We start from the raw sequence: 72,089 nt of genomic DNA, 5'->3' as shown, positions 1-72,089 counted from the left end.
ACTTTGAGGGTTTAAAAAGTGTTTATTCAACATGAGGCACGATCCAAATGACATTTTGAATCACTTTTGGTACAGTCCAAAAAATCAATTTTCTGATGAAAAACGATGAGCCCGGACCAGTCGAACGTTCGTAAAATGGTCAATTTTGATTAAATTTTAACATTTAATCTTTTGACTGTTAATTACTGTTGGATGTGAAATATTACTTTTTCAACTAAAATCAGTTTGTTTAAAGTAATTTCTGTGCCTGAAATTGGTCAAATTGAAGCTTCTGAGTAAGCAAAACTCTGTAAAAATGGCAATTTTGGTCACTTTGAGGGTTTAAAAAGTTGTTATTCAACACGAGGCACGATCCAAATGACATTTTGAATCATTTTTGGTACAGTCCAAAAAATCAATTTTCTTATGAAAAACGATGACCAGTCGAACGTTCCTAAAATGGTCAATTTTGATGACATTTTAAAATTTAATCTTTTGACTGTTAATTATTGTTGGATGTGAATTATTACTTTTTTAACTAAAATCAGTGTGTTTAAAGTCATTTCTGAGCCTGAAAATTGGTCAAAATTGAAGCTTTTGAGTAAGCAAAATTCTGTACAAATGGCAATTTTGATCACTGTGAGGGTTGAAAAAGTGGTTATTTAACATGAGGAACGATCCAATTTACATTTTGAATCATTTTTGGTACAGTCCAAAAAATCAATTTTCTGATGAAAAACGATGAGCCCGGACCAGTCGAACGTTCGTAAAATGGTAAATTTTGATGACATTTTAACATTTAATCTTTTGACTGTAAATTACTGTTGGATAGGAAATATTACTTTTTCAACTAAAATAATTGTGTTTAAAGTCATTTCTGTGCCTGAAATTGGTCAAAATTGAAGCTTCTGAGTAAGCAAAACTCTGTAAAAATGGCAATTTTGGTCACTGTGAGGGTTTAAAAAGTGATTATTTAACATGAGGCACGATCCAATTGACATTTTGAATCATTTTTGGTACAGTCCAAAAAATCAATTTTCTGATTAAAAACGATGACCCCGGACCAGTCGAACGTTCCTAAAATGCTCAATTTTGATGACATTTTAACATTTAATCTTTTGACTGTTAATTACTGTTGGATGTGAATTATTACTTTTTCAACTAAAATCAGTGTGTTTAAAGTCACTTCTGTGCCTGAAATTGGTCAAAATTGAAGCCTTTATATAAGCAAAACGCTGTAAAAATGGTAATTTTGGTCACTTTGAGAGTTTAAAAAGTGTTTATTCAACATGAGGCACGATCCAAATGACATTTTGAATCACTTTTGGTACAGTCCAAAAAATCAATTTTCTGATGAAAAACGATGAGCCCGGACCAGTCGAACGTTCGTAAAATGGTCAATTTTGATTACATTTTAACATTTAATCTTTTGACTGTTAATTACTGTTGGATGTGAATTATTACTTTTTCAACTAAAATCAGTTTGTTTAAAGTCATTTCTGTCCCTGAAATTGGTCAAATTGAAGCTTCTGAGTAAGCAAAACTCTGTAAAAATGGCAATTTTGGTCACTTTGAGGGTTTAAAAAGTGTTTATTCAACATGAGGCACGATCCAAATGACATTTTGAATCACTTTTGGTACAGTCCAAAAAATCAATTTTCTGATTAAAAACGATGACCCCGGACCAGTCGAACGTTCCTAAAATGCTCAATTTTGATGACATTTTAACATTTAATCTTTTGACTGTTAATTACTGTTGGATGTGAATTATTACTTTTTCAACTAAAATCAGTGTGTTTAAAGTCACTTCTGTGCCTGAAATTGGTCAAAATTGAAGCCTTTATATAAGCAAAACGCTGTAAAAATGGTAATTTTGGTCACTTTGAGAGTTTAAAAAGTGTTTATTCAACATGAGGCACGATCCAAATGACATTTTGAATCACTTTTGGTACAGTCCAAAAAATCAATTTTCTGATGAAAAACGATGAGCCCGGACCAGTCGAACGTTCGTAAAATGGTCAATTTTGATTACATTTTAACATTTAATCTTTTGACTGTTAATTACTGTTGGATGTGAATTATTACTTTTTCAACTAAAATCAGTGTGTTTAAAGTCATTTCTGTGCCTGAAATTGGTCAAAATTGAAGCTTCTGAGTGAGCAAAACTCTGTAAAAATGGCAATTTTGGTCACTGTGAGGGTTTAAAAAGTGGTTATTTAACATTAGGCACGATCCAATTGACATTTTGAATCATTTTTGGTACAGTCCAAAAAATCAATTTTCTTATGAAAAACGATGACCAGTCGAACGTTCCTAAAATGCTCAATTTTGATGACATTTTAACATTTAATCTTTTGACTGTTAATTACTGTTGGATGTGAATTATTACTTTTTCAACTAAAATCAGTGTGTTTAAAGTCACTTCTGTGCCTGAAATTGGTCAAAATTGAAGCCTTTGAGTAAGCAAAACGCTGTAAAAATGGTAATTTTGGTCACTTTGAGGGTTTAAAAAGTGATTATTTAACACGAGGCACGATCCAAATGACATTTTGAATCATTTTTGGTACAGTCCAAAAAATCTATTTTCTGATGAAAAACGATTACCCCGGACCAGTCGAACTTTCCTAAAATGGTCAATTTGGATGAAATTTTAACATTTAATCTTTTGACTGTAAATTACTGTTGGATGGGAATTATTACTTTTTCAACTAACATAATTGTGTTTAAAGTCATTTCTGTGCCTGAATTTGGTCAAAATTGAAGCTTCTGAGCAAGCAAAACTCTGTAAAAATGGCAATTTTGGTCACTGTGAGGGTTTAAATAGTGGTTATTCAATATGAGGCATGATCCAAATTACATTTTGAATCATTTTTGGTACAGTCCAAAAAATCAATTTTCTGATGAAAAACGATGACCAGTCGAACGTTCCTAAAATGGTCAATTTTGATGACACTTTAAAATGTAATCTTTTGACTGTTAATTATTGTTGGATGTGAATTATTACTTTTTCAACTAAAATCAGTGTGTTTAAAGTCATTTCTGAGCCTGAAATTAGTCAAAATTGAAGCTTCTGAGCAAGCAAAACTCTGTAAAAATGGCAATTTTGGTCACTTTGAGGGTTTAAAAAGTGGTTATTCAACATGAGGCACGATCCAAATGACATTTTGAATCATTTTTGGTACAGTCCAAAAAATCAATTTTCTTATGAAAAACGATGACCCCGGACCAGTCGAACGTTCCTAAAATGGTCAATTTTGATGACATTTTAAAATGTAATCTTTTGACTGTAAATTACTGTTGGATGGGAATTATTACTTTTTCAACTAAAATAATTGTGTTTAGAGTCATTTCTGTGCCTGAAATTGGTCAAAATTGAAGCTTCTGAGTAAGCAAAACTCTGTAAAAATGGCAATTTTGGTCACTGTGAGGGTTTAAAAAGTGGTTATTTAACATGAGGCACGATCCAATTGACATTTTGAATCATTTTTGGTACAGTTCAAAAAATCAATTTTCTGATTAAAAACGATGACCCCGGACCAGTCGAACGTTCCTAAAATGGTCAATTCTGATGACATTTTAACATTTAATCTTTTGACTCTTAATTACTGTTGGATGTGAATTATTACTTTTTCAACTAAAATCAGTGTGTTTAAAGTCACTTCTGTGCCTGAAATTGGTCAAAATTGAAGCTTTTGAGTAAGCAAAACTCTGTAAAAATGGCAATTTTCGTCACAGTGAGGGTTTAAAAAGAGGTTATTTTAACATGAGGAACGATCCAATTGACATTTTGAATGATTTTTGGTACAGTCCAAAAAATCCATTTTCTGATGAAAAATGATGACCCCCGGACCAGTCGAACTTTCCTAAAATGGTCAATTTGGATGAAATTTTAACATTTAATCTTTTGACTGTAAATTACTGTTGGATGGGAATTATTACTTTTTCAACTAAAATAATTGTGTTTAAAGTCATTTCTGTGCCTGAAATTGGTCAAAATTAAAGCTTTTGAGTAAGCAAAACTCTGTAAAAATGGCAATTTCTGTCACTGTGAGGGTTTAACCCCTTCGACGCTCATGACGAGCCCAGCTCGTCATGGAGTTTCCATTGACTTCAATGAAAATTACATTCAAAGCCATAAAACACCTTAGCATCCAAGTGGTTTAAAAGTGGTTCTTTAACATGAGGCACGATCGAATTGACATTTTGAATCATTTTTGGTACAGTCCAAAAAATCCATTTTCTGATGAAAAACGATGACCCCAGACCAGTCGAACGTTCCTAAAATGGTCAATTTTGATGAGATTTTGACATTTAATCTTTTGACTGTTAAATACTGTTGGATGTGAATTATTACTTTTTCAACTAAAATCAGTGTGTTTAAAGTCATTTCTGTGCCTGAAATTGGTCAAATTGAAGCTTCTGAGAAGCAAAACTCTGTAAAAATTGCAATTTTGGTCACTTTGAGGGTTTAAAAAGTGGTTATTCAACATGAGGCACGATCCAAATGACATTTTGAATCATTTTTGGTACAGTCCAAAAAATCAATTTTCTGATGAAAAACGATGACCCCGGACCAGTCGAACTTTCCTAAAATGGTCAATTTGGATGAAATTTTAACATTTAATCTTTTGACTGTAAATTACTGTTGGATGGGAATTATTACTTTTTCAACTAACATAATTGTGTTTAAAGTCATTTCTGTCCCTGAATTTGGTCAAAATTGAAGCTTCTGAGCAAGCAAAACTCTGTAAAAATGGCAATTTTGGTCACTGTGAGGGTTGAAAAAGTGGTTATTTAACATGAGGAACGATCCAATTGACATTTTGAATCATTTTTGGTACAGTCCAAAAAATCAATTTTCTGATGAAAAACGATGAGCCCGGACCAGTCGAACGTTCGTAAAATGGTCAATTTTGATGACATTCTAACATTTAATCTTTTGACTGTAAATTACTGTTGGATAGGAAATATTACTTTTTCAACTAAAATAATTGTGTTTAAAGTCATTTCTGTGCCTGAAATTGGTCAAAATTGAAGCTTCTGAGTAAGCAAAACTCTGTAAAAATGGCAATTTTGGTCACTGTGAGGGTTTAAAAAGTGATTATTTAACACGAGGCACGATCCAATTGACATTTTGAATCATTTTTGGTACAGTCCAAAAAATCAATTTTCTGATTAAAAACGATGACCCCGGACCAGTCGAACGTTCCTAAAATGCTCAATTTTGATGACATTTTAACATTTAATCTTTTGACTGTTAATTACTGTTGGATGTGAATTATTACTTTTTCAACTAAAATCAGTGTGTTTAAAGTCACTTCTGTGCCTGAAATTGGTCAAAATTGAAGCCTTTGAGTAAGCAAAACGCTGTAAAAATGGTAATTTTGGTCACTTTGAGGGTTTAAAAAGTGTTTATTCAACATGAGGCACGATCCAAATGACATTTTGAATCACTTTTGGTACAGTCCAAAAAATCAATTTTCTGATGAAAAACGATGAGCCCGGACCAGTCGAACGTTCGTAAAATGGTCAATTTTGATTAAATTTTAACATTTAATCTTTTGACTGTTAATTACTGTTGGATGTGAAATATTACTTTTTCAACTAAAATCAGTTTGTTTAAAGTAATTTCTGTGCCTGAAATTGGTCAAATTGAAGCTTCTGAGTAAGCAAAACTCTGTAAAAATGGCAATTTTGGTCACTTTGAGGGTTTAAAAAGTTGTTATTCAACACGAGGCACGATCCAAATGACATTTTGAATCATTTTTGGTACAGTCCAAAAAATCAATTTTCTTATGAAAAACGATGACCAGTCGAACGTTCCTAAAATGGTCAATTTTGATGACATTTTAACATTTAATCTTTTGACTGTTAATTATTGTTGGATGTGAATTATTACTTTTTTAACTAAAATCAGTGTGTTTAAAGTCATTTCTGAGCCTGAAAATTGGTCAAAATTGAAGCTTTTGAGTAAGCAAAATTCTGTACAAATGGCAATTTTGATCACTGTGAGGGTTGAAAAAGTGGTTATTTAACATGAGGAACGATCCAATTTACATTTTGAATCATTTTTGGTACAGTCCAAAAAATCAATTTTCTGATGAAAAACGATGAGCCCGGACCAGTCGAACGTTCGTAAAATGGTAAATTTTGATGACATTTTAACATTTAATCTTTTGACTGTAAATTACTGTTGGATAGGAAATATTACTTTTTCAACTAAAATAATTGTGTTTAAAGTCATTTCTGTGCCTGAAATTGGTCAAAATTGAAGCTTCTGAGTAAGCAAAACTCTGTAAAAATGGCAATTTTGGTCACTGTGAGGGTTTAAAAAGTGATTATTTAACATGAGGCACGATCCAATTGACATTTTGAATCATTTTTGGTACAGTCCAAAAAATCAATTTTCTGATTAAAAACGATGACCCCGGACCAGTCGAACGTTCCTAAAATGCTCAATTTTGATGACATTTTAACATTTAATCTTTTGACTGTTAATTACTGTTGGATGTGAATTATTACTTTTTCAACTAAAATCAGTGTGTTTAAAGTCACTTCTGTGCCTGAAATTGGTCAAAATTGAAGCCTTTATATAAGCAAAACGCTGTAAAAATGGTAATTTTGGTCACTTTGAGAGTTTAAAAAGTGTTTATTCAACATGAGGCACGATCCAAATGACATTTTGAATCACTTTTGGTACAGTCCAAAAAATCAATTTTCTGATGAAAAACGATGAGCCCGGACCAGTCGAACGTTCGTAAAATGGTCAATTTTGATTACATTTTAACATTTAATCTTTTGACTGTTAATTACTGTTGGATGTGAATTATTACTTTTTCAACTAAAATCAGTTTGTTTAAAGTCATTTCTGTCCCTGAAATTGGTCAAATTGAAGCTTCTGAGTAAGCAAAACTCTGTAAAAATGGCAATTTTGGTCACTTTGAGGGTTTAAAAAGTGTTTATTCAACATGAGGCACGATCCAAATGACATTTTGAATCACTTTTGGTACAGTCCAAAAAATCAATTTTCTGATTAAAAACGATGACCCCGGACCAGTCGAACGTTCCTAAAATGCTCAATTTTGATGACATTTTAACATTTAATCTTTTGACTGTTAATTACTGTTGGATGTGAATTATTACTTTTTCAACTAAAATCAGTGTGTTTAAAGTCACTTCTGTGCCTGAAATTGGTCAAAATTGAAGCCTTTATATAAGCAAAACGCTGTAAAAATGGTAATTTTGGTCACTTTGAGAGTTTAAAAAGTGTTTATTCAACATGAGGCACGATCCAAATGACATTTTGAATCACTTTTGGTACAGTCCAAAAAATCAATTTTCTGATGAAAAACGATGAGCCCGGACCAGTCGAACGTTCGTAAAATGGTCAATTTTGATTACATTTTAACATTTAATCTTTTGACTGTTAATTACTGTTGGATGTGAATTATTACTTTTTCAACTAAAATCAGTGTGTTTAAAGTCATTTCTGTGCCTGAAATTGGTCAAAATTGAAGCTTCTGAGTGAGCAAAACTCTGTAAAAATGGCAATTTTGGTCACTGTGAGGGTTTAAAAAGTGGTTATTTAACATTAGGCACGATCCAATTGACATTTTGAATCATTTTTGGTACAGTCCAAAAAATCAATTTTCTTATGAAAAACGATGACCAGTCGAACGTTCCTAAAATGCTCAATTTTGATGACATTTTAACATTTAATCTTTTGACTGTTAATTACTGTTGGATGTGAATTATTACTTTTTCAACTAAAATCAGTGTGTTTAAAGTCACTTCTGTGCCTGAAATTGGTCAAAATTGAAGCCTTTGAGTAAGCAAAACGCTGTAAAAATGGTAATTTTGGTCACTTTGAGGGTTTAAAAAGTGATTATTTAACACGAGGCACGATCCAAATGACATTTTGAATCATTTTTGGTACAGTCCAAAAAATCTATTTTCTGATGAAAAACGATTACCCCGGACCAGTCGAACTTTCCTAAAATGGTCAATTTGGATGAAATTTTAACATTTAATCTTTTGACTGTAAATTACTGTTGGATGGGAATTATTACTTTTTCAACTAACATAATTGTGTTTAAAGTCATTTCTGTGCCTGAATTTGGTCAAAATTGAAGCTTCTGAGCAAGCAAAACTCTGTAAAAATGGCAATTTTGGTCACTGTGAGGGTTTAAATAGTGGTTATTCAATATGAGGCATGATCCAAATTACATTTTGAATCATTTTTGGTACAGTCCAAAAAATCAATTTTCTGATGAAAAACGATGACCAGTCGAACGTTCCTAAAATGGTCAATTTTGATGACACTTTAAAATGTAATCTTTTGACTGTTAATTATTGTTGGATGTGAATTATTACTTTTTCAACTAAAATCAGTGTGTTTAAAGTCATTTCTGAGCCTGAAATTAGTCAAAATTGAAGCTTCTGAGCAAGCAAAACTCTGTAAAAATGGCAATTTTGGTCACTTTGAGGGTTTAAAAAGTGGTTATTCAACATGAGGCACGATCCAAATGACATTTTGAATCATTTTTGGTACAGTCCAAAAAATCAATTTTCTTATGAAAAACGATGACCCCGGACCAGTCGAACGTTCCTAAAATGGTCAATTTTGATGACATTTTAAAATGTAATCTTTTGACTGTAAATTACTGTTGGATGGGAATTATTACTTTTTCAACTAAAATAATTGTGTTTAGAGTCATTTCTGTGCCTGAAATTGGTCAAAATTGAAGCTTCTGAGTAAGCAAAACTCTGTAAAAATGGCAATTTTGGTCACTGTGAGGGTTTAAAAAGTGGTTATTTAACATGAGGCACGATCCAATTGACATTTTGAATCATTTTTGGTACAGTTCAAAAAATCAATTTTCTGATTAAAAACGATGACCCCCGGACCAGTCGAACTTTCCTAAAATGGTCAATTTGGATGAAATTTTAACATTTAATCTTTTGACTGTAAATTACTGTTGGATGGGAATTATTACTTTTTCAACTAAAATAATTGTGTTTAAAGTCATTTCTGTGCCTGAAATTGGTCAAAATTAAAGCTTTTGAGTAAGCAAAACTCTGTAAAAATGGCAATTTCTGTCACTGTGAGGGTTTAACCCCTTCGACGCTCATGACGAGCCCAGCTCGTCATGGAGTTTCCATTGACTTCAATGAAAATTACATTCAAAGCCATAAAACACCTTAGCATCCAAGTGGTTTAAAAGTGGTTCTTTAACATGAGGCACGATCGAATTGACATTTTGAATCATTTTTGGTACAGTCCAAAAAATCCATTTTCTGATGAAAAACGATGACCCCAGACCAGTCGAACGTTCCTAAAATGGTCAATTTTGATGAGATTTTGACATTTAATCTTTTGACTGTTAATTACTGTTGGATGTGAATTATTACTTTTTCAACTAAAATCAGTGTGTTTAAAGTCATTTCTGTGCCTGAAATTGGTCAAATTGAAGCTTCTGAGTAGGCAAAACTCTGTAAAAATGGCAATGTTGGTCACTTTGAGGGTTTAAAAAGTGGTTATTCAACATGAGGCACGATCCAAATGACATTTTGAATCATTTTTGGTACAGTCCAAAAAATCAATTTTCTTATGAAAAACGATGACCCCGGACCAGTCGAACGTTCCTAAAATGGTCAATTTTGATGACATTTTAACATTTAATCTTTTGACTGTAAATTACTGTTCGATTGGAATTATTACTTTTTCAAATAAAATAATTGTGTTTAAAGTCATTTCTGTGCCTGAAATTGGTCAAAATTGAAGCTTCTGAGTAAGCAAAACTCTGTAAAAATGGCAATTTTGGTCACTGTGAGGGTTTAAAAAGTGGTTATTCAACATGAGGCACGATCCAAATTACATTTTGAATCATTTTTGGTACAGTCCAAAAAATCAATTTCCTGATGAAAAACGATGACCAGTCGAACGTTCCTAAAATGGTCAATTTTGATGACATTTTAACATTTAATCTTTTGACTGTTAATTATTGTTGGATGTGAATTATTACTTTTTCAACTAAAATCAGTGTGTTTAAAGTCACTTCTGTGCCTGAAATTGGTCAAAATTGAAGCCTTTGAGTAAGCAAAACGCTGTAAAAATGGTAATTTTGGTCACTTTGAGAGTTTAAAAAGTGTTTATTCAACATGAGGCACGATCCAAATGACATTTTGAATCACATTTGGTACAGTCCAAAAAATCAATTTTCTGATGAAAAACGATGAGCCCGGACCAGTCGAACGTTCGTAAAATGGTCAATTTTGATGACATTTTAACATTTAATCTTTTGACTGTAAATTACTGTTGGATAGGAAATATTACTTTTTCAACTAAAATAATTGTGTTTAAAGTCATTTCTGTGCCTGAAATTGGTCAAAATTGAAGCTTCTGAGTAAGCAAAACTCTGTAAAAATGGCAATTTTGGTCACTGTGAGGGTTTAAAAAGTGATTATTTAACATGAGGCACGATCCAATTGACATTTTGAATCATTTTTGGTACAGTCCAAAAAATCAATTTTCTGATTAAAAACGATGACCCCGGACCAGTCGAACGTTCCTAAAATGCTCAATTTTGATGACATTTTAACATTTAATCTTTTGACTGTTAATTACTGTTGGATGTGAATTATTACTTTTTCAACTAAAATCAGTGTGTTTAAAGTCACTTCTGTGCCTGAAATTGGTCAAAATTGAAGCCTTTGAGTAAGCAAAACGCTGTAAAAATGGTAATTTTGGTCACTTTGAGAGTTTAAAAAGTGTTTATTCAACATGAGGCACGATCCAAATGACATTTTGAATCACTTTTGGTACAGTCCAAAAAATCAATTTTCTGATGAAATACGATGAGCCCGGACCAGTCGAACGTTCGTAAAATGGTCAATTTTGATTAAATTTTAACATTTAATCTTTTGACTGTTAATTACTGTTGGATGTGAATTATTACTTTTTCAACTAAAATCAGTTTGTTTAAAGTCATTTCTGTGCCTGAAATTGGTCAAATTGAAGCTTCTGAGTAAGCAAAACTCTGTAAAAATGGCAATTTTGGTCACTTTGAGGGTTTAAAAAGTTGTTATTCAACACGAGGCACGATCCAAATGACATTTTGAATCATTTTTGGTACAGTCCAAAAAATCAATTTTCTGATGAAAAACGATGACCCCGGACCAGTCGAACTTTCCTAAAATGGTCAATTTGGATGAAATTTTAACATTTAATCTTTGTACTGTAAATTACTGTTGGATGGGAATTATTACTTTTTCACCTAACATAATTGTGTTTAAAGTCATTTCTGTGCCTGAATTTGGTCAAAATTGAAGCTTCTGAGCAAGCAAAACTCTGTAAAAATGGCAATTTTGGTCACTGTGAGGGTTTAAAAAGTGGTTATTCAATATGAGGCACGATCCAAATTACATTTTGAATCATTTTTGGTACAGTCCAAAAAATCAATTTTCTGATGAAAAACGATGACCAGTCGAACGTTCCTAAAATGGTCAATTTTGATGACACTTTAAAATTTAATCTTTTGACTGTTAATTATTGTTGGATGTGAATTATTACTTTTTCAACTAAAATCAGTGTGTTTAAAGTCATTTCTGAGCCTGAAATTAGTCAAAATTGAAGCTTCTGAGCAAGCAAAACTCTGTAAAAATGGCAATTTGGGTCACTTTGAGGGTTTAAAAAGTGGTTATTCAACATGAGGCACGATCCAAATGACATTTTGAATCATTTTTGGTACAGTCCAAAAAATCAATTTTCTTATGAAAAACGATGACCAGTCGAACGTTCCTAAAATGGTCAATTTTGATGACATTTTAACATTTAATCTTTTGACTGTTAATTATTGATGGATGTGAATTATTACTTTTTTAACTAAAATCAGTGTGTTTAAAGTCATTTCTGAGCCTGAAATTGGTCAAAATTGAAGCTTTTGAGTAAGCAAAACTCTGTACAAATGGCAATTTTGATCACTGTGAGGGTTGAAAAAGTGGTTATTTAACATGAGGAACGATCCAATTGACATTTTGAATCATTTTTGGTACAGTCCAAAAAATCCATTTTCTGATGAAAAACGATGAGCCCGGACCAGTCGAACGTTCGTAAAATGGTCAATTTTGATGACATTTTAATATTTAACCTTTTGACTGTAAATTACTGTTGGATAGGAAATATTACTTTTTCAACTAAAATAATTGTGTTTTAAGTCATTTCTGTGCCTGAAATTGGTCAAAATTGAAGCTTCTGAGTAAGCAAAACTCTGTAAAAATGGCAATTTTGGTCACTGTGAGGGTTTAAAAAGTGATTATTTAACATGAGGCACGATCCAATTGACATTTTGAATCATTTTTGGTACAGTCCAAAAAATCAATTTTCTGATTAAAAACGATGACCCCGGACCAGTCGAACGTTCCTAAAATGCTCAATTTTGATGACATTTTAACATTTAATCTTTTGACTGTTAATTACTGTTGGATGTGAATTATTACTTTTTCAACTAAAATCAGTGTGTTTAAAGTCACTTCTGTGCCTGAAATTGGTCAAAATTGAATCCTTTGAGTAAGCAAAACGCTGTAAAAATGGTAATTTTGGTCACTTTGAGGGTTTAAAAAGTGTTTATTCAACATGAGGCACGATCCAAATGACATTTTGAATCATTTTTGGTACAGTCCAAAAAATCAATTTTCTGATGAAAAACGATGACCCCGGACCAGTCGAACTTTCCTAAAATGGTAAATTTGGATGAAATTTTAACATTTAATCTTTTGACTGTAAATTACTGTTGGATGGGAAATATTACTTTTTCAACTAAAATAATTGTGTTTAAAGTAATTTCTGTGCCTGAAATTTGGTCAAAATTGAAGCTTCTGAGAAAGCAAAACTCTGTAAAAATGGCAATTTTGGTCACTTTGAGGGTTTAAAAAGTGGTTATTCAACATGAGGCACGATCCAAATGACATTTTGAATCATTTTTGGTACAGTCCAAAAAATCAATTTTCTGATGCAAAACGATGAGCCTGGACCAGTCGAACGTTCGTAAAATGGTCAATTTTGATTAAATTTTAACATTTAATCTTTTGACTGTAAATTACTGTTGGATGTGAATTATTACTTTTTCAACTAAAATAATTGTGTTTAAAGTAATTTCTGTGCCTGAAATTTGTCAAAATTGAAGCTTCTGAGCAAGCAAAACGCTGTAAAAATGGCAATTTTGGTCACTTTGAGGGTTTAAAAAGTGTTTATTCAACATGAGGCACGAGCCAAATGACATTTTGAATCATTTTTGGTACACTCCAAAAAATCAATTTTCTGATGAAAACTGATGACCCCAGACCAGTCGAACGTTCCTAAAATTGTCAATTTTGATGAGATTCTGACATTTAATCTTTTGACTGTTAATTACTGTTGGATGTGAATTATTACTTTTTCAACTAAAATCAGTGTGTTTAAAGTCATTTCTGTGCCTGAAATTGGTCAAATTGAATCTTCCGAGTAAGCAAAACTCTGTAAAAATGGCAATTTTGGTCACTTTGAGGGTTTAAAAAGTGGTTATTCAACATGAGGCAGGACCAAAATGACATTTTGAATCATTTTTGGTACAGTCCAAAAAATCAATTTTCTTTTGAAAAACGATGACCCCGGACCAGTCGAACGTTCCTAAAATGGTCAATTTTGATGACATTTTAACATTTAATCTTTTGACTGTTAATTACTGTTGGAAGGGAATTATTACTTTTTCAACTAAAATAATTGTGTTTAAAGTCATTTCTGTGCCTGAAATTGGTCAAAATTGAAGCTTTTGAGTAAGCAAAACTCTGTAAAAATGGCAATTTCTGTCACTGTGAGGGTTTAAAAAGTGGTTATTTAACATGAGGCACGATCCAATTGACATTTTGAATCATTTTTGGTACAGTCCAAAAAATCAATTTTCTGATGAAAAACGATGACCCCAGACCAGTCGAACGTTCCTAAAATGGTCAATTTTGATGAGATTTTGACATTTAATCTTTTGACTGTTAAATACTGTTGGATGTGAATTATTACTTTTTCAACTAAAATCAGTGTGTTTAAAGTCATTTCTGTGCCTGAAATTGGTCAAATTGAAGCTTCTGAGAAGCAAAACTCTGTAAAAATTGCAATTTTGGTCACTTTGAGGGTTTAAAAAGTGGTTATTCAACATGAGGCACGATCCAAATGACATTTTGAATCATTTTTGGTACAGTCCAAAAAATCAATTTTCTGATGAAAAACGATGACCCCGGACCAGTCGAAGTTTCCTAAAATGGTCAATTTGGATGAAATTTTAACATTTAATCTTTTGACTGTAAATTACTGTTGGATGGGAATTATTACTTTTTCAACTAACATAATTGTGTTTAAAGTCATTTCTGTCCCTGAATTTGGTCAAAATTGAAGCTTCTGAGCAAGCAAAACTCTGTAAAAATGGCAATTTTGGTCACTGTGAGGGTTGAAAAAGTGGTTATTTAACATGAGGAACGATCCAATTGACATTTTGAATCATTTTTGGTACAGTCCAAAAAATCAATTTTCTGATGAAAAACGATGAGCCCGGACCAGTCGAACGTTCGTAAAATGGTCAATTTTGATGACATTCTAACATTTAATCTTTTGACTGTAAATTACTGTTGGATAGGAAATATTACTTTTTCAACTAAAATAATTGTGTTTAAAGTCATTTCTGTGCCTGAAATTGGTCAAAATTGAAGCTTCTGAGTAAGCAAAACTCTGTAAAAATGGCAATTTTGGTCACTGTGAGGGTTTAAAAAGTGATTATTTAACACGAGGCACGATCCAATTGACATTTTGAATCATTTTTGGTACAGTCCAAAAAATCAATTTTCTGATTAAAAACGATGACCCCGGACCAGTCGAACGTTCCTAAAATGCTCAATTTTGATGACATTTTAACATTTAATCTTTTGACTGTTAATTACTGTTGGATGTGAATTATTACTTTTTCAACTAAAATCAGTGTGTTTAAAGTCACTTCTGTGCCTGAAATTGGTCAAAATTGAAGCCTTTGAGTAAGCAAAACGCTGTAAAAATGGTAATTTTGGTCACTTTGAGGGTTTAAAAAGTGTTTATTCAACATGAGGCACGATCCAAATGACATTTTGAATCACTTTTGGTACAGTCCAAAAAATCAATTTTCTGATGAAAAACGATGAGCCCGGACCAGTCGAACGTTCGTAAAATGGTCAATTTTGATTAAATTTTAACATTTAATCTTTTGACTGTTAATTACTGTTGGATGTGAAATATTACTTTTTCAACTAAAATCAGTTTGTTTAAAGTAATTTCTGTGCCTGAAATTGGTCAAATTGAAGCTTCTGAGTAAGCAAAACTCTGTAAAAATGGCAATTTTGGTCACTTTGAGGGTTTAAAAAGTTGTTATTCAACACGAGGCACGATCCAAATGACATTTTGAATCATTTTTGGTACAGTCCAAAAAATCAATTTTCTTATGAAAAACGATGACCAGTCGAACGTTCCTAAAATGGTCAATTTTGATGACATTTTAACATTTAATCTTTTGACTGTTAATTATTGTTGGATGTGAATTATTACTTTTTTAACTAAAATCAGTGTGTTTAAAGTCATTTCTGAGCCTGAAAATTGGTCAAAATTGAAGCTTTTGAGTAAGCAAAATTCTGTACAAATGGCAATTTTGATCACTGTGAGGGTTGAAAAAGTGGTTATTTAACATGAGGAACGATCCAATTTACATTTTGAATCATTTTTGGTACAGTCCAAAAAATCAATTTTCTGATGAAAAACGATGAGCCCGGACCAGTCGAACGTTCGTAAAATGGTAAATTTTGATGACATTTTAACATTTAATCTTTTGACTGTAAATTACTGTTGGATAGGAAATATTACTTTTTCAACTAAAATAATTGTGTTTAAAGTCATTTCTGTGCCTGAAATTGGTCAAAATTGAAGCTTCTGAGTAAGCAAAACTCTGTAAAAATGGCAATTTTGGTCACTGTGAGGGTTTAAAAAGTGATTATTTAACATGAGGCACGATCCAATTGACATTTTGAATCATTTTTGGTACAGTCCAAAAAATCAATTTTCTGATTAAAAACGATGACCCCGGACCAGTCGAACGTTCCTAAAATGCTCAATTTTGATGACATTTTAACATTTAATCTTTTGACTGTTAATTACTGTTGGATGTGAATTATTACTTTTTCAACTAAAATCAGTGTGTTTAAAGTCACTTCTGTGCCTGAAATTGGTCAAAATTGAAGCCTTTATATAAGCAAAACGCTGTAAAAATGGTAATTTTGGTCACTTTGAGAGTTTAAAAAGTGTTTATTCAACATGAGGCACGATCCAAATGACATTTTGAATCACTTTTGGTACAGTCCAAAAAATCAATTTTCTGATGAAAAACGATGAGCCCGGACCAGTCGAACGTTCGTAAAATGGTCAATTTTGATTACATTTTAACATTTAATCTTTTGACTGTTAATTACTGTTGGATGTGAATTATTACTTTTTCAACTAAAATCAGTTTGTTTAAAGTCATTTCTGTCCCTGAAATTGGTCAAATTGAAGCTTCTGAGTAAGCAAAACTCTGTAAAAATGGCAATTTTGGTCACTTTGAGGGTTTAAAAAGTGTTTATTCAACATGAGGCACGATCCAAATGACATTTTGAATCACTTTTGGTACAGTCCAAAAAAATCAATTTTCTGATTAAAAACGATGACCCCGGACCAGTCGAACGTTCCTAAAATGCTCAATTTTGATGACATTTTAACATTTAATCTTTTGACTGTTAATTACTGTTGGATGTGAATTATTACTTTTTCAACTAAAATCAGTGTGTTTAAAGTCACTTCTGTGCCTGAAATTGGTCAAAATTGAAGCCTTTATATAAGCAAAACGCTGTAAAAATGGTAATTTTGGTCACTTTGAGAGTTTAAAAAGTGTTTATTCAACATGAGGCACGATCCAAATGACATTTTGAATCACTTTTGGTACAGTCCAAAAAATCAATTTTCTGATGAAAAACGATGAGCCCGGACCAGTCGAACGTTCGTAAAATGGTCAATTTTGATTACATTTTAACATTTAATCTTTTGACTGTTAATTACTGTTGGATGTGAATTATTACTTTTTCAACTAAAATCAGTGTGTTTAAAGTCATTTCTGTGCCTGAAATTGGTCAAAATTGAAGCTTCTGAGTGAGCAAAACTCTGTAAAAATGGCAATTTTGGTCACTGTGAGGGTTTAAAAAGTGGTTATTTAACATTAGGCACGATCCAATTGACATTTTGAATCATTTTTGGTACAGTCCAAAAAATCAATTTTCTTATGAAAAACGATGACCAGTCGAACGTTCCTAAAATGCTCAATTTTGATGACATTTTAACATTTAATCTTTTGACTGTTAATTACTGTTGGATGTGAATTATTACTTTTTCAACTAAAATCAGTGTGTTTAAAGTCACTTCTGTGCCTGAAATTGGTCAAAATTGAAGCCTTTGAGTAAGCAAAACGCTGTAAAAATGGTAATTTTGGTCACTTTGAGGGTTTAAAAAGTGATTATTTAACACGAGGCACGATCCAAATGACATTTTGAATCATTTTTGGTACAGTCCAAAAAATCTATTTTCTGATGAAAAACGATTACCCCGGACCAGTCGAACTTTCCTAAAATGGTCAATTTGGATGAAATTTTAACATTTAATCTTTTGACTGTAAATTACTGTTGGATGGGAATTATTACTTTTTCAACTAACATAATTGTGTTTAAAGTCATTTCTGTGCCTGAATTTGGTCAAAATTGAAGCTTCTGAGCAAGCAAAACTCTGTAAAAATGGAAATTTTGGTCACTGTGAGGGTTTAAATAGTGGTTATTCAATATGAGGCATGATCCAAATTACATTTTGAATCATTTTTGGTACAGTCCAAAAAATCAATTTTCTGATGAAAAACGATGACCAGTCGAACGTTCCTAAAATGGTCAATTTTGATGACACTTTAAAATGTAATCTTTTGACTGTTAATTATTGTTGGATGTGAATTATTACTTTTTCAACTAAAATCAGTGTGTTTAAAGTCATTTCTGAGCCTGAAATTAGTCAAAATTGAAGCTTCTGAGCAAGCAAAACTCTGTAAAAATGGCAATTTTGGTCACTTTGAGGGTTTAAAAAGTGGTTATTCAACATGAGGCAGGACCAAAATGACATTTTGAATCATTTTTGGTACAGTCCAAAAAATCAATTTTCTTATGAAAAACGATGACCCCGGACCAGTCGAACGTTCCTAAAATGGTCAATTTTGATGACATTTTAACATTTAATCTTTTGACTGTTAATTACTGTTGGATGGGAATTATTACTTTTTCAACTAAAATAATTGTGTTTAAAGTCATTTCTGTGCCTGAAATTGGTCAAAATTGAAGCTTTTGAGTAAGCAAAACTCTGTAAAAATGGCAATTTCGGTCACTGTGAGGGTTTAAAAAGTGGTTATTCAATATGAGGCACGATCCAAATTACATTTTGAATCATTTTTGGTACAGTCCAAAAAATTTATTTTCTGATGAAAAACGATGACCAGTCGAACGTTCCTAAAATGGTCAATTTTGATGACACTTTAAAATTTAATCTTTTGACTGTTAATTATTGTTGGATGTGAATTATTACTTTTTCAACTAAAATCAGTGTGTTTAAAGTCATTTCTGAGCCTGAAATTAGTCAAAATTGAAGCTTCTGAGCAAGCAAAACTCTGTAAAAATGGCAATTTTGGTCACTTTGAGGGTTTAAAAAGTGGTTATTCAACATGAGGCACGATCCAAATGACATTTTGAATCATTTTTGGTACAGTCCAAAAAATCAATTTTCTTATGAAAAACGATGACCAGTCGAACGTTCCTAAAATGGTCAATTTTGATGACATTTTAACATTTAATCTTTTGACTGTTAATTATTGTTGGATGTGAATTATTACTTTTTTAACTAAAATCAGTGTGTTTAAAGTCATTTCTGAGCCTGAAATTGGTCAAAATTGAAGCTTTTGAGTAAGCAAAACTCTGTACAAATGGCAATTTTGATCACTGTGAGGGTTGAAAAAGTGGTTATTTAACATGAGGAACGATCCAATTGACATTTTGAATCATTTTTGGTACAGTCCAAAAAATCAATTTTCTGATGAAAAACGATGAGCCCGGACCAGTCGAACGTTCGTAAAATGGTCAATTTTGATGACATTTTAACATTTAATCTTTTGACTGTAAATTACTGTTGGATAGGAAATATTACTTTTTCAACTAAAATAATTGTGTTGAAAGTCATTTCTGTGCCTGAAATTGGTCAAAATTAAAGCTTCTGAGTAAGCAAAACTCTGTAAAAATGGCAATTTTGGTCACTGTGAGGGTTTAAAAAGTGATTATTTAACATGAGGCACGATCCAATTGACATTTTGAATCATTTTTGGTACAGTCCAAAAAATCAATTTTCTGATTAAAAACGATGACCCCGGACCAGTCGAACGTTCCTAAAATGCTCAATTTTGATGACATTTTAACATTTAATCTTTTGACTGTTAATTACTGTTGGATGTGAATTATTACTTTTTCAACTAAAATCAGTGTGTTTAAAGTCACTTCTGTGCCTGAAATTGGTCAAAATTGAAGCCTTTGAGTAAGCAAAACGCTGTAAAAATGGTAATTTTGGTCACTTTGAGAGTTTAAAAAGTGTTTATTCAACATGAGGAACGATCCAAATGACATTTTGAATCACTTTTGGTACAGTCCAAAAAATCAATTTTCTGATGAAAAACGATGAGCCCGGACCAGTCGAACGTTCGTAAAATGGTCAATTTTGATTACATTTTAACATTTAATCTTTTGACTGTTAATTACTGTTGGATGTGAATTATTACTTTTTCAACTAAAATCAGTTTGTTTAAAGTCATTTCTGTGCCTGAAATTGGTCAAATTGAAGCTTCTGAGTAAGCAAAACTCTGTAAAAATGGCAATTTTGGTCACTGTGAGGGTTTAAAAAGTGGTTATTTAACATGAGGCACGATCCAATTGACATTTTGAATCATTTTTGGTACAGTCCAAAAAATCAATTTTCTGATGAAAAACGATGACCCCAGACCAGTCGAACGTTCCTAAAATGGTCAATTTTGATGAGATTTTGACATTTAATCTTTTGACTGTTAAATACTGTTGGATGTGAATTATTACTTTTTCAACTAAAATCAGTGTGTTTAAAGTCATTTCTGTGCCTGAAATTGGTCAAATTGAAGCTTCTGAGAAGCAAAACTCTGTAAAAATTGCAATTTTGGTCACTTTGAGGGTTTAAAAAGTGGTTATTCAACATGAGGCACGATCCAAATGACATTTTGAATCATTTTTGGTACAGTCCAAAAAATCAATTTTCTGATGAAAAACGATGACCCCGGACCAGTCGAACTTTCCTAAAATGGTCAATTTGGATGAAATTTTAACATTTAATCTTTTGACTGTAAATTACTGTTGGATGGGAATTATTACTTTTTCAACTAACATAATTGTGTTTAAAGTCATTTCTGTCCCTGAATTTGGTCAAAATTGAAGCTTCTGAGCAAGCAAAACTCTGTAAAAATGGCAATTTTGGTCACTGTGAGGGTTGAAAAAGTGGTTATTTAACATGAGGAACGATCCAATTGACATTTTGAATCATTTTTGGTACAGTCCAAAAAATCAATTTTCTGATGAAAAACGATGAGCCCGGACCAGTCGAACGTTCGTAAAATGGTCAATTTTGATGACATTCTAACATTTAATCTTTTGACTGTAAATTACTGTTGGATAGGAAATATTACTTTTTCAACTAAAATAATTGTGTTTAAAGTCATTTCTGTGCCTGAAATTGGTCAAAATTGAAGCTTCTGAGTAAGCAAAACTCTGTAAAAATGGCAATTTTGGTCACTGTGAGGGTTTAAAAAGTGATTATTTAACATGAGGCACGATCCAATTGACATTTTGAATCATTTTTGGTACAGTCCAAAAAATCAATTTTCTGATTAAAAACGATGACCCCGGACCAGTCGAACGTTCCTAAAATGCTCAATTTTGATGACATTTTAACATTTAATCTTTTGACTGTTAATTACTGTTGGATGTGAATTATTACTTTTTCAACTAAAATCAGTGTGTTTAAAGTCACTTCTGTGCCTGAAATTGGTCAAAATTGAAGCCTTTGAGTAAGCAAAACGCTGTAAAAATGGTAATTTTGGTCACTTTGAGGGTTTAAAAAGTTGTTATTCAACACGAGGCACGATCCAAATGACATTTTGAATCATTTTTGGTACAGTCCAAAAAATCAATTTTCTTATGAAAAACGATGACCAGTCGAACGTTCCTAAAATGGTCAATTTTGATGACATTTTAACATTTAATCTTTTGACTGTTAATTATTGTTGGATGTGAATTATTACTTTTTTAACTAAAATCAGTGTGTTTAAAGTCATTTCTGAGCCTGAAAATTGGTCAAAATTGAAGCTTTTGAGTAAGCAAAATTCTGTACAAATGGCAATTTTGATCACTGTGAGGGTTGAAAAAGTGGTTATTTAACATGAGGAACGATCCAATTGACATTTTGAATCATTTTTGGTACAGTCCAAAAAATCAATTTTCTGCTGAAAAACGTTGAGCCCGGACCAGTCGAACGTTCGTAAAATGGTAAATTTTGATGACATTTTAACATTTAATCTTTTGACTGTAAATTACTGTTGGATAGGAAATATTACTTTTTCAACTAAAATAATTGTGTTTAAAGTCATTTCTGTGCCTGAAATTGGTCAAAATTGAAGCTTCTGAGTAAGCAAAACTCTGTAAAAATGGCAATTTTGGTCACTGTGAGGGTTTAAAAAGTGATTATTTAACATGAGGCACGATCCAATTGACATTTTGAATCATTTTTGGTACAGTCCAAAAAATCAATTTTCTGATTAAAAACGATGACCCCGGACCAGTCGAACGTTCCTAAAATGCTCAATTTTGATGACATTTTAACATTTAATCTTTTGACTGTTAATTACTGTTGGATGTGAATTATTACTTTTTCAACTAAAATCAGTGTGTTTAAAGTCACTTCTGTGCCTGAAATTGGTCAAAATTGAAGCCTTTATATAAGCAAAACGCTGTAAAAATGGTAATTTTGGTCACTTTGAGAGTTTAAAAAGTGTTTATTCAACATGAGGCACGATCCAAATGACATTTTGAATCACTTTTGGTACAGTCCAAAAAATCAATTTTCTGATGAAAAACGATGAGCCCGGACCAGTCGAACGTTCGTAAAATGGTCAATTTTGATTACATTTTAACATTTAATCTTTTGACTGTTAATTACTGTTGGATGTGAATTATTACTTTTTCAACTAAAATCAGTGTGTTTAAAGTCATTTCTGTGCCTGAAATTGGTCAAAATTGAAGCTTCTGAGTGAGCAAAACTCTGTAAAAATGGCAATTTTGGTCACTGTGAGGGTTTAAAAAGTGGTTATTTAACATTAGGCACGATCCAATTGACATTTTGAATCATTTTTGGTACAGTCCAAAAAATCAATTTTCTTATGAAAAACGATGACCAGTCCAACGTTCCTAAAATGGTCAATTTTGATGACATTTTAACATTTAATCTTTTGACTGTTAATTACTGTTGGATGTGAATTATTACTTTTTCAACTAAAATCAGTGTGTTTAAAGTCACTTCTGTGCCTGAAATTGGTCAAAATTGAAGCTTTTGAGTAAGCAAAACTCTGTAAAAATTGCAATTTTGGTCACTTTGAGGGTTTAAAAAGTGTTTATTCAACATGAGGCATGATCCAAATGACATTTTGAATCATTTTTGGTATAGTCCAAAAAATCAATTTTCTGATGCAAAACGATGAGCCTGGACCAGTCGAACGTTCGTAAAATGGTCAATTTTGATTAAAGTTTAACATTTAATCTTTTGACTGTAAATTACTGTTGGATGTGAATTATTACTTTTTCAACTAAAATAATTGTGTTTAAAGTAATTTCTGTGCCTGAAATTTGTCAAAATTGAAGCTTCTGAGCAAGCAAAACGCTGTAAAAATGGCAATTTTGGTCACTTTGAGGGTTTAAAAAGTGTTTATTCAACATGAGGCACGAGCCAAATGACATTTTGAATCATTTTTTGTACACTCCAAAAAATCAATTTTCTGATGAAAACTGATGACCCCAGACCAGTCGAACGTTCCTAAAATTGTCAATTTTGATGAGATTCTGACATTTAATCTTTTGCCTGTTAATTACTGTTGGATGTGAATTATTACTTTTTCAACTAAAATCAGTGTGTTTAAAGTCATTTCTGTGCCTGAAATTGGTCAAATTGAATCTTCTGAGTAAGCAAAACTCTGTAAAAATGGCAATTTTGGTCACTTTGAGGGTTTAAAAAGTGGTTATTCAACATGAGGCAGGACCAAAATGACATTTTGAATCATTTTTGGTACAGTCCAAAAAATCAATTTTCTTATGAAAAACGATGACCCCGGACCAGTCGAACGTTCCTAAAATGGTCAATTTTGATGACATTTTAACATTTAATCTTTTGACTGTTAATTACTGTTGGATGGGAATTATTACTTTTTCAACTAAAATAATTGTGTTTAAAGTCATTTCTGTGCCTGAAATTGGTCAAAATTGAAGCTTTTGAGTAAGCAAAACTCTGTAAAAATGGCAATTTCGGTCACTGTGAGGGTTTAAAAAGTGGTTATTCAATATGAGGCACGATCCAAATTACATTTTGAATCATTTTTGGTACAGTCCAAAAAATTAATTTTCTGATGAAAAACGATGACCAGTCGAACGTTCCTAAAATGGTCAATTTTGATGACACTTTAAAATTTAATCTTTTGACTGTTAATTATTGTTGGATGTGAATTATTACTTTTTCAACTAAAATCAGTGTGTTTAAAGTCATTTCTGAGCCTGAAATTAGTCAAAATTGAAGCTTCTGAGCAAGCAAAACTCTGTAAAAATGGCAATTTTGGTCACTTTGAGGGTTTAAAAAGTGGTTATTCAACATGAGGCACGATCCAAATGACATTTTGAATCATTTTTGGTACAGTCCAAAAAATCAATTTTCTTATGAAAAACGATGACCAGTCGAACGTTCCTAAAATGGTCAATTTTGATGACATTTTAACATTTAATCTTTTGACTGTTAATTATTGTTGGATGTGAATTATTACTTTTTTAACTAAAATCAGTGTGTTTAAAATTGAAAATTGGTCAAAATTGAAGCTTTTGAGTAAGCAAAACTCTGTACAAATGGCAATTTTGATCACTGTGAGGGTTGAAAAAGTGGTTATTTAACATGAGGAACGATCCAATTGACATTTTGAATCATTTTTGGTACAGTCCAAAAAATCAATTTTCTGATGAAAAACGATGAGCCCGGACAAGTCGAACGTTCGTAAAATGCTCAATTTTGATGACATTTTAACATTTAATCTTTTGACTGTTAATTACTGTTGGATAGGAAATATTACTTTTTCAACTAAAATCAGTTTGTTTAAAGTCATTTCTGTGCCTGAAATTGGTCAAATTGAAGCTTCTGAGTAAGCAAAACTCTGTAAAAATGGCAATTTTGATCACTGTGAGGGTTTAAAAAGTGGTTATTCAACATGAGGCAGGACCAAAATGACATTTTGAATCATTTTTGGTACAGTCCAAAAAATCAATTTTCTTATGAAAAACGATGACCCCGGACCAGTCGAACGTTCCTAAAATGGTCAATTTTGATGACATTTTAACATTTAATCTTTTGACTGTTAATTACTGTTGGATGGGAATTATTACTTTTTCAACTAAAATAATTGTGTTTAAAGTCATTTCTGTGCCTGAAATTGGTCAAAATTGAAGCTTTTGAGTAAGCAAAACTCTGTAAAAATGGCAATTTCGGTCACTGTGAGGGTTTAAAAAGTGGTTATTCAATATGAGGCACGATCCAAATTACATTTTGAATCATTTTTGGTACAGTCCAAAAAATTAATTTTCTGATGAAAAACGATGACCAGTCGAACGTTCCTAAAATGGTCAATTTTGATGACACTTTAAAATTTAATCTTTTGACTGTTAATTATTGTTGGATGTGAATTATTACTTTTTCAACTAAAATCAGTGTGTTTAAAGTCATTTCTGAGCCTGAAATTAGTCAAAATTGAAGCTTCTGAGCAAGCAAAACTCTGTAAAAATGGCAATTTTGGTCACTTTGAGGGTTTAAAAAGTGGTTATTCAACATGAGGCACGATCCAAATGACATTTTGAATCATTTTTGGTACAGTCCAAAAAATCAATTTTCTTATGAAAAACGATGACCAGTCGAACGTTCCTAAAATGGTCAATTTTGATGACATTTTAACATTTAATCTTTTGACTGTTAATTATTGTTGGATGTGAATTATTACTTTTTTAACTAAAATCAGTGTGTTTAAAGTCATTTCTGAGCCTGAAATTGGTCAAAATTGAAGCTTTTGAGTAAGCAAAACTCTGTACAAATGGCAATTTTGATCACTGTGAGGGTTGAAAAAGTGGTTATTTAACATGAGGAACGATCCAATTGACATTTTGAATCATTTTTGGTACAGTCCAAAAAATCAATTTTCTGATGAAAAACGATGACCCCGGACCAGTCGAACGTTCCTAAAATGCTCAATTTTGATGACATTTTAACATTTAATCTTTTGACTGTTAATTACTGTTGGATGTGAATTATTACTTTTTCAACTAAAATCAGTGTGTTTAAAGTCACTTCTGTGCCTGAAATTGGTCAAAATTGAAGCCTTTGAGTAAGCAAAACGCTGTAAAAATGGTAATTTTGGTCACTTTGAGAGTTTAAAAAGTGTTTATTCAACATGAGGAACGATCCAAATGACATTTTGAATCACTTTTGGTACAGTCCAAAAAATCAATTTTCTGATTAAAAACGATGACCCCGGACCAGTCGAACGTTCCTAAAATGCTCAATTTTGATGACATTTTAACATTTAATCTTTTGACTGTTAATTACTGTTGGATGTGAATTATTACTTTTTCAACTAAAATCAGTGTGTTTAAAGTCACTTCTGTGCCTGAAATTGGTCAAAATTGAAGCCTTTGAGTAAGCAAAACGCTGTAAAAATGGTAATTTTGGTCACTTTGAGAGTTTAAAAAGTGTTTATTCAACATGAGGAACGATCCAAATGACATTTTGAATCACTTTTGGTACAGTCCAAAAAATCAATTTTCTGATGAAAAACGATGAGCCCGGACCAGTCGAACGTTCGTAAAATGGTCAATTTTGATTACATTTTAACATTTAATCTTTTGACTGTTAATTACTGTTGGATGTGAATTATTACTTTTTCAACTAAAATCAGTTTGTTTAAAGTCATTTCTGTGCCTGAAATTGGTCAAATTGAAGCTTCTGAGTAAGCAAAACTCTGTAAAAATGGCAATTTTGGTCACTGTGAGGGTTTAAAAAGTGGTTATTTAACATGAGGCACGATCCAATTGACATTTTGAATCATTTTTGGTACAGTCCAAAAAATCAATTTTCTGATGAAAAACGATGACCCCAGACCAGTCGAACGTTCCTAAAATGGTCAATTTTGATGAGATTTTGACATTTAATCTTTTGACTGTTAAATACTGTTGGATGTGAATTATTACTTTTTCAACTAAAATCAGTGTGTTTAAAGTCATTTCTGTGCCTGAAATTGGTCAAATTGAAGCTTCTGAGAAGCAAAACTCTGTAAAAATTGAAATTTTGGTCACTTTGAGGGTTTAAAAAGTGGTTATTCAACATGAGGCACGATCCAAATGACATTTTGAATCATTTTTGGTACAGTCCAAAAAATCAATTTTCTGATGAAAAACGATGACCCCGGACCAGTCGAACTTTCCTAAAATGGTCAATTTGGATGAAATTTTAACATTTAATCTTTTGACTGTAAATTACTGTTGGATGGGAATTATTACTTTTTCAACTAACATAATTGTGTTTAAAGTCATTTCTGTCCCTGAATTTGGTCAAAATTGAAGCTTCTGAGCAAGCAAAACTCTGTAAAAATGGCAATTTTGGTCACTGTGAGGGTTGAAAAAGTGGTTATTTAACATGAGGAACGATCCAATTGACATTTTGAATCATTTTTGGTACAGTCCAAAAAATCAATTTTCTGATGAAAAACGATGAGCCCGGACCAGTCGAACGTTCGTAAAATGGTCAATTTTGATGACATTCTAACATTTAATCTTTTGACTGTAAATTACTGTTGGATAGGAAATATTACTTTTTCAACTAAAATAATTGTGTTTAAAGTCATTTCTGTGCCTGAAATTGGTCAAAATTGAAGCTTCTGAGTAAGCAAAACTCTGTAAAAATGGCAATTTTGGTCACTGTGAGGGTTTAAAAAGTGATTATTTAACATGAGGCACGATCCAATTGACATTTTGAATCATTTTTGGTACAGTCCAAAAAATCAATTTTCTGATTAAAAACGATGACCCCGGACCAGTCGAACGTTCCTAAAATGCTCAATTTTGATGACATTTTAACATTTAATCTTTTGACTGTTAATTACTGTTGGATGTGAATTATTACTTTTTCAACTAAAATCAGTGTGTTTAAAGTCACTTCTGTGCCTGAAATTGGTCAAAATTGAAGCCTTTGAGTAAGCAAAACGCTGTAAAAATGGTAATTTTGGTCACTTTGAGGGTTTAAAAAGTTGTTATTCAACACGAGGCACGATCCAAATGACATTTTGAATCATTTTTGGTACAGTCCAAAAAATCAATTTTCTTATGAAAAACGATGACCAGTCGAACGTTCCTAAAATGGTCAATTTTGATGACATTTTAACATTTAATCTTTTGACTGTTAATTATTGTTGGATGTGAATTATTACTTTTTTAACTAAAATCAGTGTGTTTAAAGTCATTTCTGAGCCTGAAAATTGGTCAAAATTGAAGCTTTTGAGTAAGCAAAATTCTGTACAAATGGCAATTTTGATCACTGTGAGGGTTGAAAAAGTGGTTATTTAACATGAGGAACGATCCAATTGACATTTTGAATCATTTTTGGTACAGTCCAAAAAATCAATTTTCTGCTGAAAAACGTTGAGCCCGGACCAGTCGAACGTTCGTAAAATGGTAAATTTTGATGACATTTTAACATTTAATCTTTTGACTGTAAATTACTGTTGGATAGGAAATATTACTTTTTCAACTAAAATAATTGTGTTTAAAGTCATTTCTGTGCCTGAAATTGGTCAAAATTGAAGCTTCTGAGTAAGCAAAACTCTGTAAAAATGGCAATTTTGGTCACTGTGAGGGTTTAAAAAGTGATTATTTAACATGAGGCACGATCCAATTGACATTTTGAATCATTTTTGGTACAGTCCAAAAAATCAATTTTCTTATGAAAAACGATGACCCCGGACCAGTCGAACGTTCCTAAAATGGTCAATTTTGATGACATTTTAACATTTAATCTTTTGACTGTTAATTACTGTTGGATGGGAATTATTACTTTTTCAACTAAAATAATTGTGTTTAAAGTCATTTCTGTGCCTGAAATTGGTCAAAATTGAAGCTTTTGAGTAAGCAAAACTCTGTAAAAATGGCAATTTCGGTCACTGTGAGGGTTTAAAAAGTGGTTATTCAATATGAGGCACGATCCAAATTACATTTTGAATCATTTTTGGTACAGTCCAAAAAATTAATTTTCTGATGAAAAACGATGACCAGTCGAACGTTCCTAAAATGGTCAATTTTGATGACACTTTAAAATTTAATCTTTTGACTGTTAATTATTGTTGGATGTGAATTATTACTTTTTCAACTAAAATCAGTGTGTTTAAAGTCATTTCTGAGCCTGAAATTAGTCAAAATTGAAGCTTCTGAGCAAGCAAAACTCTGTAAAAATGGCAATTTTGGTCACTTTGAGGGTTTAAAAAGTGGTTATTCAACATGAGGCACGATCCAAATGACATTTTGAATCATTTTTGGTACAGTCCAAAAAATCAATTTTCTTATGAAAAACGATGACCAGTCGAACGTTCCTAAAATGGTCAATTTTGATGACATTTTAACATTTAATCTTTTGACTGTTAATTATTGTTGGATGTGAATTATTACTTTTTTAACTAAAATCAGTGTGTTTAAAGTCATTTCTGAGCCTGAAATTGGTCAAAATTGAAGCTTTTGAGTAAGCAAAACTCTGTACAAATGGCAATTTTGATCACTGTGAGGGTTGAAAAAGTGGTTATTTAACATGAGGAACGATCCAATTGACATTTTGAATCATTTTTGGTACAGTCCAAAAAATCAATTTTCTGATGAAAAACGATGAGCCCGGACAAGTCGAACGTTCGTAAAATGGTCAATTTTGATGACATTTTAACATTTAATCTTTTGACTGTAAATTACTGTTGGATAGGAAATATTACTTTTTCAACTAAAATAATTGTGTTTAAAGTCATTTCTGTGCCTGAAATTGGTCAAAATTAAAGCTTCTGAGTAAGCAAAACTCTGTAAAAATGGCAATTTTGGTCACTGTGAGGGTTTAAAAAGTGATTATTTCACATGAGGCACGATCCAATTGACATTTTGAATCATTTTTGGTACAGTCCAAAAAATCAATTTTCTGATTAAAAACGATGACCCCGGACCAGTCGAACGTTCCTAAAATGCTCAATTTTGATGACATTTTAACATTTAATCTTTTGACTGTTAATTACTGTTGGATGTGAATTATTACTTTTTCAACTAAAATCAGTGTGTTTAAAGTCACTTCTGTGCCTGAAATTGGTCAAAATTGAAGCCTTTGAGTAAGCAAAACGCTGTAAAAATGGTAATTTTGGTCACTTTGAGAGTTTAAAAAGTGTTTATTCAACATGAGGAACGATCCAAATGACATTTTGAATCACTTTTGGTACAGTCCAAAAAATCAATTTTCTGATGAAAAACGATGAGCCCGGACCAGTCGAACGTTCGTAAAATGGTCAATTTTGATTACATTTTAACATTTAATCTTTTGACTGTTAATTACTGTTGGATGTGAATTATTACTTTTTCAACTAAAATCAGTTTGTTTAAAGTCATTTCTGTGCCTGAAATTGGTCAAATTGAAGCTTCTGAGTAAGCAAAACTCTGTAAAAATGGCAATTTTGGTCACTTTGAGGGTTTAAAAAGTGTTTATTCAACATGAGGCATGATCCAAATGACATTTTGAATCATTTTTGGTACAGTCCAAAAAATCCATTTTCTGATGCAAAACGATGAGCCTGGACCAGTCGAACGTTCGTAAAATGGTCAATTTTGATTAAATTTTAACATTTAATCTTTTGACTGTAAATTACTGTTGGATGTGAATTATTACTTTTTCAATTAAAATAATTGTGTTTAAAGTAATTTCTGTGCCTGAAATTTGTCAAAATTGAAGCTTCTGAGCAAGCAAAACGCTGTAAAAATGGCAATTTTGGTCACTTTGAGGGTTTAAAAAGTGTTTATTCAACATGAGGCACGAGCCAAATGACATTTTGAATCATTTTTGGTACACTCCAAAAAATCAATTTTCTGATGAAAACTGATGACCCCAGACCAGTCGAACGTTCATAAAATTGTCAATTTTGATGAGATTCTGACATTTAATCTTTTGCCTGTTAATTACTGTTGGATGTGAATTATTACTTTTTCAACTAAAATCAGTGTGTTTAAAGTCATTTCTATGCCTGAAATTGGTCAAATTGAATCTTCTGAGTAAGCAAAACTCTGTAAAAATGGCAATTTTGGTCACTTTGAGGGTTTAAAAAGTGGTTATTCAACATGAGGCAGGACCAAAATGACATTTTGAATCATTTTTGGTACAGTCCAAAAAATCAATTTTCTTATGAAAAACGATTACCCCGGACCAGTCGAACGTTCCTAAAATGGTCAATTTTGATGACATTTTAACATTTAATCTTTTGACTGTTAATTACTGTTGGATGGGAATTATTACTTTTTCAAATAAAATAATTGTGTTTAAAGTCATTTCTGTGCCTGAAATTGGTCAAAATTGAAGCTTTTGAGTAAGCAAAACTCTGTAAAAATGGCAATTTCTGTCACTGTGAGGGTTTAAAAAGTGGTTATTTAACATGAGGCACGATCCAATTGACATTTTGAATCATTTTTGGTACAGTCCAAAAAATCAATTTTCTGATGAAAAACGATGACCCCAGACCAGTCGAACGTTCCTAAAATGGTCAATTTTGATGAGATTTTGACATTTAATCTTCTGACTGTTAATTACTGGTGGATGTGAATTATTACTTTTTCAACTAAAATCAGTGTGTTTAAAGTCATTTCTGTGCCTTAAATTGGTCAAATTGAAGCTTCTGAGAAGCAAAACTCTGTAAAAATGGCAATTTTGGTCACTTTGAGGGTTTAAAAAGTGGTTATTCAACATGAGGCACGATCCAAATGACATTTTGAATCATTTTTGGTACAGTCCAAAAAATCAATTTTCTGATGAAAAAGGATGACCCCGGACCAGTCGAACTTTCCTAAAATGGTCAATTTGGATGAAATTTTAACATTTAATCTTTTGACTGTAAATTACTGTTGGATGTGAATTATTACTTTTTCAACTAAAATCAGTGTGTTTAAAGTCATTTCTGTGCCTGAATTTGGTCAAAATTGAAGCTTCTGAGCAAGCAAAACTCTGTAAAAATGGCAATTTTGGTCACTGAGAGGGTTTAAAAAGTGGTTATTCAACATGAGGCACGATCCAAATTACATTTTGAATCATTTTTGGTACAGTCCAAAAAATCAATTTCCTGATGAAAAACGATGACCAGTCGAACGTTCCTAAAATGGTCAATTTTGATGACATTTTAACATTTAATCTTTTCACTGTTAATTATTGTTGGATGTGAATTATTACTTTTTTAACTAAAATCAGTGTGTTTAAAGTCATTTCTGAGCCTGAAATTGGTCAAAATTGAAGCTTTTGAGTAAGCAAAACTCTGTACAAATGGCAATTTTGATCACTGTGAGGGTTGAAAAAGTGGTTATTTAACATGAGGAACGATCCAATTGACATTTTGAATCATTTTTGGTACAGTCCAAAAAATCCATTTTCTGATGAAAAACGATGAGCCCGGACCAGTCGAACGTTCGTAAAATGGTCAATTTTGATGACATTTTAACATTTAATCTTTTGACTGTAAATTACTGTTGGATAGGAATTATTACTTTTTCAACTAAAATATTTGTGTTTAAAGTCATTTCTGTGCCTGAAATTGGTCAAAATTGAAGCCTTTGAGTAAGCAAAACGCTGTAAAAATGGTAATTTTGGTCCCTTTGAGGGTTTAAAAAGTGTTTATTCAACATGAGGCACGATCCAAATGACATTTTGAATCACTTTTGGTACAGTCCAAAAAATCCATTTTCTGATGAAAAACGATGAGCCTGGACCAGTCGAACGTTCGTAAAATGGTCAATTTTGATTAAATTTTAACATTTAATCTTTTGACTGTAAATTACTGTTGGATGTGAATTATTACTTTTTCAACTAAAATAATTGTGTTTAAAGTAATTTCTGTGCCTGAAATTTGTCAAAATTGAAGCTTCTGAGCAAGCAAAACGCTGTAAAAATGGCAATTTTGGTCACTTTGAGGGTTTAAAAAGTGTTTATTCAACATGAGGCACGATCCAAATGACATTTTGAATCATTTTTGGTACACTCCAAAAAATCAATTTTCTGATGAAAACCGATGACCCCAGACCAGTCGAACGTTCCTAAATTTGTCAATTTTGATGAGATTTTGACATTTAATCTTTTGACTGTTAATTACTGTTGGATGTGAATTATTACTTTTTCAACTAAAATCAGTTTGTTTAAAGTCATTTCTGTGCCTGAAATTGGTCAAATTGAAGCTTCTGAGTAAGCAAAACTCTGTAAAAATGGCAATTTTGGTCACTTTGAGGGTTTAAAAAGTGGTTATTCAACACGAGGCACGATCCAAATGACATTTTGAATCATTTTTGGTACAGTCCAAAAAATCCATTTTCTGATGAAAAACGATGACCCCGGACCAGTCGAACTTTCCTAAAATGGTCAATTTGGATGAAATTTTAACATTTAATCTTTTGACTGTAAATTACTGTTGGATGGGAATTATTACTTTTTCAACTAACATAATTGTGTTTAAAGTCATTTCTGTGCCTGAATTTGGTCAAAATTGAAGCTTCTGAGCAAGCAAAACTCTGTAAAAATGGCAATTTTGGTCACTGTGAGGGTTTAAATAGTGGTTATTCAATATGAGGCATGATCCAAATTACATTTTGAATCATTTTTGGTACAGTCCAAAAAATCAATTTTCTGATGAAAAACGATGACCAGTCGAACGTTCCTAAAATGGTCAATTTTGATGACACTTTAAAATTTAATCTTTTGACTGTTAATTATTGTTGGATGTGAATTATTACTTTTTCAACTAAAATCAGTGTGTTTAAAGTCATTTCTGACCCTGAAATTAGTCAAAATTGAAGCTTCTGAGCAAGCAAAACTCTGTAAAAATGGCAATTTTGGTCACTTTGAGGGTTTAAAAAGTGGTTATTCAACATGAGGCACGATCCAAATGACATTTTGAATCATTTTTGGTACAGTCCAAAAAATCAATTTTCTTATGAAAAACGATGACCAGTCGAACGTTCCTAAAATGGTCAATTTTGATGACATTTTAACATTTAATCTTTTGACTGTTAATTACTGTTGGATGTGAATTATTACTTTTTCAACTAAAATCAGTGTGTTTAAAGTCACTTCTGTGCCTGAAATTGGTCAAAATTGAAGCTTTTGAGTAAGCAAAACTCTGTAAAAATTGCAATTTTGGTCACTTTGAGGGTTTAAAAAGTGTTTATTCAACATGAGGCATGATCCAAATGACATTTTGAATCATTTTTGGTATAGTCCAAATAATCAATTTTCTGATGCAAAACGATGAGCCTGGACCAGTCGAACGTTCGTAAAATGGTCAATTTTGATTAAAGTTTAACATTTAATCTTTTGACTGTAAATTACTGTTGGATGTGAATTATTACTTTTTCAACTAAATAATTGTGTTTAAAGTAATTTCTGTGCCTGAAATTTGTCAAAATTGAAGCTTCTGAGCAAGCAAAACGCTGTAAAAATGGCAATTTTGGTCACTTTGAGGGTTTAAAAAGTGTTTATTCAACATGAGGCACGAGCCAAATGACATTTTGAATCATTTTTGGTACACTCCAAAAAATCAATTTTCTGATGAAAACTGATGACCCCAGACCAGTCGAACGTTCCTAAAATTGTCAATTTTGATGAGATTCTGACATTTAATCTTTTGCCTGTTAATTACTGTTGGATGTGAATTATTACTTTTTCAACTAAAATCAGTGTGTTTAAAGTCATTTCTGTGCCTGAAATTGGTCAAATTGAAGCTTTTGAGTAAGCAAAACTCTGTAAAAATGGCAATTTCGGTCACTGTGAGGGTTTAAAAAGTGGTTATTCAATATGAGGCACGATCCAAATTACATTTTGAATCATTTTTGGTACAGTCCAAAAAATCAATTTTCTGATGAAAAACGATGACCAGTCGAACGTTCCTAAAATGGTCAATTTTGATGACACTTTAAAATTTAATCTTTTGACTGTTAATTATTGTTGGATGTGAATTATTACTTTTTCAACTAAAATCAGTGTGTTTAAAGTCATTTCTGAGCCTGAAATTAGTCAAAATTGAAGCTTCTGAGCAAGCAAAACTCTGTAAAAATGGCAATTTTGGTCACTTTGAGGGTTTAAAAAGTGGTTATTCAACATGAGGCACGATCCAAATGACATTTTGAATCATTTTTGGTACAGTCCAAAAAATCAATTTTCTTATGAAAAACGATGACCAGTCGAACGTTCCTAAAATGGTCAATTTTGATGACATTTTAACATTTAATCTTTTGACTGTTAATTATTGTTGGATGTGAATTATTACTTTTTTAACTAAAATCAGTGTGTTTAAAGTCATTTCTGAGCCTGAAATTGGTCAAAATTGAAGCTTTTGAGTAAGCAAAACTCTGTACAAATGGCAATTTTGATCACTGCGAGGGTTGAAAAAGTGGTTATTTAACATGAGGAACGATCCAATTGACATTTTGAATCATTTTTGGTACAGTCCAAAAAATCCATTTTCTGATGAAAAACGATGAGCCCGGACCAGTCGAACGTTCGTAAAATGGTCAATTTTGATGACATTTTAACATTTAATCTTTTGACTGTAAATTACTGTTGGATAGGAATTATTACTTTTTCAACTAAAATATTTGTGTTTAAAGTCATTTCTGTGCCTGAAATTGGTCAAAATTGAAGCCTTTGAGTAAGCAAAACGCTGTAAAAATGGTAATTTTGGTCCCTTTGAGGGTTTAAAAAGTGTTTATTCAACATGAGGCACGATCCAAATGACATTTTGAATCACTTTTGGTACAGTCCAAAAAATCCATTTTCTGATGAAAAACGATGAGCCTGGACCAGTCGAACGTTCGTAAAATGGTCAATTTTGATTAAATTTTAACATTTAATCTTTTGACTGTAAATTACTGTTGGATGTGAATTATTACTTTTTCAACTAAAATAATTGTGTTTAAAGTAATTTCTGTGCCTGAAATTTGTCAAAATTGAAGCTTCTGAGCAAGCAAAACGCTGTAAAAATGGCAATTTTGGTCACTTTGAGGGTTTAAAAAGTGTTTATTCAACATGAGGCACGATCCAAATGACATTTTGAATCATTTTTGGTACACTCCAAAAAATCAATTTTCTGATGAAAACCGATGACCCCAGACCAGTCGAACGTTCCTAAATTTGTCAATTTTGATGAGATTTTGACATTTAATCTTTTGACTGTTAATTACTGTTGGATGTGAATTATTACTTTTTCAACTAAAATCAGTTTGTTTAAAGTCATTTCTGTGCCTGAAATTGGTCAAATTGAAGCTTCTGAGTAAGCAAAACTCTGTAAAAATGGCAATTTTGTTCACTTTGAGGGTTTAAAAAGTGGTTATTCAACACGAGGCACGATCCAAATGACATTTTGAATCATTTTTGGTACAGTCCAAAAAATCCATTTTCTGATGAAAAACGATGACCCCGGACCAGTCGAACTTTCCTAAAATGGTCAATTTGGATGAAATTTTAACATTTAATCTTTTGACTGTAAATTACTGTTGGATGGGAATTATTACTTTTTCAACTAACATAATTGTGTTTAAAGTCATTTCTGTGCCTGAATTTGGTCAAAATTGAAGCTTCTGAGCAAGCAAAACTCTGTAAAAATGGCAATTTTGGTCACTGTGAGGGTTTAAATAGTGGTTATTCAATATGAGGCATGATCCAAATTACATTTTGAATCATTTTTGGTACAGTCCAAAAAATCAATTTTCTGATGAAAAACGATGACCAGTCGAACGTTCCTAAAATGGTCAATTTTGATGACACTTTAAAATTTAATCTTTTGACTGTTAATTATTGTTGGATGTGAATTATTACTTTTTCAACTAAAATCAGTGTGTTTAAAGTCATTTCTGACCCTGAAATTAGTCAAAATTGAAGCTTCTGAGCAAGCAAAACTCTGTAAAAATGGCAATTTTGGTCACTTTGAGGGTTTAAAAAGTGGTTATTCAACATGAGGCACGATCCAAATGACATTTTGAATCATTTTTGGTACAGTCCAAAAAATCAATTTTCTTATGAAAAACGATGACCAGTCGAACGTTCCTAAAATGGTCAATTTTGATGACATTTTAACATTTAATCTTTTGACTGTTAATTACTGTTGGATGTGAATTATTACTTTTTCAACTAAAATCAGTGTGTTTAAAGTCACTTCTGTGCCTAAATTGGTCAAAATTGAAGCTTTTGAGTAAGCAAAACTCTGTAAAAATTGCAATTTTGGTCACTTTGAGGGTTTAAAAAGTGTTTATTCAACATGAGGCATGATCCAAATGACATTTTGAATCATTTTTGGTATAGTCCAAATAATCAATTTTCTGATGCAAAACGATGAGCCTGGACCAGTCGAACGTTCGTAAAATGGTCAATTTTGATTAAAGTTTAACATTTAATCTTTTGACTGTAAATTACTGTTGGATGTGAATTATTACTTTTTCAACTAAAATAATTGTGTTTAAAGTAATTTCTGTGCCTGAAATTTGTCAAAATTGAAGCTTCTGAGCAAGCAAAACGCTGTAAAAATGGCAATTTTGGTCACTTTGAGGGTTTAAAAAGTGTTTATTCAACATGAGGCACGAGCCAAATGACATTTTGAATCATTTTTGGTACACTCCAAAAAATCAATTTTCTGATGAAAACTGATGACCCCAGACCAGTCGAACGTTCCTAAAATTGTCAATTTTGATGAGATTCTGACATTTAATCTTTTGCCTGTTAATTACTGTTGGATGTGAATTATTACTTTTTCAACTAAAATCAGTGTGTTTAAAGTCATTTCTGTGCCTGAAATTGGTCAAATTGAAGCTTTTGAGAAAGCAAAACTCTGTAAAAATGGCAATTTCGGTCACTGTGAGGGTTTAAAAAGTGGTTATTCAATATGAGGCACGATCCAAATTAAATTTTGAATCATTTTTGGTACAGTCCAAAAAATCAATTTTCTGATGAAAAACGATGACCAGTCGAACGTTCCTAAAATGGTCAATTTTGATGACACTTTAAAATTTAATCTTTTGACTGTTAATTATTGTTGGATGTGAATTATTACTTTTTCAACTAAAATCAGTGTGTTTAAAGTCATTTCTGAGCCTGAAATTAGTCAAAATTGAAGCTTCTGAGCAAGCAAAACTCTGTAAAAATGGCAATTTTGGTCACTTTGAGGGTTTAAAAAGTGGTTATTCAACATGAGGCACGATCCAAATGACATTTTGAATCATTTTTGGTACAGTCCAAAAAATCAATTTTCTTATGAAAAACGATGACCAGTCGAACGTTCGTAAAATGGTCAATTTTGATGACATTTTAACATTTAATCTTTTGACTGTAAATTACTGTTGGATAGGAAATATTACTTTTTCAACTAAAATAATTGTGTTTAAAGTCATTTCTGTGCCTGAAATTGGTCAAAATTAAAGCTTCTGAGTAAGCAAAACTCTGTAAAAATGGCAATTTTGGTCACTGTGAGGGTTTAAAAAGTGATTATTTAACATGAGGCACGATCCAATTGACATTTTGAATCATTTTTGGTACAGTCCAAAAAATCAATTTTCTGATTAAAAACGATGACCCCGGACCAGTCGAACGTTCCTAAAATGCTCAATTTTGATGACATTTTAACATTTAATCTTTTGACTGTTAATTACTGTGGATGTGAATTATTACTTTTTCAACTAAAATCAGTGTGTTTAAAGTCACTTCTGTGCCTGAAATTGGTCAAAATTGAAGCCTTTGAGTAAGCAAAACGCTGTAAAAATGGTAATTTTGGTCACTTTGAGAGTTTAAAAAGTGTTTATTCAACATGAGGAACGATCCAAATGACATTTTGAATCACTTTTGGTACAGTCCAAAAAATCAATTTTCTGATGAAAAACGATGAGCCCGGACCAGTCGAACGTTCGTAAAATGGTCAATTTTGATTAAATTTTAACATTTAATCTTTTGACTGTTAATTACTGTTGGATGTGAATTATTACTTTTTCAACTAAAATCAGTTTGTTTAAAGTCATTTCTGTGCCTGAAATTGGTCAAATTGAAGCTTCTGAGTAAGCAAAACTCTGTAAAAATGGCAATTTTGGTCACTTTGAGGGTTTAAAAAGTGTTTATTCAACATGAGGCATGATCCAAATGACATTTTGAATCATTTTTGGTACAGTCCAAAAAATCAATTTTCTGATGCAAAACGATGAGCCTGGACCAGTCGAACGTTCGTAAAATGGTCAATTTTGATTAAATTTTAACATTTAATCTTTTGACTGTAAATTACTGTTGGATGTGAATTATTACTTTTTCAATTAAAATAATTGTGTTTAAAGTAATATCTGTGCCTGAAATTTGTCAAAATTGAAGCTTCTGAGCAAGCAAAACGCTGTAAAAATGGCAATTTTGGTCACTTTGAGGGTTTAAAAAGTGTTTATTCAACATGAGGCACGAGCCAAATGACATTTTGAATCATTTTTGGTACACTCCAAAAAATCAATTTTCTGATGAAAACTGATGACCCCAGACCAGTCGAACGTTCATAAAATTGTCAATTTTGATGAGATTCTGACATTTAATCTTTTGCCTGTTAATTACTGTTGGATGTGAATTATTACTTTTTCAACTAAAATCAGTGTGTTTAAAGTCATTTCTGTGCCTGAAATTGGTCAAATTGAATCTTCTGAGTAAGCAAAACTCTGTAAAAATGGCAATTTTGGTCACTTTGAGGGTTTAAAAAGTGGTTATTCAACATGAGGCAGGACCAAAATGACATTTTGAATCATTTTTGGTACAGTCCAAAAAATCAATTTTCTTATGAAAAACGATGACCCCGGACCAGTCGAACGTTCCTAAAATGGTCAATTTTGATGACATTTTAACATTTAATCTTTTGACTGTTAATTACTGTTGGATGGGAATTATTACTTTTTCAAATAAAATAATTGTGTTTAAAGTCATTTCTGTGCCTGAAATTGGTCAAAATTGAAGCTTTTGAGTAAGCAAAACTCTGTAAAAATGGCAATTTCTGTCACTGTGAGGGTTTAAAAAGTGGTTATTTAACATGAGGCACGATCCAATTGACATTTTGAATCATTTTTGGTACAGTCCAAAAAATCAATTTTCTGATGAAAAACGATGACCCCAGACCAGTCGAACGTTCCTAAAATGGTCAATTTTGATGAGATTTTGACATTTAATCTTTTGACTGTTAATTACTGGTGGATGTGAATTATTACTTTTTCAACTAAAATCAGTGTGTTTAAAGTCATTTCTGTGCCTTAAATTGGTCAAATTGAAGCTTCTGAGAAGCAAAACTCTGTAAAAATGGCAATTTTGGTCACTTTGAGGGTTTAAAAAGTGGTTATTCAACATGAGGCACGATCCAAATGACATTTTGAATCATTTTTGGTACAGTCCAAAAAATCAATTTTCTGATGAAAAAGGATGACCCCGGACCAGTCGAACTTTCCTAAAATGGTCAATTTGGATGAAATTTTAACATTTAATCTTTTGACTGTAAATTACTGTTGGATGTGAATTATTACTTTTTCAACTAAAATCAGTGTGTTTAAAGTCATTTCTGTGCCTGAATTTGGTCAAAATTGAAGCTTCTGAGCAAGCAAAACTCTGTAAAAATGGCAATTTTGGTCACTGAGAGGGTTTAAAAAGTGGTTATTCAACATGAGGCACGATCCAAATTACATTTTGAATCATTTTTGGTACAGTCCAAAAAATCAATTTCCTGATGAAAAACGATGACCAGTCGAACGTTCCTAAAATGGTCAATTTTGATGACATTTTAACATTTAATCTTTTGACTGTTAATTATTGTTGGATGTGAATTATTACTTTTTTAACTAAAATCAGTGTGTTTAAAGTCATTTCTGAGCCTGAAATTGGTCAAAATTGAAGCTTTTGAGTAAGCAAAACTCTGTACAAATGGCAATATTGATCACTGTGAGGGTTGAAAAAGTGGTGATTTAACATGAGGAACGATCCAATTGACATTTTGAATCATTTTTGGTACAGTCCAAAAAATCCATTTTCTGATGAAAAACGATGAGCCCGGACCAGTCGAACGTTCGTAAAATGGTCAATTTTGATGACATTTTAACATTTAATCTTTTGACTGTAAATTACTGTTGGATAGGAATTATTACTTTTTCAACTAAAATATTTGTGTTTAAAGTCATTTCTGTGCCTGAAATTGGTCAAAATTGAAGCCTTTGAGTAAGCAAAACGCTGTAAAAATGGTAATTTTGGTCCCTTTGAGGGTTTAAAAAGTGTTTATTCAACATGAGGCACGATCCAAATGACATTTTGAATCACTTTTGGTACAGTCCAAAAAATCCATTTTCTGATGAAAAACGATGAGCCTGGACCAGTCGAACGTTCGTAAAATGGTCAATTTTGATTAAATTTTAACATTTAATCTTTTGACTGTAAATTACTGTTGGATGTGAATTATTACTTTTTCAACTAAAATAATTGTGTTTAAAGTAATTTCTGTGCCTGAAATTTGTCAAAATTGAAGCTTCTGAGCAAGCAAAACGCTGTAAAAATGGCAATTTTGGTCACTTTGAGGGTTTAAAAAGTGTTTATTCAACATGAGGCACGATCCAAATGACATTTTGAATCATTTTTGGTACACTCCAAAAAATCAATTTTCTGATGAAAACCGATGACCCCAGACCAGTCGAACGTTCCTAAATTTGTCAATTTTGATGAGATTTTGACATTTAATCTTTTGACTGTTAATTACTGTTGGATGTGAATTATTACTTTTTCAACTAAAATCAGTTTGTTTAAAGTCATTTCTGTGCCTGAAATTGGTCAAATTGAAGCTTTTGAGTAAGCAAAACTCTGTAAAAATGGCAATTTTGGTCACTTTGAGGGTTTAAAAAGTGGTTATTCAACACGAGGCACGATCCAAATGACATTTTGAATCATTTTTGGTACAGTCCAAAAAATCCATTTTCTGATGAAAAACGATGACCCCGGACCAGTCGAACTTTCCTAAAATGGTCAATTTGGATGAAATTTTAACATTTAATCTTTTGACTGTAAATTACTGTTGGATGGGAATTATTACTTTTTCAACTAACATAATTGTGTTTAAAGTCATTTCTGTGCCTGAATTTGGTCAAAATTGAAGCTTCTGAGCAAGCAAAACTCTGTAAAAATGGCAATTTTGGTCACTGTGAGGGTTTAAATAGTGGTTATTCAATATGAGGCATGATCCAAATTACATTTTGAATCATTTTTGGTACAGTCCAAAAAATCAATTTTCTGATGAAAAACGATGACCAGTCGAACGTTCCTAAAATGGTCAATTTTGATGACACTTTAAAATTTAATCTTTTGACTGTTAATTATTGTTGGATGTGAATTATTACTTTTTCAACTAAAATCAGTGTGTTTAAAGTCATTTCTGACCCTGAAATTAGTCAAAATTGAAGCTTCTGAGCAAGCAAAACTCTGTAAAAATGGCAATTTTGGTCACTTTGAGGGTTTAAAAAGTGGTTATTCAACATGAGGCACGATCCAAATGACATTTTGAATCATTTTTGGTACAGTCCAAAAAATCAATTTTCTTATGAAAAACGATGACCAGTCGAACGTTCCTAAAATGGTCAATTTTGATGACATTTTAACATTTAATCTTTTGACTGTTAATTATTGTTGGATGTGAATTATTACTTTTTTAACTAAAATCAGTGTGTTTAAAGTCATTTCTGAGCCTGAAATTGGTCAAAATTGAAGCTTTTGAGTAAGCAAAACTCTGTACAAATGGCAATTTTGATCACTGTGAGGGTTGAAAAAGTGGTTATTTAACATGAGGAACGATCCAATTGACATTTTGAATCATTTTTGGTACAGTCCAAAAAATCAATTTTCTGATGAAAAACGATGAGCCCGGACCAGTCGAACGTTCGTAAAATGGTCAATTTTGATGACATTTTAACATTTAATCTTTTGACTGTAAATTACTGTTGGATAGGAAATATTACTTTTTCAACTAAAATAATTGTGTTTAAAGTCATTTCTGTGCCTGAAATTGGTCAAAATTAAAGCTTCTGAGTAAGCAAAACTCTGTAAAAATGGCAATTTTGGTCACTGTGAGGGTTTAAAAAGTGATTATTTAACATGAGGCACGATCCAATTGACATTTTGAATCATTTTTGGTACAGTCCAAAAAATCAATTTTCTGATTAAAAACGATGACCCCGGACCAGTCGAACGTTCCTAAAATGCTCAATTTTGATGACATTTTAACATTTAATCTTTTGACTGTTAATTACTGTTGGATGTGAATTATTACTTTTTCAACTAAAATCAGTGTGTTTAAAGTCACTTCTGTGCCTGAAATTGGTCAAAATTGAAGCCTTTGAGTAAGCAAAACGCTGTAAAAATGGTAATTTTGGTCACTTTGAGAGTTTAAAAAGTGTTTATTCAACATGAGGAACGATCCAAATGACATTTTGAATCACTTTTGGTACAGTCCAAAAAATCAATTTTCTGATGAAAAACGATGAGCCCGGACCAGTCGAACGTTCGTAAAATGGTCAATTTTGATTAAATTTTAACATTTAATCTTTTGACTGTTAATTACTGTTGGATGTGAATTATTACTTTTTCAACTAAAATCAGTTTGTTTAAAGTCATTTCTGTGCCTGAAATTGGTCAAATTGAAGCTTCTGAGTAAGCAAAACTCTGTAAAAATGGCAATTTTGGTCACTTTGAGGGTTTAAAAAGTGTTTATTCAACATGAGGCATGATCCAAATGACATTTTGAATCATTTTTGGTACAGTCCAAAAAATCAATTTTCTGATGCAAAACGATGAGCCTGGACCAGTCGAACGTTCGTAAAATGGTCAATTTTGATTAAATTTTAACATTTAATCTTTTGACTGTAAATTACTGTTGGATGTGAATTATTACTTTTTCAATTAAAATAATTGTGTTTAAAGTAATTTCTGTGCCTGAAATTTGTCAAAATTGAAGCTTCTGAGCAAGCAAAACGCTGTAAAAATGGCAATTTTGGTCACTTTGAGGGTTTAAAAAGTGTTTATTCAACATGAGGCACGAGCCAAATGACATTTTGAATCATTTTTGGTACACTCCAAAAAATCAATTTTCTGATGAAAACTGATGACCCCAGACCAGTCGAACGTTCATAAAATTGTCAATTTTGATGAGATTCTGACATTTAATCTTTTGCCTGTTAATTACTGTTGGATGTGAATTATTATTTTTTCAACTAAAATCAGTGTGTTTAAAGTCATTTCTGTGCCTGAAATTGGTCAAATTGAATCTTCTGAGTAAGCAAAACTCTGTAAAAATGGCAATTTTGGTCACTTTGAGGGTTTAAAAAGTGGTTATTCAACATGAGGCAGGACCAAAATGACATTTTGAATCATTTTTGGTACAGTCCAAAAAATCAATTTTCTTATGAAAAACGATGACCCCGGACCAGTCGAACGTTCCTAAAATGGTCAATTTTGATGACATTTTAACATTTAATCTTTTGACTGTTAATTACTGTTGGATGGGAATTATTACTTTTTCAAATAAAATAATTGTGTTTAAAGTCATTTCTGTGCCTGAAATTGGTCAAAATTGAAGCTTTTGAGTAAGCAAAACTCTGTAAAAATGGCAATTTCTGTCACTGTGAGGGTTTAAAAAGTGGTTATTTAACATGAGGCACGATCCAATTGACATTTTGAATCATTTTTGGTACAGTCCAAAAAATCAATTTTCTGATGAAAAACGATGACCCCAGACCAGTCGAACGTTCCTAAAATGGTCAATTTTGATGAGATTTTGACATTTAATCTTTTGACTGTTAATTACTGGTGGATGTGAATTATTACTTTTTCAACTAAAATCAGTGTGTTTAAAGTCATTTCTGTGCCTTAAATTGGTCAAATTGAAGCTTCTGAGAAGCAAAACTCTGTAAAAATGGCAATTTTGGTCACTTTGAGGGTTTAAAAAGTGGTTATTCAACATGAGGCACGATCCAAATGACATTTTGAATCATTTTTGGTACAGTCCAAAAAATCAATTTTCTGATGAAAAAGGATGACCCCGGACCAGTCGAACTTTCCTAAAATGGTCAATTTGGATGAAATTTTAACATTTAATCTTTTGACTGTAAATTACTGTTGGATGTGAATTATTACTTTTTCAACTAAAATCAGTGTGTTTAAAGTCATTTCTGTGCCTGAATTTGGTCAAAATTGAAGCTTCTGAGCAAGCAAAACTCTGTAAAAATGGCAATTTTGGTCACTGAGAGGGTTTAAAAAGTGGTTATTCAACATGAGGCACGATCCAAATTACATTTTGAATCATTTTTGGTACAGTCCAAAAAATCAATTTCCTGATGAAAAACGATGACCAGTCGAACGTTCCTAAAATGGTCAATTTTGATGACATTTTAACATTTAATCTTTTGACTGTTAATTATTGTTGGATGTGAATTATTACTTTTTTAACTAAAATCAGTGTGTTTAAAGTCATTTCTGAGCCTGAAATTGGTCAAAATTGAAGCTTTTGAGTAAGCAAAACTCTGTACAAATGGCAATATTGATCACTGTGAGGGTTGAAAAAGTGGTGATTTAACATGAGGAACGATCCAATTGACATTTTGAATCATTTTTGGTACAGTCCAAAAAATCCATTTTCTGATGAAAAACGATGAGCCCGGACCAGTCGAACGTTCGTAAAATGGTCAATTTTGATGACATTTTAACATTTAATCTTTTGACTGTAAATTACTGTTGGATAGGAATTATTACTTTTTCAACTAAAATATTTGTGTTTAAAGTCATTTCTGTGCCTGAAATTGGTCAAAATTGAAGCCTTTGAGTAAGCAAAACGCTGTAAAAATGGTAATTTTGGTCCCTTTGAGGGTTTAAAAAGTGTTTATTCAACATGAGGCACGATCCAAATGACATTTTGAATCACTTTTGGTACAGTCCAAAAAATCCATTTTCTGATGAAAAACGATGAGCCTGGACCAGTCGAACGTTCGTAAAATGGTCAATTTTGATTAAATTTTAACATTTAATCTTTTGACTGTAAATTACTGTTGGATGTGAATTATTACTTTTTCAACTAAAATAATTGTGTTTAAAGTAATTTCTGTGCCTGAAATTTGTCAAAATTGAAGCTTCTGAGCAAGCAAAACGCTGTAAAAATGGCAATTTTGGTCACTTTGAGGGTTTAAAAAGTGTTTATTCAACATGAGGCACGATCCAAATGACATTTTGAATCATTTTTGGTACACTCCAAAAAATCAATTTTCTGATGAAAACCGATGACCCCAGACCAGTCGAACGTTCCTAAATTTGTCAATTTTGATGAGATTTTGACATTTAATCTTTTGACTGTTAATTACTGTTGGATGTGAATTATTACTTTTTCAACTAAAATCAGTTTGTTTAAAGTCATTTCTGTGCCTGAAATTGGTCAAATTGAAGCTTTTGAGTAAGCAAAACTCTGTAAAAATGGCAATTTTGGTCACTTTGAGGGTTTAAAAAGTGGTTATTCAACACGAGGCACGATCCAAATGACATTTTGAATCATTTTTGGTACAGTCCAAAAAATCCATTTTCTGATGAAAAACGATGACCCCGGACCAGTCGAACTTTCCTAAAATGGTCAATTTGGATGAAATTTTAACATTTAATCTTTTGACTGTAAATTACTGTTGGATGGGAATTATTACTTTTTCAACTAACATAATTGTGTTTAAAGTCATTTCTGTGCCTGAATTTGGTCAAAATTGAAGCTTCTGAGCAAGCAAAACTCTGTAAAAATGGCAATTTTGGTCACTGTGAGGGTTTAAATAGTGGTTATTCAATATGAGGCATGATCCAAATTACATTTTGAATCATTTTTGGTACAGTCCAAAAAATCAATTTTCTGATGAAAAACGATGACCAGTCGAACGTTCCTAAAATGGTCAATTTTGATGACACTTTAAAATTTAATCTTTTGACTGTTAATTATTGTTGGATGTGAATTATTACTTTTTCAACTAAAATCAGTGTGTTTAAAGTCATTTCTGACCCTGAAATTAGTCAAAATTGAAGCTTCTGAGCAAGCAAAACTCTGTAAAAATGGCAATTTTGGTCACTTTGAGGGTTTAAAAAGTGGTTATTCAACATGAGGCACGATCCAAATGACATTTTGAATCATTTTTGGTACAGTCCAAAAAATCAATTTTCTTATGAAAAACGATGACCAGTCGAACGTTCCTAAAATGGTCAATTTTGATGACATTTTAACATTTAATCTTTTGACTGTTAATTATTGTTGGATGTGAATTATTACTTTTTTAACTAAAATCAGTGTGTTTAAAGTCATTTCTGAGCCTGAAATTGGTCAAAATTGAAGCTTTTGAGTAAGCAAAACTCTGTACAAATGGCAATTTTGATCACTGTGAGGGTTGAAAAAGTGGTTATTTAACATGAGGAACGATCCAATTGACATTTTGAATCATTTTTGGTACAGTCCAAAAAATCAATTTTCTGATGAAAAACGATGAGCCCGGACCAGTCGAACGTTCGTAAAATGGTCAATTTTGATGACATTTTAACATTTAATCTTTTGACTGTAAATTACTGTTGGATAGGAAATATTACTTTTTCAACTAAAATAATTGTGTTTAAAGTCATTTCTGTGCCTGAAATTGGTCAAAATTAAAGCTTCTGAGTAAGCAAAACTCTGTAAAAATGGCAATTTTGGTCACTGTGAGGGTTTAAAAAGTGATTATTTAACATGAGGCACGATCCAATTGACATTTTGAATCATTTTTGGTACAGTCCAAAAAATCAATTTTCTGATTAAAAACGATGACCCCGGACCAGTCGAACGTTCCTAAAATGCTCAATTTTGATGACATTTTAACATTTAATCTTTTGACTGTTAATTACTGTTGGATGTGAATTATTACTTTTTCAACTAAAATCAGTGTGTTTAAAGTCACTTCTGTGCCTGAAATTGGTCAAAATTGAAGCCTTTGAGTAAGCAAAACGCTGTAAAAATGGTAATTTTGGTCACTTTGAGAGTTTAAAAAGTGTTTATTCAACATGAGGAACGATCCAAATGACATTTTGAATCACTTTTGGTACAGTCCAAAAAATCAATTTTCTGATGAAAAACGATGAGCCCGGACCAGTCGAACGTTCGTAAAATGGTCAATTTTGATTAAATTTTAACATTTAATCTTTTGACTGTTAATTACTGTTGGATGTGAATTATTACTTTTTCAACTAAAATCAGTTTGTTTAAAGTCATTTCTGTGCCTGAAATTGGTCAAATTGAAGCTTCTGAGTAAGCAAAACTCTGTAAAAATGGCAATTTTGGTCACTTTGAGGGTTTAAAAAGTGTTTATTCAACATGAGGCATGATCCAAATGACATTTTGAATCATTTTTGGTACAGTCCAAAAAATCAATTTTCTGATGCAAAACGATGAGCCTGGACCAGTCGAACGTTCGTAAAATGGTCAATTTTGATTAAATTTTAACATTTAATCTTTTGACTGTAAATTACTGTTGGATGTGAATTATTACTTTTTCAATTAAAATAATTGTGTTTAAAGTAATTTCTGTGCCTGAAATTTGTCAAAATTGAAGCTTCTGAGCAAGCAAAACGCTGTAAAAATGGCAATTTTGGTCACTTTGAGGGTTTAAAAAGTGTTTATTCAACATGAGGCACGAGCCAAATGACATTTTGAATCATTTTTGGTACACTCCAAAAAATCAATTTTCTGATGAAAACTGATGACCCCAGACCAGTCGAACGTTCATAAAATTGTCAATTTTGATGAGATTCTGACATTTAATCTTTTGCCTGTTAATTACTGTTGGATGTGAATTATTATTTTTTCAACTAAAATCAGTGTGTTTAAAGTCATTTCTGTGCCTGAAATTGGTCAAATTGAATCTTCTGAGTAAGCAAAACTCTGTAAAAATGGCAATTTTGGTCACTTTGAGGGTTTAAAAAGTGGTTATTCAACATGAGGCAGGACCAAAATGACATTTTGAATCATTTTTGGTACAGTCCAAAAAATCAATTTTCTTATGAAAAACGATGACCCCGGACCAGTCGAACGTTCCTAAAATGGTCAATTTTGATGACATTTTAACATTTAATCTTTTGACTGTTAATTACTGTTGGATGGGAATTATTACTTTTTCAAATAAAATAATTGTGTTTAAAGTCATTTCTGTGCCTGAAATTGGTCAAAATTGAAGCTTTTGAGTAAGCAAAACTCTGTAAAAATGGCAATTTCTGTCACTGTGAGGGTTTAAAAAGTGGTTATTTAACATGAGGCACGATCCAATTGACATTTTGAATCATTTTTGGTACAGTCCAAAAAATCAATTTTCTGATGAAAAACGATGACCCCAGACCAGTCGAACGTTCCTAAAATGGTCAATTTTGATGAGATTTTGACATTTAATCTTTTGACTGTTAATTACTGGTGGATGTGAATTATTACTTTTTCAACTAAAATCAGTGTGTTTAAAGTCATTTCTGTGCCTTAAATTGGTCAAATTGAAGCTTCTGAGAAGCAAAACTCTGTAAAAATGGCAATTTTGGTCACTTTGAGGGTTTAAAAAGTGGTTATTCAACATGAGGCACGATCCAAATGACATTTTGAATCATTTTTGGTACAGTCCAAAAAATCAATTTTCTGATGAAAAAGGATGACCCCGGACCAGTCGAACTTTCCTAAAATGGTCAATTTGGATGAAATTTTAACATTTAATCTTTTGACTGTAAATTACTGTTGGATGTGAATTATTACTTTTTCAACTAAAATCAGTGTGTTTAAAGTCATTTCTGTGCCTGAATTTGGTCAAAATTGAAGCTTCTGAGCAAGCAAAACTCTGTAAAAATGGCAATTTTGGTCACTGAGAGGGTTTAAAAAGTGGTTATTCAACATGAGGCACGATCCAAATTACATTTTGAATCATTTTTGGTACAGTCCAAAAAATCAATTTCCTGATGAAAAACGATGACCAGTCGAACGTTCCTAAAATGGTCAATTTTGATGACATTTTAACATTTAATCTTTTGACTGTTAATTATTGTTGGATGTGAATTATTACTTTTTTAACTAAAATCAGTGTGTTTAAAGTCATTTCTGAGCCTGAAATTGGTCAAAATTGAAGCTTTTGAGTAAGCAAAACTCTGTACAAATGGCAATTTTGATCACTGTGAGGGTTGAAAAAGTGGTTATTTAACATGAGGAACGATCCAATTGACATTTTGAATCATTTTTGGTACAGTCCAAAAAATCCATTTTCTGATGAAAAACGATGAGCCCGGACCAGTCGAACGTTCGTAAAATGGTCAATTTTGATGACATTTTAACATTTAATCTTTTGACTGTAAATTACTGTTGGATAGGAATTATTACTTTTTCAACTAAAATATTTGTGTTTAAAGTCATTTCTGTGCCTGAAATTGGTCAAAATTGAAGCCTTTGAGTAAGCAAAACGCTGTAAAAATGGTAATTTTGGTCCCTTTGAGGGTTTAAAAAGTGTTTATTCAACATGAGGCACGATCCAAATGACATTTTGAATCACTTTTGGTACAGTCCAAAAAATCCATTTTCTGATGAAAAACGATGAGCCTGGACCAGTCGAACGTTCGTAAAATGGTCAATTTTGATTAAATTTTAACATTTAATCTTTTGACTGTAAATTACTGTTGGATGTGAATTATTACTTTTTCAACTAAAATAATTGTGTTTAAAGTAATTTCTGTGCCTGAAATTTGTCAAAATTGAAGCTTCTGAGCAAGCAAAACGCTGTAAAAATGGCAATTTTGGTCACTTTGAGGGTTTAAAAAGTGTTTATTCAACATGAGGCACGATCCAAATGACATTTTGAATCATTTTTGGTACACTCCAAAAAATCAATTTTCTGATGAAAACCGATGACCCCAGACCAGTCGAACGTTCCTAAATTTGTCAATTTTGATGAGATTTTGACATTTAATCTTTTGACTGTTAATTACTGTTGGATGTGAATTATTACTTTTTCAACTAAAATCAGTTTGTTTAAAGTCATTTCTGTGCCTGAAATTGGTCAAATTGAAGCTTTTGAGTAAGCAAAACTCTGTAAAAATGGCAATTTTGGTCACTTTGAGGGTTTAAAAAGTGGTTATTCAACACGAGGCACGATCCAAATGACATTTTGAATCATTTTTGGTACAGTCCAAAAAATCCATTTTCTGATGAAAAACGATGACCCCGGACCAGTCGAACTTTCCTAAAATGGTCAATTTGGATGAAATTTTAACATTTAATCTTTTGACTGTAAATTACTGTTGGATGGGAATTATTACTTTTTCAACTAACATAATTGTGTTTAAAGTCATTTCTGTGCCTGAATTTGGTCAAAATTGAAGCTTCTGAGCAAGCAAAACTCTGTAAAAATGGCAATTTTGGTCACTGTGAGGGTTTAAATAGTGGTTATTCAATATGAGGCATGATCCAAATTACATTTTGAATCATTTTTGGTACAGTCCAAAAAATCAATTTTCTGATGAAAAACGATGACCAGTCGAACGTTCCTAAAATGGTCAATTTTGATGACACTTTAAAATTTAATCTTTTGACTGTTAATTATTGTTGGATGTGAATTATTACTTTTTCAACTAAAATCAGTGTGTTTAAAGTCATTTCTGACCCTGAAATTAGTCAAAATTGAAGCTTCTGAGCAAGCAAAACTCTGTAAAAATGGCAATTTTGGTCACTTTGAGGGTTTAAAAAGTGGTTATTCAACATGAGGCACGATCCAAATGACATTTTGAATCATTTTTGGTACAGTCCAAAAAATCAATTTTCTTATGAAAAACGATGACCAGTCGAACGTTCCTAAAATGGTCAATTTTGATGACATTTTAACATTTAATCTTTTGACTGTTAATTATTGTTGGATGTGAATTATTACTTTTTCAACTAAAATAATTGTGTTTAGAGTCATTTCTGTGCCTGAAATTGGTCAAAATTGAAGCTTCTGAGTAAGCAAAACTCTGAAAAAATGGCAATTTTGGTCACTGTGAGGGTTTAAAAAGTGGTTATTTAACATGAGGCACGATCCAAATTACATTTTGAATCATTTTTGGTACAGTCCAAAAAATCAATTTCCTGATGAAAAACGATGACCAGTCGAACGTTCCTAAAATGTTAAATTTTGATGACATTTTAACATTTAATCTTTTGCCTGTTAATTATTGTTGGATGTGAATTATTACTTTTTTAACTAAAATCAGTGTGTTTAAAGTCATTTCTGAGCCTGAAATTGGTCAAAATTGAAGCTTTTGAGTAAGCAAAATTCTGTACAAATGGCAATTTTGATCACTGTGAGGGTTGAAAAAGTGGTTATTTAACATGAGGAACGATCCAATTGACATTTTGAATCATTTTTGGTACAGTCCAAAAAATCAATTTTCTGATGAAAAACGATGAGCCCGGACCAGTAGAACGTTCGTAAAATGGTCAATTTTGATGACATTTTAACATTTAATCTTTTGACTGTAAATTACTGTTGGATAGGAATTATTACTTTTTCAACTGAAATAATTGTGTTTAAAGTCATTTCTGTGCCTGAAATTGGTCAAAATTGAAGCTTCTGAGTAAGCAAAACTCTGTAAAAATGGCAATTTTGGTCACTTTGAGGGTTTAAAAAGTGATTATTTAACATGAGGCACGATCCAATTGACATTTTGAATCATTTTTGGTACAGTCCAAAAAATCAATTTTCTGATTAAAAACGATGACCCCGGACCAGTCGAACGTTCCTAAAATGCTCAATTTTGATGACATTTTAACATTTAATCTTTTGACTGTTAATTACTGTTGGATGTGAATTATTACTTTTTCAACTAAAATCAGTGTGTTTAAAGTCACTTCTGTGCCTGAAATTGGTCAAAATTGAAGCCTTTGAGTAAGCAAAACGCTGTAAAAATGGTAATTTTGGTCACTTTGAGGGTTTAAAAAGTGATTATTTAACACGAGGCACGATCCAAATGACATTTTGAATCATTTTTGGTACAGTCCAAAAAATCAATTTTCTGATGAAAAACGATTACCCCGGACCAGTCGAACTTTCCTAAAATGGTCAATTTGGATGAAATTTTAACATTTAATCTTTTGACTGTAAATTACTGTTGGATGGGAATTATTACTTTTTCAACTAACATAATTGTGTTTAAAGTCATTTCTGTGCCTGAATTTGGTCAAAATTGAAGCTTCTGAGCAAGCAAAACTCTGTAAAAATGGCAATTTTGGTCACTGTGAGGGTTTAAATAGTGGTTATTCAATATGAGGCATGATCCAAATTACATTTTGAATCATTTTTGGTACAGTCCAAAAAATCAATTTTCTGATGAAAAACGATGACCAGTCGAACGTTCCTAAAATGGTCAATTTTGATGACACTTTAAAATGTAATCTTTTGACTGTTAATTATTGTTGGATGTGAATTATTACTTTTTCAACTAAAATCAGTGTGTTTAAAGTCATTTCTGAGCCTGAAATTAGTCAAAATTGAAGCTTCTGAGCAAGCAAAACTCTGTAAAAATGGCAATTTTGGTCACTTTGAGGGTTTAAAAAGTGGTTATTCAACATGAGGCACGATCCAAATGATATTTTGAATCATTTTTGGTATAGTCCAAAAAATCAATTTTCTTATGAAAAACGATGACCCCGGACCAGTCGAACGTTCCTAAAATGGTCAATTTTGATGACATTTTAAAATTTAATCTTTTGACTGTAAATTACTGTTGGATGGGAATTATTACTTTTTCAACTAAAATAATTGTGTTTAGAGTCATTTCTGTGCCTGAAATTGGTCAAAATTGAAGCTTCTGAGTAAGCAAAACTCTGTAAAAATGGCAATTTTGGTCACTGTGAGGGTTTAAAAAGTGGTTATTTAACATGAGGCACGATCCAATTGACATTTTGAATCATTTTTGGTATAGTTAAAAAAATCAATTTTCTGATTAAAAACGATGACCCCGGACCAGTCGAACGTTCCTAAAATGGTCAATTTTGATGACATTTTAACATTTAATCTTTTGACTGTTAATTACTGTTGGATGTGAATTATTACTTTTTCAACTAAAATCAGTGTGTTTAAAGTCACTTCTGTGCCTGAAATTGGTCAAAATTGAAGCTTTTGAGTAAGCAAAACTCTGTAAAAATGGCAATTTTCGTCACAGTGAGGGTTTAAAAAGAGGTTATTTTAACATGAGGAACGATCCAATTGACATTTTGAATGATTTTTGGTACAGTCCAAAAAATCAATTTTCTGATGAAAAATGATGACCCCCGGACCAGTCGAACTTTCCTAAAATGGTCAATTTGGATGAAATTTTAACATTTAATCTTTTGACTGTAAATTACTGTTGGATGTGAATTAGTACTTTTTCAACTAAAATAATTGTGTTTAAAGTCATTTCTGTGCCTGAAATTGGTCAAAATTAAAGCTTCTGAGTAAGCAAATCTTTGTAAAAATGGCAATTTTGGTCACTGTGAGGGTTTAAAAAGTGGTTATTCAACATGAGGCACGATCCAAATTACATTTTGAATCATTTAAAGTACAATCCAAAAAATAAATTTTCTGATGAAAAACGATGACCCCGGACCAGTCGAACTTTCCTAAAATGGTCAATTTGGATGAAATTTTAACATTTAATCTTTTGACTGTAAATTACTGTTGGATGTGAATTATTACTTTTTCAACTAAAATCAGTGTGTTTAAAGTCATTTCTGAGCCTGGAATTGGTCAAAATTGAAGCTTCTGAGCAAGCAAAACTCTGTAAAAATGGCAATTTTGGTCACTTTGAGGGTTTAAAAAGTGGTTATTTAACATGAGGCACGATCCAATTGACATTTTGAATCATTTTTGGTACAGTCCAAAAAATCAATTTTCTGATGAAAAACGATGACCCCAGACCAGTCGAACGTTCCTAAAATGGTCAATTTTGATGAGATTTTGACATTTAATCTTTTGACTGTTAATTACTGTTGGATGTGAATTATTACTTTTTCAACTAAAATCAGTGTGGTTAAAGTCATTTCTGTGCCTGAAATTTGTCAAATTGAAGCTTCTGAGTAAGCAAAACTCTGTAAAAATGGCAATTTTGGTCACTTTGAGGGTTTAAAAAGTGGTTAGTCAACATGAGGCACGATCCAAATGACATTTTGAATCATTTTTGGTACAGTCCAAAAAATCAATTTTCTGATGAAAAACGATGACCAGTCGAACGTTCCTAAAATGGTCAATTTTGATGACATTTTAACATTTAATCTATTGACTGTAAATTACTGTTGGATGGGAATTATTACTTTTTCAACTAAAATAATTGTGTTTAAAGTCATTTCTGTGCCTGAAATTGGTCAAAATTGAAGCTTCTGAGTAAGCAAAACTCTGTAAAAATGGCAATTTTGGTCACTGTGAGGGTTTAAAAAGTGGTTATTTAACATGAGGCACGATCCAATTGACATTTTGAATCATTTTTGGTACATTCCAAAAAATCAATTTTCTGATTAAAAACGATGACCCCGGACCAGTCGAACGTTCCTAAAATGGTCAATTTTGATGACATTTTAACATTTAATCTTTTGACTGTTAATTACTGTTGGATGTGAATTATTACTTTTTCAACTAAAATCAGTGTGTTTAAAGTCACTTCTGTGCCAGAAATTGGTCAAAATTGAAGCTTTTGAGTAAGCAAAACTCTGTAAAAATTGCAATTTTCGTCACAGTGAGGGTTTAAAAAGAGGTTATTTAACATGAGGAACGATCCAATTGACATTTTGAATGATTTTTGGTACAGTCCAAAAAATCTATTTTCTGATGAAAAACGATGACCCCCGGACCAGTCGAACTTTCCTAAAATGGTCAATTTGGATGAAATTTTAACATTTAATCTTTTGACTGTAAATTACTGTTGGATGTGAATTAGTACTTTTTCAACTAAAATAATTGTGTTTAAAGTCATTTCTGTGCCTGAAATTGGTCAAAATTAAAGCTTCTGAGTAAGCAAATCTTTGTAAAAATGGCAATTTTGGTCACTGTGAGGGTTTAAAAAGTGGTTATTCAACATGAGGCACGATCCAAATTACATTTTGAATCATTTTAAGTACAATCCAAAAAACAAATTTTCTGATGAAAAACGATGACCCCAGACCAGTCGAACGTTCCTAAAATGGTCAATTTTGATGAGATTTTGACATTTAATCTTTTGACTGTTAATTACTGTTGGATGTGAATTATTACTTTTTCAACTAAAATCAGTGTGGTTAAAGTCATTTCTGTGCCTGAAATTTGTCAAATTGAAGCTTCTGAGTAAGCAAAACTCTGTAAAAATGGCAATTTTGGTCACTTTGAGGGTTTAAAAAGTGGTTAGTCAACATGAGGCACGATCCAAATGACATTTTGAATCATTTTTGGTACAGTCCAAAAAATCAATTTTCTGATGAAAAACGATGACCCCGGACCAGTCGAACTTTCCTAAAATGGTCAATTTGGATGAAATTTTAACATTTAATCTTTTGACTGTAAATTACTGTTGGATGGGAATTATTACTTTTTCAACTAAAATAATTGTGTTTAAAGTCATTTCTGTGCCTGAAATTGGTCAAAATTGAAGCTTTTGAGTAAGCAAAACTCTGTAAAAATGGCAATTTCTGTCACTGTGAGGGTTTACAAAGTGGTTATTTAACATGAGGCACGATCCAATTGACATTTTGAATCATTTTTGGTACAGTCCAAAAAATCAATTTTCTGATGAAAAACGATGACCCCAGACCAGTCGAACATTCCTAAAATGGTCAATTTTGATGAGATTTTGACATTTAATCTTTTGACTGTTAATTACTGTTGGATGTGAATTATTACTTTTTCAACTAAAATCAGTGTGGTTAAAGTCATTTCTGTGCCTGAAATTGGTCAAATTGAAGCTTCGGAGTAAGCAAAACTCTGTAAAAATGGCAATTTTGGTCACTTTGAGGGTTTAAAAAGTGGTTAGTCAACATGAGGCACGATCCAAATGACATTTTGAATCATTTTTGGTACAGTCCAAAAAATCAATTTTCTGATGAAAAACGATGACCAGTCGAACTTTCCTAAAATGGTCAATTTGGATGAAATTTTAACATTAAATCTTTTGACTGTAAATTACTGTTGGATGTGAATTAGTACTTTTTCAACTAAAATAATTGTGTTTAAAGTCATTTCTGTGCCTGAAATTGGTCAAAATTAAAGCTTCTGAGTAAGCAAATCTTTGTAAAAATGGCAATTTTGGTCACTGTGAGGGTTTAAAAAGTGGTTATTCAACATGAGGCACGATCCAAATTACATTTTGAATCATTTTAAGTACAATCCAAAAAATAAATTTTCTGATGAAAAACGATGACCCCGGACCAGTCGAACTTTCCTAAAATGGTCAATTTGGATGAAATTTTAACATTTAATCTTTTGACTGTAAATTACTGTTGGATGTGAATTATTACTTTTTCAACTAAAATCAGTGTGTTTAAAGTCATTTCTGAGCCTGAAATTGGTCAAAATTGAAGCTGCTGAGCAAGCAAAACTCTGTAAAAATGGCAATTTTGGTCACTTTGAGGGTTTAAAAAGTGGTTATTCAACATGAGGCACGATCCAAATGACGTTTTGAATCATTTTTGGTACAGTCCAAAAAATCAATTTTCTGATGAAAAACGATGACCCCGGACCAGTCGAACTTTCCTAAAATGGTCAATTTGGATGAAATTTTAACATTTAATCTTTTGACTGTAAATTACTGTTGGATGGGAATTATTACTTTTTCAACTAAAATAATTGTGTTTAAAGTCATTTCTGTGCCTGAAATTGGTCAAAATTGAAGCTTTTGAGTAAGTAAAACTCTGTAAAAATGGCAATTTCTGTCACTGTGAGGGTTTAAAAAGTGGTTATTTAACATGAGGCACGATCCAATTGACATTTTGAATCATTTTTGGTACAGTCCAAAAAATCAATTTTCTGATGAAAAACGATGACCCCAGACCAGTCGAACGTTCCTAAAATGGTCAATTTTGATGAGATTTTGACATTTAATCTTTTGACTGTTAATTACTGTTGGATGTGAATTATTACTTTTTCAACTAAAATCAGTGTGGTTAAAGTCATTTCTGTGCCTGAAATTTGTCAAATTGAAGCTTCTGAGTAAGCAAAACTCTGTAAAAATGGCAATTTTGGTCACTTTGAGGGTTTAAAAAGTGGTTAGTCAACATGAGGCACGATCCAAATGACATTTTGAATCATTTTTGGTACAGTCCAAAAAATCAATTTTCTGATGAAAAACGATGACCAGTCGAACGTTCCTAAAATGGTCAATTTTGATGACATTTTAACATTTAATCTTTTGACTGTAAATTACTGTTGGATGGGAATTATTACTTTTTCAACTAAAATAATTGTGTTTAAAGTCATTTCTGTGCCTGAAATTGGTCAAAATTGAAGCTTCTGAGTAAGCAAAACTCTGTAAAAATGGCAATTTTGGTCACTGTGAGGGTTTAAAAAGTGGTTATTTAACATGAGGCACGATCCAATTGACATTTTGAATCATTTTTGGTACATTCCAAAAAATCAATTTTCTGATTAAAAACGATGACCCCGGACCAGTCGAACGTTCCTAAAATGGTCAATTTTGATGACATTTTAACATTTAATCTTTTGACTGTTAATTACTGTTGGATGTGAATTATAACTTTTTCGACTAAAATAATTGTGTTTAAAGTAATTTCTGTGCCTGAAATTTGTCAAAATTGAAGCTTCTGAGCAAGCAAAACGCTGTAAAAATGGCAATTTTGGTCACTGTGAGGGTTTAAAAAGTGGTTATTTAACATGAGGCACGATCCAATTGACATTTTGAATCATTTTTGGTACAGTTCAAAAAATCTATTTTCTGATTAAAAACGATGACCCCGGACCAGTCGAACGTTCCTAAAATGGTCAATTTTGATGACATTTTAACATTTAATCTTTTGACTGTTAATTACTGTTGGATGTGAATTATTACTTTTTCAACTAAAATCAGTGTGTTTAAAGTCACTTCTGTGCCAGAAATTGGTCAAAATTGAAGCTTTTGAGTAAGCAAAACTCTGTAAAAATGGCAATTTTCGTCACAGTGAGGGTTTAAAAAGAGGTTATTTAACATGAGGAACGATCCAATTGACATTTTGAATGATTTTTGGTACAGTCCAAAAAATCAATTTTCTGATGAAAAACGATGACCCCCGGACCAGTCGAACTTTCCTAAAATGGTCAATTTGGATGAAATTTTAACATTTAATCTTTTGACTGTAAATTACTGTTGGATGTGAATTAGTACTTTTTCAACTAAAATAATTGTGTTTAAAGTCATTTCTGTGCCTGAAATTGGTCAAAATTAAAGCTTCTGAGTAAGCAAATCTTTGTAAAAATGGCAATTTTGGTCACTGTGAGGGTTTAAAAAGTGGTTATTCAACATGAGGCACGATCCAAATTACATTTTGAATCATTTTAAGTACAATCCAAAAAACAAATTTTCTGATGAAAAACGATGACCCCGGACCAGTCGAACTTTCCTAAAATGGTCAATTTGGATGAAATTTTAACAATTAATCTTTTGACTGTAAATTACTGTTGGATGGGAATTATTACTTTTTCAACTAAAATAATTGTGTTTAAAGTCATTTCTGTGCCTGAAATTGGTCAAAATTGAAGCTTTTGAGTAAGCAAAACTCTGTAAAAATGGCAATTTCTGTCACTGTGAGGGTTTACAAAGTGGTTATTTAACATGAGGCACGATCCAATTGACATTTTGAATCATTTTTGGTACAGTCCAAAAAATCAATTTTCTGATGAAAAACGATGACCCCAGACCAGTCGAACGTTCCTAAAATGGTCAATTTTGATGAGATTTTGACATTTAATCTTTTGACTGTTAATTACTGTTGGATGTGAATTATTACTTTTTCAACTAAAATCAGTGTGGTTAAAGTCATTTCTGTGCCTGAAATTTGTCAAATTGAAGCTTCTGAGTAAGCAAAACTCTGTAAAAATGGCAATTTTGGTCACTTTGAGGGTTTAAAAAGTGGTTAGTCAACATGAGGCACGATCCAAATGACATTTTGAATCATTTTTGGTACAGTCCAAAAAATCAATTTTCTGATGAAAAACGATGACCAGTCGAACGTTCCTAAAATGGTCAATTTTGATGACATTTTAACATTTAATCTTTTGACTGTAAATTACTGTTGGATGGGAATTATTACTTTTTCAACTAAAATAATTGTGTTTAAAGTCATTTCTGTGCCTGAAATTGGTCAAAATTGAAGCTTCTGAGTAAGCAAAACTCTGTAAAAATGGCAATTTTGGTCACTGTGAGGGTTTAAAAAGTGGTTATTTAACATGAGGCACGATCCAATTGACATTTTGAATCATTTTTGGTACAGTCCAAAAAATCAATTTTCTGATTAAAAACGATGACCCCGGACCAGTCGAACGTTCCTAAAATGGTCAATTTTGATGACATTTTAACATTTAATCTTTTGACTGTTAATTACTGTTGGATGTGAATTATAACTTTTTCAACTAAAATAATTGTGTTTAAAGTAATTTCTGTGCCTGAAATTTGTCAAAATTGAAGCTTCTGAGCAAGCAAAACGCTGTAAAAATGGCAATTTTGGTCACTTTGAGGGTTTAAAAAGTGTTTATTCAACATGAGGCACGATCCAAATGACATTTTGAATCATTTTTGGTACAGTCCAAAAAATCAATTTTCTGATGGAAAACGATGACCAGTCGAACGTTCCTAAAATGGTCAATTTTGATGACACTTTAAAATTTAATCTTTTGACTGTTAATTATTGTTGGATGTGAATTATTACTTTTTCAACTAAAATAACTGTGTTTAGAGTCATTTCTGTGCCTGAAATTGGTCAAAATTGAAGCTTCTGAGTAAGCAAAACTCTGTAAAAAGGGCAATTTTGGTCACTGTGAGGGTTTAAAAAGTGGTTATTTAACATGAGGCACGATCCAATTGACATTTTGAATCATTTTTGGTACAGTTCAAAAAATCTATTTTCTGATTAAAAACGATGACCCCGGACCAGTCGAACGTTCCTAAAATGGTCAATTTTGATGACATTTTAACATTTAATCTTTTGACTGTTAATTACTGTTGGATGTGAATTATTACTTTTTCAACTAAAATCAGTGTGTTTAAAGTCACTTCTGTGCCAGAAATTGGTCAAAATTGAAGCTTTTGAGTAAGCAAAACTCTGTAAAAATGGCAATTTTCGTCACAGTGAGGGTTTAAAAAGAGGTTATTTAACATGAGGAACGATCCAATTGACATTTTGAATGATTTTTGGTACAGTCCAAAAAATCAATTTTCTGATGAAAAACGATGACCCCCGGACCAGTCGAACTTTCCTAAAATGGTCAATTTGGATGAAATTTTAACATTTAATCTTTTGACTGTAAATTACTGTTGGATGTGAATTAGTACTTTTTCAACTAAAATAATTGTGTTTAAAGTCATTTCTGTGCCTGAAATTGGTCAAAATTAAAGCTTCTGAGTAAGCAAATCTTTGTAAAAATGGCAATTTTGGTCACTGTGAGGGTTTAAAAAGTGGTTATTCAACATGAGGCACGATCCAAATTACATTTTGAATCATTTTAAGTACAATCCAAAAAATAAATTTTCTGATGAAAAACGATGACCCCGGACCAGTCGAACTTTCCTAAAATGGTCAATTTGGATGAAATTTTAACATTTAATCTTTTGACTGTAAATTACTGTTGGATGTGAATTATTACTTTTTCAACTAAAATCAGTGTGTTTAAAGTCATTTCTGAGCCTGGAATTGGTCAAAATTGAAGCTTCTGAGCAAGCAAAACTCTGTAAAAATGGCAATTTTGGTCACTTTGAGGGTTTAAAAAGTGGTTATTTAACATGAGGCACGATCCAATTGACATTTTGAATCATTTTTGGTACAGTCCAAAAAATCAATTTTCTGATGAAAAACGATGACCCCAGACCAGTCGAACGTTCCTAAAATGGTCAATTTTGATGAGATTTTGACATTTAATCTTTTGACTGTTAATTACTGTTGGATGTGAATTATTACTTTTTCAACTAAAATCAGTGTGGTTAAAGTCATTTCTGTGCCTGAAATTTGTCAAATTGAAGCTTCTGAGTAAGCAAAACTCTGTAAAAATGGCAATTTTGGTCACTTTGAGGGTTTAAAAAGTGGTTAGTCAACATGAGGCACGATCCAAATGACATTTTGAATCATTTTTGGTACAGTCCAAAAAATCAATTTTCTGATGAAAAACGATGACCAGTCGAACGTTCCTAAAATGGTCAATTTTGATGACATTTTAACATTTAATCTTTTGACTGTAAATTACTGTTGGATGGGAATTATTACTTTTTCAACTAAAATAATTGTGTTTAAAGTCATTTCTGTGCCTGAAATTGGTCAAAATTGAAGCTTCTGAGTAAGCAAAACTCTGTAAAAATGGCAATTTTGGTCACTGTGAGGGTTTAAAAAGTGGTTATTTAACATGAGGCACGATCCAATTGACATTTTGAATCATTTTTGGTACATTCCAAAAAATCAATTTTCTGATTAAAAACGATGACCCCGGACCAGTCGAACGTTCCTAAAATGGTCAATTTTGATGACATTTTAACATTTAATCTTTTGACTGTTAATTACTGTTGGATGTGAATTATTACTTTTTCAACTAAAATCAGTGTGTTTAAAGTCACTTCTGTGCCAGAAATTGGTCAAAATTGAAGCTTTTGAGTAAGCAAAACTCTGTAAAAATTGCAATTTTCGTCACAGTGAGGGTTTAAAAAGAGGTTATTTAACATGAGGAACGATCCAATTGACATTTTGAATGATTTTTGGTACAGTCCAAAAAATCTATTTTCTGATGAAAAACGATGACCCCCGGACCAGTCGAACTTTCCTAAAATGGTCAATTTGGATGAAATTTTAACATTTAATCTTTTGACTGTAAATTACTGTTGGATGTGAATTAGTACTTTTTCAACTAAAATAATTGTGTTTAAAGTCATTTCTGTGCCTGAAATTGGTCAAAATTAAAGCTTCTGAGTAAGCAAATCTTTGTAAAAATGGCAATTTTGGTCACTGTGAGGGTTTAAAAAGTGGTTATTCAACATGAGGCACGATCCAAATTACATTTTGAATCATTTTAAGTACAATCCAAAAAACAAATTTTCTGATGAAAAACGATGACCCCAGACCAGTCGAACGTTCCTAAAATGGTCAATTTTGATGAGATTTTGACATTTAATCTTTTGACTGTTAATTACTGTTGGATGTGAATTATTACTTTTTCAACTAAAATCAGTGTGGTTAAAGTCATTTCTGTGCCTGAAATTTGTCAAATTGAAGCTTCTGAGTAAGCAAAACTCTGTAAAAATGGCAATTTTGGTCACTTTGAGGGTTTAAAAAGTGGTTAGTCAACATGAGGCACGATCCAAATGACATTTTGAATCATTTTTGGTACAGTCCAAAAAATCAATTTTCTGATGAAAAACGATGACCCCGGACCAGTCGAACTTTCCTAAAATGGTCAATTTGGATGAAATTTTAACATTTAATCTTTTGACTGTAAATTACTGTTGGATGGGAATTATTACTTTTTCAACTAAAATAATTGTGTTTAAAGTCATTTCTGTGCCTGAAATTGGTCAAAATTGAAGCTTTTGAGTAAGCAAAACTCTGTAAAAATGGCAATTTCTGTCACTGTGAGGGTTTACAAAGTGGTTATTTAACATGAGGCACGATCCAATTGACATTTTGAATCATTTTTGGTACAGTCCAAAAAATCAATTTTCTGATGAAAAACGATGACCCCAGACCAGTCGAACGTTCCTAAAATGGTCAATTTTGATGAGATTTTGACATTTAATCTTTTGACTGTTAATTACTGTTGGATGTGAATTATTACTTTTTCAACTAAAATCAGTGTGGTTAAAGTCATTTCTGTGCCTGAAATTGGTCAAATTGAAGCTTCGGAGTAAGCAAAACTCTGTAAAAATGGCAATTTTGGTCACTTTGAGGGTTTAAAAAGTGGTTAGTCAACATGAGGCACGATCCAAATGACATTTTGAATCATTTTTGGTACAGTCCAAAAAATCAATTTTCTGATGAAAAACGATGACCAGTCGAACTTTCCTAAAATGGTCAATTTGGATGAAATTTTAACATTAAATCTTTTGACTGTAAATTACTGTTGGATGTGAATTAGTACTTTTTCAACTAAAATAATTGTGTTTAAAGTCATTTCTGTGCCTGAAATTGGTCAAAATTAAAGCTTCTGAGTAAGCAAATCTTTGTAAAAATGGCAATTTTGGTCACTGTGAGGGTTTAAAAAGTGGTTATTCAACATGAGGCACGATCCAAATTACATTTTGAATCATTTTAAGTACAATCCAAAAAATAAATTTTCTGATGAAAAACGATGACCCCGGACCAGTCGAACTTTCCTAAAATGGTCAATTTGGATGAAATTTTAACATTTAATCTTTTGACTGTAAATTACTGTTGGATGTGAATTATTACTTTTTCAACTAAAATCAGTGTGTTTAAAGTCATTTCTGAGCCTGAAATTGGTCAAAATTGAAGCTGCTGAGCAAGCAAAACTCTGTAAAAATGGCAATTTTGGTCACTTTGAGGGTTTAAAAAGTGGTTATTCAACATGAGGCACGATCCAAATGACGTTTTGAATCATTTTTGGTACAGTCCAAAAAATCAATTTTCTGATGAAAAACGATGACCCCGGACCAGTCGAACTTTCCTAAAATGGTCAATTTGGATGAAATTTTAACATTTAATCTTTTGACTGTAAATTACTGTTGGATGGGAATTATTACTTTTTCAACTAAAATAATTGTGTTTAAAGTCATTTCTGTGCCTGAAATTGGTCAAAATTGAAGCTTTTGAGTAAGTAAAACTCTGTAAAAATGGCAATTTCTGTCACTGTGAGGGTTTAAAAAGTGGTTATTTAACATGAGGCACGATCCAATTGACATTTTGAATCATTTTTGGTACAGTCCAAAAAATCAATTTTCTGATGAAAAACGATGACCCCAGACCAGTCGAACGTTCCTAAAATGGTCAATTTTGATGAGATTTTGACATTTAATCTTTTGACTGTTAATTACTGTTGGATGTGAATTATTACTTTTTCAACTAAAATCAGTGTGGTTAAAGTCATTTCTGTGCCTGAAATTTGTCAAATTGAAGCTTCTGAGTAAGCAAAACTCTGTAAAAATGGCAATTTTGGTCACTTTGAGGGTTTAAAAAGTGGTTAGTCAACATGAGGCACGATCCAAATGACATTTTGAATCATTTTTGGTACAGTCCAAAAAATCAATTTTCTGATGAAAAACGATGACCAGTCGAACGTTCCTAAAATGGTCAATTTTGATGACATTTTAACATTTAATCTTTTGACTGTAAATTACTGTTGGATGGGAATTATTACTTTTTCAACTAAAATAATTGTGTTTAAAGTCATTTCTGTGCCTGAAATTGGTCAAAATTGAAGCTTCTGAGTAAGCAAAACTCTGTAAAAATTGCAATTTTGGTCACTGTGAGGGTTTAAAAAGTGGTTATTTAACATGAGGCACGATCCAATTGACATTTTGAATCATTTTTGGTACATTCCAAAAAATCAATTTTCTGATTAAAAACGATGACCCCGGACCAGTCGAACGTTCCTAAAATGGTCAATTTTGATGACATTTTAACATTTAATCTTTTGACTGTTAATTACTGTTGGATGTGAATTATAACTTTTTCGACTAAAATAATTGTGTTTAAAGTAATTTCTGTGCCTGAAATTTGTCAAAATTGAAGCTTCTGAGCAAGCAAAACGCTGTAAAAATGGCAATTTTGGTCACTGTGAGGGTTTAAAAAGTGGTTATTTAACATGAGGCACGATCCAATTGACATTTTGAATCATTTTTGGTACAGTTCAAAAAATCTATTTTCTGATTAAAAACGATGACCCCGGACCAGTCGAACGTTCCTAAAATGGTCAATTTTGATGACATTTTAACATTTAATCTTTTGACTGTTAATTACTGTTGGATGTGAATTATTACTTTTTCAACTAAAATCAGTGTGTTTAAAGTCACTTCTGTGCCAGAAATTGGTCAAAATTGAAGCTTTTGAGTAAGCAAAACTCTGTAAAAATGGCAATTTTCGTCACAGTGAGGGTTTAAAAAGAGGTTATTTAACATGAGGAACGATCCAATTGACATTTTGAATGATTTTTGGTACAGTCCAAAAAATCAATTTTCTGATGAAAAACGATGACCCCCGGACCAGTCGAACTTTCCTAAAATGGTCAATTTGGATGAAATTTTAACATTTAATCTTTTGACTGTAAATTACTGTTGGATGTGAATTAGTACTTTTTCAACTAAAATAATTGTGTTTAAAGTCATTTCTGTGCCTGAAATTGGTCAAAATTAAAGCTTCTGAGTAAGCAAATCTTAGTAAAAATGGCAATTTTGGTCACTGTGAGGGTTTAAAAAGTGGTTATTCAACATGAGGCACGATCCAAATTACATTTTGAATCATTTTAAGTACAATCCAAAAAAAAATTTTCTGATGAAAAACGATGACCCCGGACCAGTCGAACTTTCCTAAAATGGTCAATTTGGATGAAATTTTAACATTTAATCTTTTGACTGTAAATTACTGTTGGATGGGAATTATTACTTTTTCAACTAAAATAATTGTGTTTAAAGTCATTTCTGTGCCTGAAATTGGTCAAAATTGAAGCTTTTGAGTAAGCAAAACTCTGTAAAAATGGCAATTTCTGTCACTGTGAGGGTTTACAAAGTGGTTATTTAACATGAGGCACGATCCAATTGACATTTTGAATCATTTTTGGTACAGTCCAAAAAATCAATTTTCTGATGAAAAACGATGACCCCAGACCAGTCGAACGTTCCTAAAATGGTCAATTTTGATGAGATTTTGACATTTAATCTTTTGACTGTTAATTACTGTTGGATGTGAATTATTACTTTTTCAACTAAAATCAGTGTGGTTAAAGTCATTTCTGTGCCTGAAATTTGTCAAATTGAAGCTTCTGAGTAAGCAAAACTCTGTAAAAATGGCAATTTTGGTCACTTTGAGGGTTTAAAAAGTGGTTAGTCAACATGAGGCACGATCCAAATGACATTTTGAATCATTTTTGGTACAGTCCAAAAAATCAATTTTCTGATGAAAAACGATGACCAGTCGAACGTTCCTAAAATGGTCAATTTTGATGACATTTTAACATTTAATCTTTTGACTGTAAATTACTGTTGGATGGGAATTATTACTTTTTCAACTAAAATAATTGTGTTTAAAGTCATTTCTGTGCCTGAAATTGGTCAAAATTGAAGCTTCTGAGTAAGCAAAACTCTGTAAAAATGGCAATTTTGGTCACTGTGAGGGTTTAAAAAGTGGTTATTTAACATGAGGCACGATCCAATTGACATTTTGAATCATTTTTGGTACAGTCCAAAAAATCAATTTTCTGATTAAAAACGATGACCCCGGACCAGTCGAACGTTCCTAAAATGGTCAATTTTGATGACATTTTAACATTTAATCTTTTGACTGTTAATTACTGTTGGATGTGAATTATAACTTTTTCAACTAAAATAATTGTGTTTAAAGTAATTTCTGTGCCTGAAATTTGTCAAAATTGAAGCTTCTGAGCAAGCAAAACGCTGTAAAAATGGCAATTTTGGTCACTTTGAGGGTTTAAAAAGTGTTTATTCAACATGAGGCACGATCCAAATGACATTTTGAATCATTTTTGGTACAGTCCAAAAAATCAATTTTCTGATGGAAAACGATGACCAGTCGAACGTTCCTAAAATGGTCAATTTTGATGACACTTTAAAATTTAATCTTTTGACTGTTAATTATTGTTGGATGTGAATTATTACTTTTTCAACTAAAATAACTGTGTTTAGAGTCATTTCTGTGCCTGAAATTGGTCAAAATTGAAGCTTCTGAGTAAGCAAAACTCTGTAAAAAGGGCAATTTTGGTCACTGTGAGGGTTTAAAAAGTGGTTATTTAACATGAGGCACGATCCAATTGACATTTTGAATCATTTTTGGTACAGTTCAAAAAATCTATTTTCTGATTAAAAACGATGACCCCGGACCAGTCGAACGTTCCTAAAATGGTCAATTTTGATGACATTTTAACATTTAATCTTTTGACTGTTAATTACTGTTGGATGTGAATTATTACTTTTTCAACTAAAATCAGTGTGTTTAAAGTCACTTCTGTGCCAGAAATTGGTCAAAATTGAAGCTTTTGAGTAAGCAAAACTCTGTAAAAATGGCAATTTTCGTCACAGTGAGGGTTTAAAAAGAGGTTATTTAACATGAGGAACGATCCAATTGACATTTTGAATGATTTTTGGTACAGTCCAAAAAATCAATTTTCTGATGAAAAACGATGACCCCCGGACCAGTCGAACATTCCTAAAATGGTCAATTTGGATGAAATTTTAACATTTAATCTTTTGACTGTAAATTACTGTTGGATGTGAATTAGTACTTTTTCAACTAAAATAATTGTGTTTAAAGTCATTTCTGTGCCTGAAATTGGTCAAAATTAAAGCTTCTGAGTAAGCAAATCTTTGTAAAAATGGCAATTTTGGTCACTGTGAGGGTTTAAAAAGTGGTTATTCAACATGAGGCACGATCCAAATTACATTTTGAATCATTTTAAGTACAATCCAAAAAATAAATTTTCTGATGAAAAACGATGACCCCGGACCAGTCGAACTTTCCTAAAATGGTCAATTTGGATGAAATTTTAACATTTAATCTTTTGACTGTAAATTACTGTTGGATGGGAATTATTACTTTTTCAACTAAAATAATTGTGTTTAAAGTCATTTCTGTGCCTGAAATTGGTCAAAATTGAAGCTTTTGAGTAAGCAAAACTCTGTAAAAATGGCAATTTCTGTCACTGTGAGGGTTTAAAAAGTGGTTATTTAACATGAGGCACGATCCAATTGACATTTTGAATCATTTTTGGTACAGTCCAAAAAATCAATTTTCTGATGAAAAACGATGACCCCAGACCAGTCGAACGTTCCTAAAATGGTCAATTTTGATGAGATTTTGACATTTAATCTTTTGACTGTTAATTACTGTTGGATGTGAATTATTACTTTTTCAACTAAAATCAGTGTGGTTAAAGTCATTTCTGTGCCTGAAATTTGTCAAATTGAAGCTTCTGAGTAAGCAAAACTCTGTAAAAATGGCAATTTTGGTCACTTTGAGGGTTTAAAAAGTGGTTAGTCAACATGAGGCACGATCCAAATGACATTTTGAATCATTTTTGGTACAGTCCAAAAAATCAATTTTCTGATGAAAAACGATGACCAGTCGAACGTTCCTAAAATGGTCAATTTTGATGACATTTTAACATTTAATCTTTTGACTGTAAATTACTGTTGGATGGGAATTATTACTTTTTCAACTAAAATAATTGTGTTTAAAGTCATTTCTGTGCCTGAAATTGGTCAAAATTGAAGCTTCTGAGTAAGCAAAACTCTGTAAAAATGGCAATTTTGGTCACTGTGAGGGTTTAAAAAGTGGTTATTTAACATGAGGCACGATCCAATTGACATTTTGAATCATTTTTGGTACATTCCAAAAAATCAATTTCCTGATTAAAAACGATGACCCCGGACCAGTCGAACGTTCCTAAAATGGTCAATTTTGATGACATTTTAACATTTAATCTTTTGACTGTTAATTACTGTTGGATGTGAATTATAACTTTTTCAACTAAAATAATTGTGTTTAAAGTAATTTCTGTGCCTGAAATTTGTCAAAATTGAAGCTTCTGAGCAAGCAAAACGCTGTAAAAATGGCAATTTTGGTCACTTTGAGGGTTTAAAAAGTGTTTATTCAACATGAGGCACGATCCAAATGACATTTTGAATCATTTTTGGTACAGTAAAAAAAAATCAATTTTCTGATGGAAAACGATGACCAGTCGAACGTTCCTAAAATGGTCAATTTTGATGACACTTTAAAATTTAATCTTTTGACTGTTAATTATTGTTGGATGTGAATTATTACTTTTTCAACTAAAATAACTGTGTTTAGAGTCATTTCTGTGCCTGAAATTGGTCAAAATTGAAGCTTCTGAGTAAGCAAAACTCTGTAAAAATGGCAATTTTGGTCACTGTGAGGGTTTAAAAAGTGGTTATTTAACATGAGGCACGATCCAATTGACATTTTGAATCATTTTTGGTACAGTTCAAAAAATCTATTTTCTGATTAAAAACGATGACCCCGGACCAGTCAAACGTTCCTAAAATGGTCAATTTTGATGACATTTTAACATTTAATCTTTTGACTGTTAATTACTGTTGGATGTGAATTATTACTTTTTCAACTAAAATCAGTGTGTTTAAAGTCACTTCTGTGCCAGAAATTGGTCAAAATTGAAGCTTTTGAGTAAGCAAAACTCTGTAAAAATGGCAATTTTCGTCACAGTGAGGGTTTAAAAAGAGGTTATTTAACATGAGGAACGATCCAATTGACATTTTGAATGATTTTTGGTACAGTCCAAAAAATCAATTTTCTGATGAAAAACGATGACCCCCGGACCAGTCGAACTTTCCTAAAATGGTCAATTTGGATGAAATTTTAACATTTAATCTTTTGACTGTAAATTACTGTTGGATGTGAATTAGTACTTTTTCAACTAAAATAATTGTGTTTAAAGTCATTTCTGTGCCTGAAATTGGTCAAAATTAAAGCTTCTGAGTAAGCAAATCTTTGTAAAAATGGCAATTTTGGTCACTGTGAGGGTTTAAAAAGTGGTTATTCAACATGAGGCACGATCCAAATTACATTTTGAATCATTTTAGGTACAATCCAAAAAATAAATTTTCTGATGAAAAACGATGACCCCGGACCAGTCGAACTTTCCTAAAATGGTCAATTTGGATAAAATTTTAACATTTAATCTTTTGACTGTAAATTACTGTTGGATGGGAATTATTACTTTTTCAACTAAAATAATTGTGTTTAAAGTCATTTCTGTGCCTGAAATTGGTCAAAATTGAAGCTTTTGAGTAAGCAAAACTCTGTAAAAATGGCAATTTCTGTCACTGTGAGGGTTTAAAAAGTGGTTATTTAACATGAGGCACGATCCAATTGACATTTTGAATCATTTTTGGTACAGTCCAAAAAATCAATTTTCTGATGAAAAACGATGACCCCAGACCAGTCGAACGTTCCTAAAATGGTCAATTTTGATGAGATTTTGACATTTAATCTTTTGACTGTTAATTACTGTTGGATGTGAATTATTACTTTTTCAACTAAAATCAGTGTGGTTAAAGTCATTTCTGTGCCTGAAATTTGTCAAATTGAAGCTTCTGAGTAAGCAAAACTCTGTAAAAATGGCAATTTTGGTCACTTTGAGGGTTTAAAAAGTGGTTAGTCAACATGAGGCACGATCCAAATGACATTTTGAATCATTTTTGGTACAGTCCAAAAAATCAATTTTCTGATGAAAAACGATGACCAGTCGAACGTTCCTAAAATGGTCAATTTTGATGACATTTTAACATTTAATCTTTTGACTGTAAATTACTGTTGGATGGGAATTATTACTTTTTCAACTAAAATAATTGTGTTTAAAGTCATTTCTGTGCCTGAAATTGGTCAAAATTGAAGCTTCTGAGTAAGCAAAACTCTGTAAAAATGGCAATTTTGGTCACTGTGAGGGTTTAAAAAGTGGTTATTTAACATGAGGCACGATCCAATTGACATTTTGAATCATTTTTGGTACATTCCAAAAAATCAATTTTCTGATTAAAAACGATGACCCCGGACCAGTTGAACGTTCCTAAAATGGTCAATTTTGATGACATTTTAACATTTAATCTTTTGACTGTTAATTACTGTTGGATGTGAATTATAACTTTTTCAACTAAAATAATTGTGTTTAAAGTAATTTCTGTGCCTGAAATTTGTCAAAATTGAAGCTTCTGAGCAAGCAAAACGCTGTAAAAATGGCAATTTTGGTCACTTTGAGGGTTTAAAAAGTGTTTATTCAACATGAGGCACGATCCAAATGACATTTTGAATCATTTTTGGTACAGTAAAAAAAAATCAATTTTCTGATGGAAAACGATGACCAGTCGAACGTTCCTAAAATGGTCAATTTTGATGACACTTTAAAATTTAATCTTTTGACTG

The sequence above is a fragment of the Lissotriton helveticus genome, chromosome 10 (genome assembly GCF_964261635.1).
Source record: "Lissotriton helveticus chromosome 10, aLisHel1.1, whole genome shotgun sequence".
Lineage (NCBI taxonomy): Eukaryota > Metazoa > Chordata > Amphibia > Caudata > Salamandridae > Lissotriton > Lissotriton helveticus.
The sequence above is the reverse complement of the archived record's forward strand: the minus strand, read 5'-3'. Positions refer to the sequence as shown.